The sequence below is a fragment of the Rhododendron vialii genome, chromosome 8a, assembly GCF_030253575.1.
Source record: "Rhododendron vialii isolate Sample 1 chromosome 8a, ASM3025357v1".
NCBI classification, from domain to species: Eukaryota; Viridiplantae; Streptophyta; class Magnoliopsida; order Ericales; family Ericaceae; genus Rhododendron; species Rhododendron vialii.
This window is the reverse complement of record NC_080564.1, coordinates 34,148,036-34,207,602: the sequence shown is the minus strand read 5'-3', so window position 1 is coordinate 34,207,602 and position 59,567 is coordinate 34,148,036. Positions and strand designations below refer to the sequence as shown.

General features: G+C 38.2%; 3 protein-coding genes, 1 non-coding gene and 1 pseudogene across 4 annotated transcripts in view; 2 read left to right on the top strand and 3 right to left on the bottom strand.

Moving 5' to 3' along the window:
- Nucleotides 1-6,080: 6,080 nt before the first annotated feature.
- Nucleotides 6,081-12,393, top strand: LOC131335591 (receptor-like serine/threonine-protein kinase ALE2; annotated as a pseudogene).
- Nucleotides 12,394-12,822: 429 nt separating this feature from the next.
- On the bottom strand, nt 12,823-20,189 carry LOC131335592 (protein HOTHEAD-like). The gene is made up of 6 exons (XM_058371026.1): nt 19,852-20,189; nt 18,412-18,799; nt 15,564-15,874; nt 14,350-14,735; nt 13,239-13,807; nt 12,823-13,127 (listed from the first exon to the last, which is right to left on the bottom strand). The coding sequence occupies exons 1-6, from the start codon at nt 19,934-19,936 to the stop codon at nt 13,073-13,075; spliced, it is 1,794 nt and encodes a 597-aa protein (XP_058227009.1). The 5' UTR covers nt 19,937-20,189; the 3' UTR covers nt 12,823-13,072.
- A 13,787-nt stretch (nt 20,190-33,976) lies between these two features.
- Nucleotides 33,977-45,804, bottom strand: LOC131335129 (protein ROOT HAIR DEFECTIVE 3). The gene is made up of 23 exons (XM_058370346.1): nt 45,582-45,804; nt 44,073-44,216; nt 43,611-43,677; nt 43,402-43,504; nt 42,907-42,977; nt 42,721-42,784; nt 42,574-42,639; nt 42,392-42,439; nt 42,246-42,308; nt 42,078-42,134; nt 41,536-41,694; nt 41,397-41,465; nt 41,200-41,291; nt 40,248-40,326; nt 39,481-39,646; nt 38,396-38,520; nt 37,756-38,018; nt 37,563-37,659; nt 37,296-37,457; nt 36,506-36,610; nt 35,524-35,618; nt 35,318-35,414; nt 33,977-34,792 (listed from the first exon to the last, which is right to left on the bottom strand). Exons 1-23 carry the CDS (start codon nt 45,583-45,585, stop codon nt 34,544-34,546), a joined length of 2,445 nt encoding a protein of 814 aa, XP_058226329.1. The 5' UTR covers nt 45,586-45,804; the 3' UTR covers nt 33,977-34,543.
- LOC131299370 (small nucleolar RNA snoR100) lies at nt 44,833-44,940 on the bottom strand. The gene has a single exon (XR_009190756.1). It is a non-coding gene; the product is annotated as a small nucleolar RNA snoR100 (small nucleolar RNA).
- A 9,695-nt stretch (nt 45,805-55,499) lies between the features above and the next one.
- Nucleotides 55,500-59,567, top strand: part of LOC131335950 (transmembrane 9 superfamily member 7) — a 5,541-nt gene continuing 1,473 nt past the window's right edge. Inside the window, exons 1-7 of the mRNA XM_058371512.1 lie at nt 55,500-55,831; nt 57,377-57,541; nt 57,661-57,770; nt 58,062-58,170; nt 58,246-58,358; nt 59,271-59,421; nt 59,523-59,567. The exon at nt 59,523-59,567 is cut by the window's right edge and continues 1,473 nt beyond it. Of these exons, the coding sequence (XP_058227495.1) occupies nt 55,706-55,831; nt 57,377-57,541; nt 57,661-57,770; nt 58,062-58,170; nt 58,246-58,358; nt 59,271-59,421; nt 59,523-59,567 (819 nt within the window). The 5' untranslated portion in view covers nt 55,500-55,705. The remainder of the gene's footprint in view (nt 55,832-57,376; nt 57,542-57,660; nt 57,771-58,061; nt 58,171-58,245; nt 58,359-59,270; nt 59,422-59,522) is intronic.

Sequence of the window (59,567 nt, the reverse complement as noted above, 5' to 3'; positions counted from 1 at the left end):
TCCCCCACCACTAGGGGTGTTATCGGTTCGGCGTCGGTCGGTTCGGTCCACCGGTATGGAAGACCGATCGGGTTCGGGGAAAAAATTGGTAGGACCGATCCCGACCGAAAATACAATCGGTCCAATTCGGTTCGGGGTGAATTCGGTCCGGTCGGGGAATTCGGGGAATTCGGGCTGCCCGAATTGGGCCTAGTTGGGCCAAAGGTAAAAAATTCAAAATGGGCCAATTTAAAAAGAATTAATAGTGGGCCAAAAATAAGCCCATTGCTTCTGATTTTTTGATAAAGCTATTTTTTGTTTGTGGGCCAATTTCACCAGTTTTTTTGATAATGGCAAAAGAAGAGTATTTGCTCACAACAAAGCTTTCTATTTCTGTACTGATACAACAAAGCTTTTTGTTGTGAATGTTAAAAATAAAAAATAAATAAAAATCCCCTCTTTCTGTATTGAATTGAGATTTTAAGAATTGAGCTTTCTATTTAAAGTAGAAGATTTGGGCATGGATTGCATTATCCGACCAATGAGAGAATCCCTATGCTCATCACAATAAAAGTGGGTTATCAAAGAAAAAAATCTGGCTTAACCCGATCGATTCCACTATGAATTAAATCTTCCCATACAAAAGGAAAAACGGCCGAAGAAAAGGAGAACAAGATATATTACTCTCAAAACATCCATTCACCAAAATATTCTTGTGAAAGCACAATCGCAATACGATACAGTGCACAATTTCAAGCTGCCATCTTTGGAGCTCTAATGACAGCTATGAGGCCAAATCATCTTCTGTCTCTATGCCTCACGATTTATTCAAGAGCTGAACACTGAATCTTTACAACCTTTGAACAAATAACCCAATGGAGAGTGAATATAGTTTGAAACCAACTACTTAACTTTCGCAATACAATAGCAGTAGCATACTTGCATCAAAAATAAAAAATTACACCCAGAATCCTAACTTTGCGATCCTTAGCACCACTGTTATATGAGTTTTTGCAACATCAGAAGCAGCCATCCCAAATTTCAAAAAACAGAAACAGCCATCACAAAAACACAAAATACCAACAATCTAGCAGAATACAGTTAAAGTGTCCGTCAGAAAACAACACCACCATACTTCCAAGTTCAAGTTAAAATCTACCAAATTCAAAACACTAATGTCAACAAAATTCCATGAAAATCCCAGTCATTATTATCACAAAATGCTACGAAATGCAGAACCAGCAGAATATAGAACCATCCCCAGCTTGAAAACTGCACCACCATACTTCAAAATACGCCAAGTTGCCAACAATCTAGCCCTCATTTTGAACATAAAAAATAGTAAACACTAAGAAAAACGAAAAGTAGTAAAAAAAAATTACAACAAACAAAAAAAGATGTATATGTGATTAGGATTTACCTCAACCATGAAAAAACAATTGCAGCATGCAACGGTTGCCACCAACTCCTTAATCGTTATCAATTGATTCCAAGACAACTACAAACATAAGAAGAAAAAAACAAACAAAAACAAACAACTAAGACATTTAACGTAAAAGATATTTAAGAACCACATAACATAAAGAAATCAAGAACTAAAAAGAGTAGTACCCGAATCTAATTGCTCCAACTCATCAAGTTGTTCTTTTATATTGATTTTAGTTGGTTTCCTTATCCATTGTTGCGTACAAATAAGAGCTTCCACGGTCTTCGGAGAGAGAGAACTTCGATAAGGATCAATCACACGTCCGCCCGTGCTAAAAGCGGATTCGGAAGCAACCGTGGACACAGGGATAGCTAGCACATCTCGTGCCATTTGAGAAACAATTGGATACTTAGAGGAGTTTAACTTCCACCAACGCAAAACATCAAATTTGTCACTATCATCCTCACTTGCTTCCGCAAGATACTTTTCCAATTCAGATTTGCATGCCATGTTAGTTTCCTTTTGCATGTGCATCTTAAATTGAGATTTCAAAGATTTATGACTACCAATCTCCATTTCAACTCCATCCAAATCTCCTTTGTCCGATGATCCCCCAACCTCTTGACTACGCACATTCGAGTTTGCATTATTCTTCACATACTATTCAAATAAACGGGTAATTCCATTTGTTATATTATCCGTCAACTCACCAACCACCGTCTTATCATATCCCAAAGTATTTCGAAAGCAATATTCAAAAAACCCAATTTTGCAACGAGGGTCAAGAACAACCGCAAACATCAACATTTGATTAATCTTATCAAAATCTCCCCAATACTTATCAAACTTCTCACGCATACCAAGTGCCATATCACGCAATTCACTATCATCGGTTTCACACAACTTCACAATATCTTGTTGAATCAACACCATTTCATCAAAAAAAACATTGCAAGTGACATACAAAGAACCCGAAAATTTCAAAGTTGCAAGGTAAAACACTCGAAGAAACTTTACATACAACTTGATTTTTCCCCAATCACTTGAAGAAACTTTACATACAACTTAGCCCAGTATTATCTAAAAATCAAAATGGAAAATCTGTTGGTTCGAGATGATCAGGAAAGAATAAAAAATCTGCTGGTTCGAGCTCAGGAAAAAATTTACTGATTTTTCTTGCTGGTTCGAGATTTGGAAAAAAAAAATGATTCTTTACAATTTACATAATACTAAAATCAGGAAAAAAAAAAGGTATCGGTAGGTTGGCCATCAAGCATATATCGCTTCAGCTGGCAGCCGGCTTATCACAAGGTGTTTGAGGCTTGTCTGGTCAGCCCCACTAACCATTTTTTAGAGGCATTTGACTAGGACATGCCTATTGTTTTGATAATTTGTCTGGACTTTTGACCTAGTTGATATACTAGGGCCCATAAGTATTTCTAATAACCTAACCCGAAGCAGGGGGTACAAGGACAAATAACATATTTTATGTGAAGGAAACGAAATTGGATACAATGTTGGAAACAGAAAGTAGAACTTCTCAAATTATGTCATCCACAAAAACCCAAAATTGGAGAAATCCAAGCTTGTTGGACGTGATTATGGGCCATCTATGCTCAATTCCTGAAAAATAAAAATGTCTCCTGAATTTGAAACTGTGTTCATTCCCTCACTGGTGTCCGATCTCGCCATCCAAGTGAACTCACAACCCCAAAAGGCGCCTAATACCTTTGGTGCACAGGTAGTCGGGTTAAAAAAAAAAACAGTGTAAAATGATTCAAAAAAAAAAACGATAGAGATCGGATAAAAAAAAAACAGTGTAAAATCAGGAAAAAAAAAAAAGAAACAGATCAACAGGCAACATCGATTTTCAATTCGGTTTTTCAATTGGTCTCACCGAAAATTCGATTTTCAATTCGGTTTTTCAACATCGATTTTCAGGCAACAAACAGATCAACAGTGTAAAATCGGATCAAAATTGGTCTCACCGATTTTCAATTCGGTTTTTCTGTATAAGTTTTCTAGAAATGTTATAAAAAAAAGAAAACGGTTTTGAGAGAGAAAAAAAAATCACTTCTTGTTTACATATTTCACTCCCGTAAATGATCTCCGATTTTCAGTTTTGGTCTTCACCCTCGAATCTTGCACACCAACAGGCAACATCGTTTCTTCTTCTTTTTCTTTTTTTCTGATTTTACACCGTTACACAGAGAGAGAGAGACAAAGAGAGAGAGAGAGAGAGAAAGAGACAGAGAGAGAACAGATCTGCTTACCGAAGTGGTGGCGGATGGAGATTGATTGCGGTGCTGATGTTGATAATCGGGGATGGTGGACAAGGCGCCCTACGTGATGGGGGCGGCGGAGGCGAGGACGGCGCTGGTGGAGCACGGTGGTGCAAATCGTGGAGGTTTAACGTTAGAGAGAAGGGAGAGAACTGAGGGAGTGAGGGGAAAATGGAAATGGAGTGGCTGCGGGGACTCTTCTGATTTTGGAGGAGTGGAAGACTGAAGGAGTATAACAGAGTAGGGTTTGGGAGGAGTGGATGGTCACGATTAAAGCTCTAATAGATTGACGGTCAAGATTAAAAGGATTTAATAATTATATATAATATATATTATTCAATCGGTTCGGTCGGTTCGGTCCAATTTAGGTTCGGTCGGTTCGGTCCGTAATCGGTTCGGTTCGGTTCGGTGCGTATAAATTTTCAGAAAACCGAGACCGAACCGAACCTAGTTCGGTTCGGTTCGGTCCACCCCGAACCCCCAAAAAATGGCCTTGGACCGACCGAAGACCGAACCAAATATTCGGTTTTTTCGGTCTTTTTCGGTCCGGTCGGGTTCGTAACACCCCTACCCACCACCATTCCACCACCATTACCAAAAGTATATTGTGACCGTTAGTAAATTAAGATAGAATTGGAACAAAATTAATTCATCATTTTTTTAATTCAGTACTTAATATATTTATCAAACAGCTTTTCAGCTTAAAAATTTCAGCATTCAGTTTCCAGTACTTAATTTTTCAGCTTTCAGTTTCAGTTTTCAGTTTTATCAAACAGCCCCTTAGTCTGTGACTTGGTGGTTTGTTATTTATGAGTATCGATTCATCTTTTTAATTATTTTTTGGCCTACATCACTCTTGCGCATAAACTTGTAAAAATATGGAACAGATATGGAAGGAGCTACAGAGATTAGTCCGAGGAGCAAGCAAATTGGCTTGAGACCCTTATATTATAAAAAAACAAAAAACAAAAAAGTGTGGATAAAAAGGTGCATAATTAATAATGGCAGGAAATTTGACTAAATGAAGAAGTGAGAGAGTTGGTTTAGGCCCCGTTCCGGAACTCCAAAAAAGCCCTTATTTTTTAAGAATGCAATTTTAAGCTTAAAAATGAGGGACTTATTGAAATTTAAAAATATGCACTATGAATCTTGTTTGAAAGATCTCATTGAGATCTTTTATACGATGAAAAAAAATTGAAAAATTATTTTTCATTTATATTATTTTTGAATTTGAAAATGTGAAATAAGCTGTTTATTTTTTAAGAAGGTTTCTGGAACGGAGCCTTAATTTGATCTACAATGCAAAGCATGACCTAACTTTTGTCAAAGGAGGAAGAGGCCAAGTCCACCGACACATATGGTGGGGACACTAAATAGTGGCGGTGGGGATTGCCAAACTTGAGGCCACGTCAGCCAGTATCACTGTCGTGTCCAACACCGCATTCCTTAAAACCAACCACCAAAACCGACCGGGTTGTGGATTGATAATATCAGGAGTTAACTTTTTTTTTTTTTTGGAAGGCAAAAGAGTGAGCTGGATTCATCTGCGTAGCGATCTTCGATCAACTGGGTCACCACCCAATCTAGAATGTTTAGACTTAAGTCCCACCTAACACAATTGAGCAGGAAATATTAATTTATCACCACGTCGGGAGCGTCGTCACCAAGTCCCCACCGAAATACAAGTTAAATTGGAGCTTCTCTCCGAATTAACCATTTAATATTCCAAACCGGTGAGGGAGGAGCAATCTTATATTCACTGCTCCATCTATTTGCATTACCACCTCGGTGGTCAAGATTTATATAACTGGATCATTCATTAGAGTGCCTGCCAAATACAAAAAAAAAAAAACCTAAGCCCAATCCGCTAAGGTCCTTATTTTTAAGTACTTTACAAGATATATGTCATTTTCTCATAATAAATTATCTTTAATTCAAAAAATGAGTATTTATTTAAAAAATAATTACTAATTATATGTGTTAGTGGATCACACGTGCCTTGACAAAAATGGAATAAATTTGTTTTAGCAATAATGGTGATCATACCCTATAGTCATGAGTATTCATAAGCGGGAGAGCATGAGCAAGCTTGAAAATTTTTCAAAAATATTTTAGAACATTTTTAAAAACAAACTAGTTCAGACATCTGATTATATGGAGTAAAAAATAAACAGAGCTTGAGCAAGACTCCTAAAACAACAAAGGTCAAAAAGTTTGACAATCTAGATTGCAAAATCAAACGTCCACGTCACCATTCCATTCGTCAATCATGTACGATAATTGCAATTTATAGAATTAATAGAAAACAAGTGTGACGCAGTCAAGAAAACAAACCCGGAAAATAAAATTCAATTTTCCCTTCAGTTTCAACTTCAACTATTTTCTCTCGAGTTTCAACTAACATGATTGATCCTCAAGGAGTACTTTTGAGTGATAACTCTCTCTCTCTCTCTCTCTCTCTTTACCCTCCCTTTTTCGAAGTCTCTGCAAGTGTACCCCTTTACTGCTTTCTGCTTGATCAGTTTTAGCAAATTCTTGATCAGTTTTAGCAAAACTGTTGGCCACTGATGTCCACTGAAACTATTCCATTAGAGCACCCAAATCTCTGTAAACTTCAGAGCCCTGTCTCAAGAAAAGAACCAAGCATGTGCTCTTCCCACCTACCCCTTTTCTTGTGTTTTCTACACACTGCAGCATTCTCCTTTCTTCACTCGTACTCTTTGTGGGTCTCCTCTCGTGTGATCTAAAGGCACCAAACCCATGTTTCACTTCGTTATACTTTCAGAATTCGACTTGTTATCTGCTCGATTTTACTTGTGTGGATTTGTTTGGTGACAAATGGAGGACCTTTAGGCTTGATTTTTTGAGCTCTTTGTTGGAGGGGAGATGGGGATGCCTCTGATCATGATTCTCATACTTGTGTGCACTCTATCTGCCTGTGGATCTGAAGGTAATGCCAACTTTGTTCTTTTCCTTAATTTTGATTTCTTTGAATAAAAAAGTTCCTTGTTTGTTTGGTCTGCTTTGTAGTATGTGATGTTTCGGTCGGGGTGGAGTAGGTTTTGGCTCTTTCCTCTATTTCTGTTATGGATTTGGCTTCTTTCATGAATGAAATTTTTGATGGATCCAAAATAAGATAAATAAAGTTTGCTTGCTCCTTTTAGTTTGTTAATTATCTCCATGTGGGTATTCATGAAATTTAAATTTGGAGTGCAACTAGAATTCAGGATATGGAACTTAAGCTATCCTGTTGCTTGCTCCATTTAGTTTCTTGATTAACTAGCGTGGTTATTCGTGAATCTTGATTGTAGAGTAAAATTGAGATTTGAGGATCTCAAACTAGACACTTGTGTCCTTGCTCCATTTAGCTTCTTCATCAACTCCATGTGGGTATTCATGAATATTGATTTGGGACTACTATTAAGACTTGGTTAAACTCTTCAGTGCCGAAAGATTGGGTTTCCGTTTCCCCTAGAAAGTTTGTCTATAGTTTAACTTCCCGGTCTGCTTTGCAGGCTTTGATATACCTTCACTTGCAGCGGTTTCAGTGTTCCTCCGTTTAAAACTAGGAGCATCTTACCTCAGCTCTCATGTAACTTCCGGGCAAAGATGGAGATTCCTGCAAAATGGTAATTGTTTCCACAGACTAAAAATTGTGAATACTGAATTATGCCTTCATGTGTGATTAGAATTGACTTGCAAATTGTAACTCTTGCTCAATCCTCACATGTCTAAGAGCCAGAATATCAATTAGCGAGATGTTTCTCTTATTAATCTCTGATCTGATTGGCCCAAATAAATGCCACAGACCCCATTTCCTCTCCTATGTCAACTACTCCAGGCTTTGGCTGGAAAAGACATGGAACTCTATCTCCTCCACCAAACAAAGCATTTCACGATTCATCGCCTATGCACACTTCTCCAACTAAAGGTACCTTACAAATTCTAATTGGGGGCTCTCTTTTTTTTTTTTGGTTAGAGTCACTTTAGTTATAAGATAGAAGCAAATCTCAAATCCATCAATATAATCAGTCTAGTTTTATTTATTTTGCAGGACCTGCCCAAGGCAGTGCTACGAAACACTCTAAGAAAGCCTTTGCACCTTCAACATCATCTTCCAAACATCCTGCCAAAAAGCCAGTGCATGGATCTGCATCTTCCCCTGGCCCTTCACTCTCATTTTATATGCATCATCACACGAAGACCAAAATGCCCCCTGGACTGTCTAATCAGCTTCCTTCATCCACTTATACCCACCACGGTTAGAGACCAAGTTACTTCATGTGGTATTATTATGGAAACTTAAGTCACTGAACCATTTTCCCCTTTTTGACACATTCTTACAAAGGTGTAGGCCCTTCAACATCCCCTTTGCATTCTCCCTCTCCCTCGGTGACAAGGTGGAGTTCTCCCACACATGCGCCATCACCTGCAACCATATCTAGCCCATTTGGAAGTAAGGAAGCCTCTTTGCCTTCTATTTTCCGTTTAATTTATATTTTGAGCTTCTATTTCATTTACAGTGGAGACTGATACAGACTGCACGCTAATCACTTTTTTTTGTTGTTGTTAAAGTGCCTATTCCTGCACCTACGGTATCTCCATTGAGCTCTTCCATTGTAAAGAAGGCAACTCCACCCCCCTCACCACTTATGGCTCTACCACCTCCCCCTCCTAATGAAGGTACATACGTCTTATTTTTAATGCTGCAAGTGTGACTAGAATTCTAGTCTATTTCGGTTTCTAGAGTAACTTCATATGATTCTATGATTATAGGTTGTAAGTTGTAACTATTTGTGCCTTGTTCTATTTGCAGAATGCACATCACTGACATGCACAGAGCCATTGACATATACAGCTCCTGGATCACCCTGTGGTTGTGTGTGGCCGATTCAAGTCAGATTACACCTTACTGTTCCCATTTACACGTTCTTCCCTTTGGTTTCAGAACTGGCCAACGAAATTGCATCCGGTGTTTCACTCAACCGAAGTCAAGTTCGTGTCATGGGAGCAAATGCAGCCAGCCAGCAGCAAGAGAAAACTATAGTCCTAATCAACTTGGTACCATCAAGAGTAAACTTTAATGAATCTACCGCCTTACTGATCTACAATAATTTCTGGCACAAACAGGTTCCCATAAGAGCTTCACTCTTTGGTGCCTATGAAGTGGTATACATTCGCTATCCAGGTTATGCATCAATCTTCAGATCCTACGGTTCCTTTTTGATAACTTCAAAGTTTCAAAGTCCTGTCTCAGTTCCCAATTTAACAACTTAAAGCACTATGTGAAAATGGTTTTCTAAAGCAAACCCATAACACTTTTCTTGGAAGTCGAAGCACAGCTTTTTAGGTTGGAAGCAGAATCACAACAACAACGACAACAACAATAACAGAATCCATCTAGTCCCCAATCATTGGGGGTATGTGTGGGGGAAGATTGGAGAGAGATCTAACCTTTGACAATATATGCACAAAGTGGCTCCTCTCAGAATACCACTAACCAGTATTAAGCAGGCACTTTCCTTTTGGAAGCAGAATCATTTATTAAATTTACATGCTCCACGGTTCTTATTATTTCTTTAAGCAGGCACTTTCCTTTTGTCAACTTTGTAAAATCTTCCAAATGTGCCATTAGAATTTAATGTCCCTAAGATGCAACTCTTCAGTTTCTTGAACTTGCTTTCAAATAGTGTAGTGAGTCTTTTAGTGTGATGTATATCTTGTGTTCATAAGTTTGTTGCTGGGACTCTTAAAAATCTACAGGTCTGCCACCGTCTCCACCTGTGGTCCCTGCTACTATAGATGATCCCCCATATCGTGGTCATGGCAATGAAGGAATGCCAATAAAACCTTTAGGAGTTGATGTACCAAGGAAAAAGAAGGATGGGCCTAATGGAAGCATGATTGCTGTAATTGTTCTATCGTCTGTCACAGCTTTTGTTGTGTGCACGACAGCTATTTGGCTTTTTCTGTTCAAATGTGGCTGGGTTCATCAACGTGAAACTCCACATGTTTTGATATCTTCTCACGGAAAGCCATCAGGTAATTCCCTTCTAGTGAAATTATAAAATTCCCCATCAAAGACTAAGTGAACTTTGCAAAGATGAAAATCCCATGACAATTGACGTCGTTTCTTTTTTTCCTATGTAAGGTTCTAGAGTACCACACTTACAGACACATCACCTTTTTATTAAATCTTGTTTCTCAATTTCATCCTGTATTTTGTTTCATGACTCGTTGCTCTATATTCATGGTTAGCCTGATCTAGAAAACTAGAGCGGTCGTGATTTGGTTTATGCGGATTTAACTTCCGGAAATAACATAACATAAATTCAGCAGGGACTACCAAATCATTGACATTTGGAAGCGGACTGAGTTCGGCATCAATGTCCTTCGGTTCTAGCTTGTTACCATATACAGGAACTGCTAAGATTTTTAGCCTAATTGATATAGAGAAAGCCACAGAGAATTTTGATGATTCAAGAATATTGGGGGAAGGTGGTTTTGGACTTGTCTACAGTGGCACTCTTGACGATGGAAGGAAAGTAGCCGTGAAGGTTCTCAAGAGAGACGATCATCAGGGCAGCCGTGAGTTCTTGGCTGAAGTTGAGATGCTTAGTCGCTTGCACCATAGAAACTTAGTCAAATTGATCGGAATCTGCACAGAGGGCCATATTCGCTGCCTTGTGTATGAACTAGTTCCCAATGGAAGCGTGGAATCCCATTTACACGGTACATACCTAACGAACTTTGTAGATGACAGTAGTGTTTGGTTCACTGGAATGAAATGACCATTCACCTAAATGCAGTGAAAGGATGATTCGTACTGTAGTTTACATTCGGTCATTTTGGGGCAAACCAAGCATGGGAATGGAAATTCCGAGGGAATCACCATTCGATTCCAGCCTTCATGCCAGTGAACCAAACATTACCTTCGATCTTTGCAGTTACTTGGTCAAAAACTCGAAGCTCTCAATCTTCCTTTCTTACTTAATCACGTGAGAAGATCATCTCTGAGACTGTTATCTTTGCATGTGCTTTAGGGGTAGATAAGGAAGCAGCTCCTCTTAATTGGGGTGCTCGAATGAAGATTGCCCTTGGATCGGCTAGGGGTTTAGCTTATCTACATGAAGATTCTAGCCCTCGTGTTATACACAGAGACTTCAAATCGAGCAACATCTTGTTAGAACATGATTTTACACCTAAAGTCTCAGATTTTGGATTGGCTAGAGCAGCTCTGGATGAGGAAAACAAACATATATCAACCCATGTTATGGGCACTTTTGGGTAAGAACTCTTAGATTTACTCAACAGATTGCTTTCATTGGTACCTCCACCTCCACCCGCTACACTCGTTAGTAGTTGCAAAAGTAGGTGATATGGAAATGATTCACAAACAGATTTCTCACGCAGGATGATGTGGGTTTCTGTAATTCTTTCGTTTCAGACCACAACACCCATCATATGGCTCATGATTCCAAAAATTACATTGTCACATCATTCTGGGCACTTTCTGTTTGCAGATCAGTTTCCGTCATGATAATCATGGTGGTTTTAGTGGCGGCGGCTGCAGAACAAGCAACTGCATGCCTTTATAAAGTTTTGGAGTCTTGAGCGAATACCCAGCAAATCAGTTACTAATTTAGCAAAAATCAACAACGAATGTGCTATGATGTTCTTTTTCTTTCTGTCTGTTCTCTTACAAACCTTCTTGTCCTGTGAACTTTGTTTTCTGCAGTTACTTAGCTCCAGAATACGCAATGACCGGTCACCTTCTTGTTAAAAGCGATGTCTACAGCTACGGTGTAGTCCTCCATGAGCTCCTAAGCGGACGAAAGCCCGTTGACTTGTCCCAACCATCGGGCCAAGAAAACCTCGTCGCTTGGGCTCGTCCACTCCTCTCATCCAAAGAGGGCTTAGAAAAAATCATTGACCCTTCTCTAAAGCCCAACATCCCCTTCGACAGTGCTGCCAAGGTGGCAGCAATCGCATCAATGTGTGTGCAACCTGAGGTATCACACCGTCCTTTCATGGGGGAAGTTGTTCAGGCCTTGAAGCTTGTTTGCAATGAGTTTGACGAGACAAAAGAGCCCGTATCAACAAGTTGTAGCCACGAGGACCTTTCCATTGATGTGGATCATAAAGTTAGTAGTAAGGTTTCAAGTGAGCTTGTGGAAGTTTCTGGAACCGGTTACCCAATTCTGGGTTATGATTCTATATTTGATTCAGAAATAGCATTGTCGGCTGCGTTTCGGAGAGAGGAGTTTGGGTCTTTTAGGAGGCACGCTAATTCTGCGCCTCTGAGAATGGGGAGAGGAAGGAGGTTCTGGCAAAGATTGAGAGGGTTGTCCAGTGGAAGCATGAGCGAACACGGTTTTCACTGAAGCTATGGGATTGAACAAAATTAGAATGAAGCACTTGAAATGATTTTGGAACTAGACTTTGGTGGACGGTTGATGAGTTTTTAGCAGATTTCTGTGGGTTGAAACCAACCATCAGTTTTGTCCTGGGTGTGAAGCATTTGCCAAAAAAGAAAAAGGTATTTGTACAAACAATCCTTTGTTGTTGGCTTCAGTTATTTACCAATGTTTTGTTATTGACATTATTTATTTAGAAGCTGCAAAGAAAAACTTTGGATCCTATGTGAACCTTGATCCTATTTATGCAGGGAAAATGTATATGAAGCATATTTGAGATTTAACCTCATTTCGTGTCAAAATGCCTGATCAATGCCTTATTGCCTTCTACTACTCCTACTTGTCAATCTTCTTGTGGTATTTACTGATATCTCTAAAATGGAGAGAAACTTCTAATTAGTACAAGCGCACGTTCTTTGCACACGCGCTTGTATTTTGTTTATTTCAATAAATGATATGTTTCACGTACTCCAAAAAAAAAAAAAAACTTATATTTGATCGGAGGTGAGCTTGGATTAAAACTGCATATATAATGATTCCGCATGTTCAACTAATGTCTGATTAAAACTTGTGCGGGTCAAACTAAATATGCATTGGATATTAGTCTTTTCACTATTAGTCCCATCAAACAAACATACCCTTTTATGGTCTCTCTCTCTCCAAACAAAAAATAGCCAGGTCATTTGGTAAGGAAAAAAATCAATTACTAGAATGCCCAGATGCAAAGATCAATTTTTTTGAGTTAAAAGTTCCATAGCAGAGGCACCAACAGCTGACTTCACATACTGTTAAATAGCTATACTAAATATAGTGGATAAACAGGAACACGATTTTTTTTTTTGGGGGGCAAGCCTATCTCTACATATTAACCGCTTGCTAAGAATTACAATAGCCAAATCCACATTCCCATTATTACAGATCACATGACATTCCCCTCCTCTTCTGCTCCTCCTACTTGGCCTCAAACTTCACATACCAGCTGATCTTCCCAGTCTTCCTCTCAATATCTTCACTCCCATGTACCTGCTCAATTCCACATCACAAACACCCATTTCACTCCGTTAATCTTGAACTGTAATTTTTCCAAGAAAACGACTTAAAAGAATGATCGGTCCAAAAAAAATTCCGATTTACCTGCCCAGCATCATTAAAGTAGCCTGAGGATTAGTCCCGGGTGATTCAGTGAATGTCGATCCATCAATAACTCGGAGCCTGTGGACCCCGAGAACTTTATAATCATGGTTCACAACCTTACCCACATGGCAGCCTCCATGGTAATGCCATATAGTGATCACAGTGTCTTTACAAAACTGCTCCAGAGACTTCGTGTCATTGGTGTGTTTGGGTATGAGGTTAACATTAGCCTTGACGCTCATGTTAAGTAGCTTCTCGTTTGTTTGTTTGTTGAACTGGGTGAGGTTCGCGAAGTGTTTGGAGCTCACAAGCTTCTCCACCATCCGGATTCCGTCCACACAGCGTTGTAGATCATAGGGGTGGCTGAAGTAGTTGAAGGTGACGGAGGGGTTGTCGTCTACATTTGTGTTGACTAGGCTGAGGTCACCCTTTGAGATCGGATTGGCAATTTTCTCTAGAATGAAGCCTCCCATGAATGCTTCGTATGGGAGGTCTTTCTTGCTTCTGGTGTAGGCTTGTATTGCTTCTTTGGTCCTTTGCTTTGGGGGAATGGTGGAGAGCTGCCCAATCTAGTAAACAAAACGATATACTGATTTCAGACATTCTGAAAAATTAACTAGCATTGCAAAGTGAATTCAGGATGTTTCACAAGTTCACAAAGTTACGCAGTCAGTGCCGTTTCTTTCCCAACTCATAACAAGGACTAGTGATGCAGACCTGTTTTTCACATTGCAGACCAAGCTATTGGATCCTCTAGCGGCGAAAAGGAAAATTTAGTGACTCCATGGTTTTCGGACTCAACCCCAAAGGCCCATGTTCACCCGAAACATCCCAACAAGCAAGACCTACGTCTTTGCTATGACCCAAGGCATCTTTGGGCCAAATTCCTCTGTTTAGGCCCTTACTTCGCGTTTTTACTGCTATAGGATAATTTTCTTGCTAGGTCCAAACAAATCTGTTTTGACCTATAACTTTATCAGAATGTTTCCTTTGTTTCCAGTATCCAAGTTGCATGCCATTTTTAGTTCCTGTAGTAAGGGTATAATGTCGTATCTACCATATACTAATGGAATTCTGTTCAAATGATCGGAGCAAGTGTTAGGCAACTAACCTCAGCTGATAAGATTCCATGATGGCACTGAATGCTATCCTGTGACTGCCCAAACCCACTGCTAGCCTCAATGTACACACCCTTCTTCGTAATCCCAACAATCTGTATCAACGACTGCTCCACCGGTCTATTAGAGGGAATGAACACCGTATTCATTGGGTTGTCGGACATCCCTTTACCGACAAACTCATTGTCGAGAACCATTGATATGTTCAACTTTTTAAGATCAGCCTTTGGGCCAATGCCACTTAGTAGTAGCATCTGGGGGCTGCCAATTGCTCCACTGGACACTATTATTTCACTCCCACGCCTCTTTGAAATATATGCTGTGTGTTGGTTCCCTTGTTCATCTTTGAATATGACTCCCACTGCCCTTGGTTTCTTCACTGCAAGTGACATGACCAACTTATTAGAGCTGGTTTTGGCAGAACGTGTATAAAACGCAGTTTAGCACTATTACATTCACTCTGAAAGTATTTTCAGCGATGACACCACAAGATTCCGAAATTTCTTTTTAGGAATTTTTTGAGTCTTTGACTCCATGCTTTATGTGGCCTGTTAACTATTTCAGAAATGCAGCCAGAGCGAAAAGAATTATTTCAGAACTGTAGGTGTAAAAAAATGCATCTCTCTAGTTGGGCCTGGAGTTCACATGGGATAAATCTGACCCACACGTGCATTTTTTGTGCACTTTCTCGTGTCCTTGTGTCCTAGTTACGTTTCGTTAACTCAGTCTAACTTATTTCATCCTTGAGAAATACAACTCCCGCATTGATCAGTTTTTAAGCTGGCATTAGATAGATGTGAGTTATCTTCCACTTATTGGATGCTCAGAATTACTGTATGATCCTTTTTATAGAAGCAGAGGACCTATTGAAGATATATATATATATATATATATATATATATATATATATACACAGTAGCGGCACTAGGTGTTTTGAGACCTCAGCCGAACATGAAAGAGAAGCCTATTTAATCAAGTCCTTATTTTGCACTTCAAGCATAGGTACTACTTTTTTCCATGGGGTAACGCGATAAGCTAATTGGCCTAATGGTTGAGCCACCTCTGGATATATTTCGTAGTTTCGACTAAGATGTCTGCAAGTTCGAGCTTACAGTAGAAGAAGAGGCTGCATTGACAGGATTCAGTGTTGGCGATCACTATCTTTTGTGTACGATAATTGACTTTCCGGTTACAAATGAATGCGTACCTTTTGTGTCGAATACAATCTTTTGTACAGTGGCGTGAACTAGAACACTGAGCTTTTCAGGATTTGAAGAAGCAAGTAGCTCAGCAGCAGTGTGACGGCGGCCAAACTTGTCAAAAATGGTTCCACCAACTTTGGTTCCGTACAAGTGATCATAAGTGAACCCATTAAAAGGCGAGACCCCTACTTCCAATAGACCGTCCCTAACGGCTCTCTGCCACGGCACAAGATTCGGCTGATGAACAATCTGCTTTTCAATCCATGGGTATGACTCGTTCACCAGTCTAGCATCCCAACCCGCTTTTCTAACATAGCTGCAGCATAACAAAGAAGTCTCATCATCATCAACCCAAGTGATCATCTAGCAGGTATTCTAATCTTACTGAAGTTACCAATTCCACAATCCACTAGCGGGAGCCCATCTAAAAGTTTGTCCCGTATGGACAGGCTCCGCAAAAAATTGACAACACTTAAAAGTTTCAAACTATAACCTATAAAAGAACAAACTCCCAAGTCCTACAACTGGACTACTAGTTAGTAGCAAGCAAAAGACAATGGAGCAAATAAAATTAGTGAGGACCAAACCTTGTACTAGCATTTAACCCAAGTACAATAAAAGACATGGATGAGACATTGTTCCTGTACGATGCTATGTCACATACACCATACGGCCACAATGAATTAAAACCTTCAACATATCAATTTGTGGACCAACAAAACCCATCTTGGCCCTTGAAATTATTTATTTCATCACTGAGGGGGGGTTTTTTTTTTTTTTTTGTCCTTTGATAGGACACAGCTAGTCAATGACTTGTACAGTTGTACCGAACAGACATAAATGAACGCAGAAGCAGCATTTTTGCTGGTTGGTTGTGTGATAATGACTTTTTTTTTTCTCTCAATATTGTATACGTTATAAGCTGTCATAGCCTTAAATTTTAAACGCGCCTTAAATTTCGAACGCCCCTAACGAAGCTCGAACTCTGGTTTCCTTGTGAGTAGACTAGGCTACAATTAAAGCACGTCGGTTGATAAAGACTTGTTGATGTTAGAATTATTGTCATATACCAATCACTGGGGTAGCCTCATTTCTCTTTTAAGCAGCATACATGGGACCCTCGTAAAATAGCTACCATTCTTTTTAGGTGTTTTTTCCCTGCTGGATGAAAAGCCAAAATTGTCCCCCCACATTACAGGTCTTTTGTTAACACCAAGTTTTGGAGGATTCCAATTTCCCTATCCCTACCAACTTTATAGGGCTGCAAATGTACCGATCTGGGTAACTCGAGGCTCAGCTCATTAAGAATTCGGCTCACCTTGACTTATATAGTAATCGAGCGGAGCTCAAGCTCGTGTTCTAGGTTCAAATAGTAAACGAGCTGAGCTCAACACTCTAAAATGCAGCTCGTGTTCTAGGCTCAAATAGTAAACGAGCTGAGCTCAACACTCTAAAATGCAACTCGTTTCTACAGTCTCGGCTCGTTTAGTAAATGAACCAGACTTGGCTCGTTTACAAATTAATTACACATGCACAAGCAAAGCTCGAACCCTGGGTTTAGTTACACATGCACGAGCAAAGTTTGGCTCGGCTCGGTTGCACCCTCTGCAACTTTATATTGTCTGATTCATGGTACTAAATGGATCTGTTTATAAGACTTATATGAATTTCGTAAATTCTCCACAAATTAAAATAAAAGCTAGAAACTATCGGAAAACATCACCAAAACACGAAAGCCTGCCAGACACTCATTTCCAAACAAAGATGTGGTTTTTTGTGGTTCTTTTATCCACTCCTATCTCTTTATTTATTTTTTTTCTGAAATTTCAATTTGTAAATCATATTAATTCCAATGAATATGGTAAATCAATTATCAACTCAAAACTCCATACGCGGAGAACAACTTCAACTAAAAATGAAATAAAACCCAATATAGCTACTTCTTTTTCCAACCCTTGTTCATGCCAAACACCCAACCAACCAACGGTATACGGAGTAATTATTCAATAGGCCGAGAGTATTGCCACATGGTACTCCGGACTATTTTACATCCGCACATTCTTGTGGGATCCACATACTTAGTGGTAGACTCCGCAAGAATATATGGTTGTAAAGTGGTCCGGAGAGTATCACGTGATGATACTCCCAGACTATTGTATAATTTCACCAGTACACGTCTATTTGTTTATGTTGAAATAGATACAAAATGATCCACAATAAATTTTGTACGTTTATTTTTTTGGTTCTTTTTGGCACACTAGCTAAAACTCCTCCTTTTTTTTTTGAAATTTCTATTTGTAAATCATGTTAATTCCTACATGAATATGTTCAATCTATTATCAACTTAATTAATTCCTATATTAAAAATGAGACTAATCATTTACGATGTATTAAAAGTCATTAAACTCAATTATAAGGCAAAACCTCATTCATACCTGCATGATCAACCTCTTATAATTTAATCGTTTTCTTCCTTAGGAAATAAGAGTAAAGGGTGTGTTCTATTAACTAAAATAAGTATTTATTTTTTAAATTAAAGGTGATGTATTGTGCGAGAATGATCTATTTCTTAAAACGAAAACTAAATACTTAAAAAATAAAAACTTTCGCGAAACGTGGCTAAGTCACTATGGTTCTAGGTTTTGACTCCACCAATCAAAAATCCCTCCGATCCTATTTCGAATTCATTCTTCTATTTTATATAATTAATAGTACTCCTTTTTTTTCCAATTTATCTCATCAAAACAAGTTCATAAACCTAAACATTTAATATTGCTAGACCAAAAATTTAACACACACACAGAAGAGAGAGAGAGAGAGAGAGAGAGAGAGAGAGAGAGCTGATGGGGGTACCTTGTGCTAGCTCTAGTGTAGAACCCAGCATTGATGGAAGAACCACCACCCAAAACCCTGGCCCTAGAATTAAGCACCCCATCTGTCGAAATAAAAACTTGAGAAGCTGAACTTGGCGAAATATCCGCCAGGGTTAAATGGAAGGTCTTCATATGGGATACATTATAGTTCGCAAAAGGGACACCTCCTCTTTCTAACAACAAAACACTGAAGTTTTGGGAGAGGGTGGCCGCCAAAGGGCAACCGGCGGTGCCACCCCCCACGATTATGTAGTCGTAGGCCTTGCCGCCGCCACTTGACGCGGCGGAGGACGAGGAAGAGTCGGAGGAGGAGGAGAATGAGCTTGCTTGCTGGATGAATGGGTAATGATTTTTCCAGTTTTGCCTACCTGCATTGGAAGTTAAATGATTTGAGACTCTGCGTATAATACAGATATGGTCACGATCGCGGAGCAGTTGGCCCAACGGTTGTGTTATAAGGGACTTGAATTTTCATAATAAGCCCAAGAAATTGGAAGAAATTTATGTAGATATAAATTGTTAGGCAAGGTCATTAGCTAAGTTGTAACCGAAATTCTGAACTCAGCTAAGCAATTCAGCTAAAAGCTTTGACAGCCCAGCTAATGGCCTTGTCTAACAATAAAATCTTTGATGAACACATTGAGACATCTTTAACGTACGTGTCTTTTGAGGCATGTATAGAAATCATTTGATGTAATGTAAGGTATAGATGTCACCACCGCCGACAAAAAAGAAATCTTTAGGCTCAGAAGAAGCTCGTGTCATTTAACTTCTGGGTTTTGGAATTAGTAGTTGATTTGCGCACAAATTGGTTGGGCGGATGGAGTACGAGACAAAATAGGAGACATATATCGTGCTATATAAACCAGTAAACCACATCACATTTGGTCACCAGCATTACTGAAAAATGCTGAAAAGCTATTAAGAAAAAGACAACTTGCTAATTCTGACGATGAAAAAGGTCAAAAAAAAATGCCTGTAAATGTGCACAAGACAATTTCCCTCATTTGATGTCTACTGCTATATATATACGCGGGCAAAATATGTTTTGACTTACCGCTTAATTAAACTTTCTTATGGAGAACTATGAGAAATAGAGAGGGAGAGAAGAAAAAGGATGAAGGAGGAGCTAGCTGGAGGGAGAGAGAGAGAGAGAGAGAGAGAGAGAGAGAGAGAGAGAGAGAGAAATACAAACTAGAAAAAAAAAAAGAAAAAGGAAAATGAGTAAAGAAGTAAAGAAAATGGAAATAAAGGGCTCATTCTAGGTAATTAAGGAAGAAAAGTCCATCTCCGGCCAGAAAAGAATTATCAAGAAAATTTTGCATATTGTCTATGGCTTTATAATATCTGGTGTGTGTGTGTGTGTGAGAGAGAGAGAGAGATGCATGTGAACAGAGGGAAAAGGGAGCAGCACTTAAACCTTGACCCAAAGTGAGTGCGTTGATCCAAATAAGTAAACAAAGAAAGAGCTCTTTCTTCACTGCCACTGCCTCAACCAAAGCCATTGAGATCTAGAGAGAGAGAGAGAGAGAGAGAGAGAGAGAGAGTATGATGATGATCAGAAGCTACAGTTGCCTGCCTTTGCTTTCACACACCCCCTTCTTCCTCTCCTTTGAGCTGGCTCTCTGTGGTTGGCCTTGTTCTTTGTGTTTGCCACTTACACACATTTATATGTAAACACGAACTTATATAAACCTCATCAATATTCCTGAATTCACACACAAATATATTCCAAATGAATATTTAAAAAAAAAAAAAAAAAAAGGAGTAGGAGAAAACGATCGAACATAGAACATTTAATGGAGAAATGAATGGCACGGTTGGAGCAGCAGTTAATGGCCATCCGATCCATATTTATCCCTCCGTCTGATCGTGTACGTGGACAGCTCACATAACCCTGCAAAAATTTACAATGGGGAGAGTGGTGCAGGTGTAACCTACATGAACACCGCCCCCTGCATGCCCGGTTCGAATCTCGCTTGCGGGTAGTACGTCCCTATGAACCAGACGCTGTCGCTGTGTGGAGGGTCCTTAGTCCGCTCTAGCACTATTAAATATTGTTTGGGAATGGAATGAGTGATCACTTAATAATATTTGGAGCCTTTTTACTCATTGCCAATTAGTATTAAGTTGGATGCTTTAACATGGTATCAGAACTAATGTTTCGGAGAATTTATTCACCTTATTTGTGCCTTAAGTGCACTGTTGTTTGTTGCGATCCAAGTGTTATGGATCATTTGGGTCGCATATGCGGGAGAGTGTTGCAGCTTGTCTCGCATCGGTTAATTATCTCATCCAAAACTAGTATGTGAGTCTGAGCCGCCTCTCCACTCCCTGCCAATTGGCCTTGAGTTGGTTATAAGATTTTCACATGGGATCAGAGTTAGGTCTTGGGTGGCCTCATCTCACGTGGTCAAGTCTCCATCGCCCAAGTGGTCAAGTCACCGTCGCCCAAATCAATTAGTATTGAGTTGGATGCTTTAACAAGCACTTTGGTGGGGTTGTCGTGATGGGTTTGCCTTCCCAAGCAGTAGCTATAGCTCAAATCGGATATTCCACAGCGGATGAAAACCCTTGTGATGACGCCCAAAAGAGATTGCTATGCTAGTTGCCCTTCCCATCTTTTACACTAGCAAAAAACTAATATGAATACCTTAATTTGTTGAAGAAAAAAAAAAATTACACTTTGGTGGGTTGTAGTGATGGGTCGGCCTGCCTTCTTAAAGCATCTCCAATGCACCCTCTATTCCTCTATTTCTCCATTTGAGAGGATTATTTTTGGAGGAAATACCATTCCAACCCATCCTCTATTTTCTCCTCCATTTGAGAGGATCAAGTTTGGTGCTCTAAATATGGAGGATGGAGAAAAAAATGGAGGATGTCCTCCATTTCACTATTCACCCTCACCAAATCCCATTTTGTTCATCAAATTAGTTTTGATACACTAATCCTTTATAAAATTGGTACCAATCAAAAGATATGTACAATATCTTCAAAATAAGACCCATATTGAGTATTTTTTTAATGAAGTTAGAAAAATGAAAATTTGAGTTTTGGAGGGAAAGTGGAGAAGTTTGAGATTTGGGATGAGTTTTTAAAGAAAGAGAAGTAGAAATAGAGTATTGGGTTGGAGTTAGATTTCCTCCAAAATCACTTTTGCAATAAAATATATTATTTTGATACTCTCAAATGAAGAAATGAAGGCAAAAATGGAGTATTAGATTCGAGATGCTCTTAGGTAGTAGTTATGCATCAAACCGAATATTCCACAGCGGATGGAAACCCCTGTGATAACGTCCAAGGGAGAATGCAATGCTGGTTGTCCATTCTCATTCTTTACCTGAGAAAAAAAAGTAATATGAACACCTTAATTTGTTGAAATAATAATAATAATAATAATAATAATAATAAAGAATCACCAAAATTATTTGAGGTACTACTACATATCTACATGGCTTATGGATTATAGGATTACGGTTTAACTTTTTTGTTTCACTATCTGTTGTCCACCCTATTTTACACGTTGATGTCAACTAATTTCGAAACCCATAAATATACTATCAGTATAGTTGGTTTAACGGTTGTTTAATTAATTACACTTAGTCTACGTCGTGACGCTATGGGTTCAGAAAAAATTGCAACACTTATTATCATTATCATGCTCTCTCACCAACAAATGACGTTGTGGATTAATTCCAAAGAGTTTGGCCAAGTGGGTATGAGAAAACCAGTAAGTGTTTGTCTTGCATTAGGTCGCATGTTTGGATTCCACGGATCAGCAAAACATTCCAAATCTTGAGACTATTGGAAAGCTTGCTAGCCCAGTCATTAACTTCAACACCCGGAAAATAGTCAAGGTACGAGCAAGCTGGCCTAAATGTCCTATTATTAAAATAAAAAACTGATGTTGGGAATGGGGATTATGGTCACTTGAGATAAATATTAGAGCGTTGATTGGTCCAAAGATTTGGTCATATCCTAACAAAGTGAGTCTATAAACTCTGAAGTACTAGTGATTACAATGAATGCATACAATGGACCGATAGGAAACATGAAAATTTTCCACGAAAGTAGAAAGTGAACATAACTGTGAATTTGAGTCATTCATTTCAGTTTCATGTTCACTTTCGTATTTCATGTTTCATAACATTTTCGATGCATATATATAGTAATACGTAGTAGTACGTAATATTATGCACGACCACCCATGTGGCAATTTGCCATGACACTTTTCAACATGCATAATATATTTGATCGTATAGATACATAAAATATTTGGCAATGCCACCATACCATAACGTGTTTGACAGATTTTTAATACGCTATGATAAGATGATTTTTTTTTTTTTGGTCACATTTATTAACCAGGTTATGTTATTATAACATTAATGCTGTACATTCAGAATCATGATCAATTTCCAGAAGAATTTACCAACGGAACTACTCCAATAACAAAGGAAAAGAAATAAATTTAGCTTTAAGCATTTTTACCCATGTCATTATTTTCGTACTTTTTCGCAAACGATGATCTCCCGGATATTCAATACCCCTAAGACAAGGTTGAGCACGAATCTAAAACACATATTGGTGTGGGGTTCACCGGCATTGAATAATTTCTCCATAGACAAGACACACAAAAAAAAAAAGACCCAACATATATACACGTTTGGATCCCCTCTCTATCTGTTTGGTTTCATTAATGTGGTACTGCTTATCTGGTACCACTTATCTATCAAATCGGTTCCATTTATCTGATACTGCTTACGTAGGGACTCTTTATCTTTTCTCATTTACTTTCTCCATTCCAAATTGCTCGTCTTTTTTAGGGAATCGTGCATTTTGGACACAAAAAATAATGTATTTATGAGGGGGTTTTTTAAAAAATTACTACACCAATTTTCCTTCTCAATAAGACTTTTAAAGTGGTGAGAAAATTTTTGGGGACAAAATCATGTTAATACATTATTTTTGGTGCGCAAAATGCAGGGTACGTCTGTAAGGAGGGACAAGCAATTTGGGATGGAGGGAGTAATGATTTCACAATTTCATCGTCCAAACGCGTTATGTCAGACCTATTGTAAAAATTATCAAAATGGTGTATTTCTTTATTAGTAGATCAGATATTAAACACAAGATGGTAACTAAGAAAATAGGGTCACACTATATGATAAATTATACACACACAATTATGCGCAGCAAAATGAGATCGTACTAATTAATCTCTAGTCATTGTTGTTCAAGTTGTACGCCACAAACTCAGATACTCTAGATTTAGGTATCTTCTAACTTATGCATGCATGACTTGAGCTGTCTTGATTGATGGATATCATAGACTTATATATATAGATGCTAGGTGAGAGACCGTTAATCTTCTAAAAAAAAAAAACCTTATAGTTTTTCGCCATCAAGCGTGGAAACTTCACTTAACATAATTGAGATAGTGGGGAAGCAAATAGTTTCTTGAAACTACCACTAAAAATTTTCTGCTGTTAAAAAAAAAAAAAAAACTATAATGGAAGTGGGAAACTAATAGTATTATGTTTAAGCCATGTGACTAATCCAGACATTGAGACCCAATTAAGAGGTCCCTGCTAGAGGGTGGTGCCAACGTTTGTGGGTATGGCATAATTACGCTCAACCTTAAAAAATTTCGATAGGTTGGCTTCCCCCACCATTTGGCTATCTAAAAAGTTGATTAATATTGGTAGATGGTTGACGAGTCATAAGTCTTTCCAGCCGCTTAATTAGGAGTCATCAGTATTTCCTCCATGAGGTCGCATGTTCGAATCACACGAAAGTTAAATAATCTAAATCTAAGGACTAATGGAGGGCTCGGTTGTTAACTTCAGGGCTCCAAGTAAAGGGGAAAGGGAATTTCAACCAAATGTTAAAAAGTACAGTCAATTGAGACAAAGCCTATAACACCTGGGGATCTAAACACCCAGATCTTACAAGAAGCACAAAAAGTGCCCAACCCAGTAAAGTGGGCAAGCCCTAGATTTTTTTGAAAACCTTCTAATCCTACCGCCCAACCACCTTCGCCAACCGAACAAAACATTACCAAAATTGTTAAGGTGCTTGCATATTGACCCGAACATCTAATTATAAAAAAATATAAAAAAAGACAATTGAATGTAGATGGCTCCGGTACGTACCACCGGAACTAAGGCGCAAAGCGCTGGGCTGAGCTTAGAGATGGCCTTCAACTTCTAGCTGACATAAAAGTCGATGCAGCCTACATAATCAAACTGAAGCCAAATATTTTCAAAAGTATTCGAGAAAAAGCTTTAAAAGTCAGCTTCCAACCAGGGATTCCTCATTTTGCTTGTATGCCGGATCTTCCATTTTCAGGTCATATTTTAATGATCCAAACCGTTCAACTTATCTAAAACATATTTTTAAGAGTACCCATGAGAAATATCAAATAAGCTCTAACTATAACTGGAAAGTGCTTGATCCAGACAATTTTTCATAAAACTCAACAGGAACTGTGTTTATGAAAAACTGTTTGGATGAGTGCGACGGGGAATCGGAGACATTGATTAAACAGTACAATAATTCATCTATTGTACAGATTTTTCTGTTGTGAAATTAATTGTAGAGTTTCTCAAGAGGAGTAAAAATGAGGAGCAGCTTGACTACCACAGATGGAAGGGATGTAAAACAGTAACCAACTGTGAAGTTAGTTGGCAAACTACTTCCTTCTATTTTTGTAGGAGTACTAATAGTCTAATATGTAGCCCTGGGGAGGAAATTACTAACATTTATAGGGCTATAAGTAGGTACAACTAATTTAGTGAATAAATTAGTTGATTTAGAAAATTTGATTTTAATGCTCCTCTCTTTGTGCTGCTTTTTTTAGAAGGAATCTCTAAGAGGTCCATCCATTTATTGTCGAGATTAAATATGAGTCGTTCATTGCCGAAATTGAACGACCTAAATGGGTGAACACCCATCGCGGGATAACAGGCTCCCCAATATCATATGAGTGGTCAAAAAGGTGAAGTTGTTGCCACACTACTACTACATTATTGCATTTTAAGATTCAAGAAAGGAAATCCCAGTGGCAGTTTGCTAAATAATAAGTTTTCTTTTCTTTTTTATTTTCAGAAGATTAAAATAAAAGCTGAAAATCTTTTACGGCCAGAAAAAGGAAGAAATTAAGAAACCTTTAACATTGAGGAGGATACGTATTTCTAATTTGGTGCTCTCGTATAATTATCTGATAAAAATTTAAGACGACCACCTTCTAAAATCAATGACACAAACAAACAAAAAGTTAGTAACAGAATCAAAGGGGTCTGCCCTGTAACGCCCCGTTTTCTCAAGGGATTTCGGAAACATTAACCCTAAAATACACTGAATTTTACAAACTATTAGACCCTTATTTATCCTTATACAAAAATTGCAATTTTAAAATAATACAAAAAATTATGTACATTTGTTTAACAAAAGCAACTCCAGAGCGACTCTAGTTTTGACACGAAATTTCAAGCAATGTTGGCCCAGACTCCGTTACAGGGGTCCCACCTGTATCAACTGCTCCACTGTGAAATCCTGCACACTCTGGCAAATTGAACGCCGAAGCAAACGATTTGCCAGGATACAAACGTATCCTGAGTGATAATTCACCAAGTAGAAATCCTAAAACCCAATACCACAATATGCAGATCAACAATATAATAATTCATAATACATAAACGGTACAAAATAATAACACATTGTCTTTTTCTTTACTATCCATCATCTTACATGAAATCTAAGGATCATCTCCACGAGATCCTTTCCTCCCACATCCACTAACTACAATCGTCTCATGGGTCCACCCTTCCTCTTGCTTATCCTGCACCAGGATCTTAGGTGAGCGCACCTAAGTTATGTACCGAGTATGTTCTCACTTAAGACCATAACAGGAGGATCGAGTCATCCCATGACGTATCGTGCATTAGGGTCGGACATCCACTACCCCACGCTAATTATAACCGTTTCATGGGACCCATTCTCTTCCTCAAAGAGAAATTTTCCATGACGTATCATACATTAACGTCTCACTAACTATAACCGTCTCATGGGATTCATTCTCTTCCTCGAAGAAAAACTTCCCATAACGTATCATACGTTAGTGTCACAATATTGGGCCCCGCAGGTAACCCATTTCAACACAGGGCCCCATAGGTTACCCTTGTCATCGCCATGGCTCAATTCACAATCCACACAGTATTCACACTTTCAATACTTTACTATTTTCCATTTACTTATCATCGTCTACATATTTCACTACTCGTAACCACCCGGGGAACCTATTTGTCCAATCTACAGCCACAACAAAATATCACACGGTTCAACATTTCAACTAAAAGTACTAACAACACATAACCATGCGATAAAATTAATCATGTCATAGAATTAATCATGCGAGTAACAAAATAATATTCAGTCAAACAATTAATTATTACACTTAAAATTAAGTCTATTTCTCTTGTTTAGAAATTTTATAAAATATTTCTACTATTTAAACATTTTCTTTAACTCTCATATTATTTATAGATTTTACAAACTAATTTTTTTTATTGAAAAATACTTATTGCTAAATTTAGTACTTACTAACTATATTAAATATTAATATGAGATTTTTATAACAACAAAATTATAAGAGGCTATTCTAGTTAATATTTATTAGAGTTAAAGATTAACTAATATATAATCTAAAATATTTCTTGTTTACAATCTAAATAAATTTTTACTAGTAAAATATTCTTGTGAATATTTCATAAACATTTATCTACCCCAATAATTTATTAAACACGTAAACGTCCACTCAAATACAAATCAACAATGCATCATCAATAATAATTTCACAATCAAACACTTGTTAAACGATTATAAATTTTCACAGGGTATAACACTAATCATTTCAGCACAACCGGACTAAATTTTAATATAAATAGGGCTAAAAATAAATTGACAATTTAACAGCAGGTCATCATCTTCAATAAACTTTAAATTTAAGTAACTCCATTAAAATGCAGATAAAGGTTTCGGGTTTCCAGAAAACTATCTCAAACGCGATTCTAAGTCCGGATAAGTGTTGAACGGTGTCCGTAGATCGCCGTGGTGGTTTTGAAATCTCGAGGCAGCGTCCGGCGGCACGCCGACAGGGCCCGCAGCAGCAGTGTGGACACACCTATGACCACAACTCTCTCTCTCTCTCTCTCTCTCTCTCTCTCTCTCTCTCTCTCTCTCTCTCTCTATTCTAGCCTCAACAATAGAATTGAAAGTGATATAATATACTGGTGTTCAATTTTCGAATTTATGTGGGTATGTATAATAAGAGAGAATAAGATAGCAAAAAGGTGAGAGGATAAGTGTAAAAGTGGTGGAATGAGGAAGGAGAGTGATACTGATAACGATAAAAAGATAGGGGACAAGTGCCACATTTGGGGGGGGGTGTTTCAATTCTAATGTATGTGGACGCATATATGTACATGGTGAGAATGTATCTGGACACTTTTATGTATAGGATGAGAGAGAGAAGTGGAGAGTTAGTTTGAATAGAGTTCTACTTAGGGTTTAGATAGGAAAGATAAGAGATGAATATGAATCACTGATTCCCTGTATATCTAAAGTTTAAATACATATCTTATTCAATAGTGCAAATAATATCAATTGTACACATAATAATATATTTTAATTATTCAATCTAATTAATTATTGAATTAGAAATTTAACAATATAAATTTGTATTAAAAAAAATTAGGTCGAAAATCCGGGTCGTTACATGCCCAACCGAGCATAAGAAAGCAAATTAAGTATTTGTCATTTACGAGGTCACATATTTGAATCTCACAAAAGTTAAATATTCCAAACCTTGGAACAACTAGAGGTTTTGTCCAGTCGTTAACTCTAGGGACCTAAGAATTAGTCGAAACGCACACAAACTGGCTCGAACGTCCCCATCATTGAAAAAAAAAAAAAAAGAAGAGGTTAATTAATAAGAGTGATTTGGAGCAAATGACACTGGTTAATTTGGTGATCTCCCAATGGTAAAGTCTTAAGATCCCAATAGGGTTTGGCCAAGTGGGCATGCATGAGAAAGTAATAAAATTAAGGACTTATCTTTCAAGAAATCGCAAGCTCGAAATATTCTACAAAAGTCGAACATTCCAAACCTTGAGATCACATAAATTTGTTTGGTCGTAACTCGTTATCTTCAGGTTCTTGAAATTTGTTAAGATGTGTGCAAACTGTCCTTAACATCCGAGTATGAAAAAAAGGAATTTAAGACGTTATCACCTTCTAAAATCTACGAAACAAAAAGTTAATAATGGAGGATTTGTGGTCGATCATATCTCATTTTAAGGTAAGACCCCACCATGCATCTAGAGTCGTAGCATTCAATTCCAGTACTACTGGTTAATTTAAAGGCGCTACTTTGATATAATAATAATGTTTCGTAGTTTAAGCCTAAACAACTTTGTTTGTTCTTCTTTCTCTGAAACTGCTTTCTTTCTATTTTTCTGTACATATTAAATAACCTGATATACATTGTCAGATCCAAGCAAGGTCCACAACTAGCTAGGATATACATCTGGACTTTCCATTGAAACTTGATCAAAGCCCATTTCACATCTGAGGTCATAATGGAGGATTGGTCTCTCTCTCTCTCTCTCTCTCTCTCTCTCTCTCTCTCTCTCTCTCTCTCTCTCTCTCTCTCTCTCTCACACACACACACACACACATCTATGAGCAACCACATCAACTCTTTGCCAGAACCATAAATTTAGGTCAAGGGAGTGATATGAAACCTGATCATTATTGAAACGTTATCCATAACAAGAAGAAAACATATGATTAAGGTGGAAGTTTATGTACTGAAAAATATTTTCCACAAACACCGAAAAACCACGAAAAGTTATTTTTGGCAAAATTATTTTACATTGAAACAAATGGTCGCATTTTGTGCACCAAATATAGAGACATTTGCACATGCAAAAAAACTACCCATGTGTGTGTGTGTTGTGTCTTAGACATGGTTTAATAGTCCTTTCAGCACCACAACTAACTTGTCCAACCTTGAAATAAATTTAAAAAAATTGGTTTTCTTGTAGAGAATGCATAGTAGAAATTGGAGTGCAAAAATTATTTCCCTTGATCGAAACCGCCCGGGCGAATTCGATTTCAAGCAGTGAATCTCACTGGTATTCATGCTAAGCAAAAATTTCCCCATGCAAAGAGTTCAACTTACCAGTAATTAAAAAAAATTCACTGAGGACCGCTTATTTACGGTTTTTTTTTTTTTTGTGGGGGGGGGGGGGCGGGGCGGGGCGCAGAACTGTGCTGGTGCTGTATATAAAAAGAAATTTCAGAGGGTGAGAAGGACCATTCATCACTGCACTGCACCAGCATTTAACTCCGGTTACATGTACGGTACTGCAGAGTTTGTACCCTGCCATACAGGTGCAAGAAAAACAGGTAAAAAATTGTTTTCTGCTCTTCTTCTTTTTTTCCCTCTTTTGTGAACTGTCATTCTGCTTTTGCTAGCTGGAGAAACAGTTAATCAAAAACCAGTTATTGTATACCCATTAATTGCTCTCACCTTCCACGCAATGTGACTCTCTGTTGTTGGTATAAAAAAAAGGGGATGTTTAGACCTTCCAAACATATATAGAGCGCGCAGGGCTTTACAGCCAAATACAGTACCCACAACAAAAGTAAACATGTTAGTAAATAGTAACAAAACCTTCTTCAAAAAGGTCTAAATAATAAGCTACATAAGCAATATGCTGATTTTCATCTCCAGCAACAAGCTCGATGTGGTAGTATTGCCCTTTACAACAATCAAGGCAAGTAAGTTTGTCAGTCCACACAATTGTCCATGTACCAATAGAAGATTCCGCAGCTATCGCAACCCCTGCTTCTTTAGATGAAACTCCAAGGTTGAGGAGTTACTCGGAATGCAAGCTAGGTCCACAACTAGCTAGGATATACATCTGGACTTTCCATTGAAACTTTACGGCCCATTTCATATCTAGGCAAATTTTGTTTGGATGTAAAATATTTTTCTATAAAACATTTACATATTTTTTGGTGTTTAGTAGCAAAAATGTGGGTAAATTTTTTACAGACCACTTATTTACGTTTTGGGGGGGGGAGGGGGCGGCAGAACTGTACTGGTGCTGTATATAAAAAGAAATTTCAGAGGGTAAGAAGAACCATTCATCACTGCACTAGCATTAAAACCTCCGGTTACATGTACGGTACTGCAACGTTTGTACCCTGCCTTACTGGTGCAAAAACAGGTAGTAAGATACAAAGAAAATTTACCCAAAAGTGTCCCGAAAAAAGCAATCAGTGATTAAGATTGATGATTGAGTCCCACACCTCAAAGTGAATCTCAACCATTCGTTGTTTTTTTCGGAACACTTTCGAAATAAGTTTTCTTTGTCTCTAACATTTTGCATTGTTTCTGTCTTCTTCTTTTTTCCTCTTTTGTGAACTGTCATTCTGCTTTTGCGAGGTGGAAAAACAGTTTCAAAAACCAGTTATTGTGCCATAAGTCATACCCATTAATTGCTCTCACCTTCCATGCAATGTTACTCTGACTCTCTGTTGGTATAAAATAAAATAAAAAGGGATTCGTAGATGTCACGAACATATGTAGAGAGCGAAAGGCTTTGAACCCAAATACATTACCCACAATAGAAGTAAACATGTTTTAGTAACAAAACTTTCTTAAAAAAGGTCTAAAGAATATGCTACATAAGCAATATGCTGATTTTCATCTCTGGGCTCGATGTGGTAGCATTGCCCTTTGCAACAATCAAGGCTAGTAAGTCTGTTAGTTGACACAACTGTCTATGTACCAATAGAAGATTCCGCAGCTACAGCGGCCCCTGCTTTCTAGGTGGAACTCCTAGGTTGAGGAGTTACTTGGAATGCTGTCAAGGTATCGATAGAAATGTGGTAATTGTGGAATTAAACACTCTACTTTTTATTATTACATGTGCAGAACTTGGGGCATTGTCTTACTCACTTGAAAGAATTATATGGACTTATGGTTTGATTCTTCTGACGTGAGAGTTGAAAGAAATTATGTTGACACATGGCATTATTGTACTCACTTGAAAGTTAAGTCATTTTTTACGAATCTTTATTTTGTACAAAGGGCATTGATCTTAGTAGTAGGAGATCTAATCATAATGAATCAATTAAATAAAACATCTTCAATGTTCGTGGACTTCACATTAACGTTAAATGAGCCACCTGCATCCAACGGGTCTCGACGCATCTGTGTCCAAATTTATGCTCTTTATCTGTGTTTGCAACATTTCTAGTAGTAATATTTGTCACTTAGCATGGTACTTTTATCTTGTTAATTTTTTTTGAAACGGCAAAAATATTATTAAGAAATTTGATATGGGTACATCAAGTGGGGAGAGAGAAGAGGGGGAGATTCAACCAAGGGTTGGATAATGGGCCGAGACCCAAACACCTGAGGGCAAACTCCAAAAAACGGGTCAAACCCGTACACCTATGGACCTAAAATACCCAGATCAGACATTACAATCAGAATAAAAGGCTAACAGCCCAAATATGCAAATACAACTCAAACCAAAGCGGGCTAGGCTCAACCCAAAAAGGCCGAGCCCAGACCAAACCCCCAAACCCTAACCTAACACAAATCACCACTGCCGCTGCATACCCAACCTCCGACCACCACCTCCCACAGCAAGGCGAAAACCTCCACCATGAAAGACCCACCCTGGCCGAGAACCCAAACCACCAGACACCATGACCATCGATAACTACGTCGCCCGATCCCCTCACTCTCCCGAACTCCATGAATGGCCGCCGAGAAATCAGCGCTCCGGTCCTCACTTTTATCTTCTAAATTAGTAAATTAAAGATGGAGCATTTTGTAAAGAAAGGATAAGGTGGCCTTTTTAATTATATGTGGGTACATCTATTTATTTAATGTTGTGGGGAAGTTCATATCATGGAGCTATGATGTGGCTTTTTACTTTTTTGAGGAATATAATGGGGAATTTCAAGAAACTGTTTCTTCAACTTTATCACTGAAAACTTAGTTGACTTCCAAATGGAAAACTTTTGGTAAAGGAGAATTGGTGTGGCAGCTAATCTACGCTGACTTTGCAACCGAAAGCCATGTGCCAAAGATATGTTATTTTATTAAGGCCAAATCATTTACAGACTTCAATGCTCATAATACAGCAAGTAATCTGAGCAGTTTTTTGTGCAATTTTCTGGTCAACTTGTAATGGTGGAATTTGTTTTTCCCAATAAGAATTGAAAACACCAAATGGGGTCTTTAAAATATCCTTTTCGCCCGGCAAGAGTCAGTATTGTTAAGCGTACTTTTGAACTCTCTGTCAAATGCATGGTATTTACCACTCCAGTTGCAGGTCTTTAAAATATCGCAATGCTTCAGTATGGCCTTTGCTCACATTTTCAATCATCGTTCTTGCAAATTTTAATTGTTTATGACGTTCTTGAAAGACGCTTTCACGGTCGCGCATTACGTGACTTAAGGTTGCAGCCGCCATTATTTCATACAATTCTTTTGGCACCAACACTATCCAAAGTTTTTAAAGAGTTAAGGCTCTGTTCCAGAAACCTTCTTAAAAAATAAACAGCTTATTTCACATTTTTAAATTCAAAAATAATGTAAATAAAAATTAATTTTTTAATTTTTTTGCATCGTATAAAAGATCTCATCGAGATCTTTCAAACAAGATCCATAATGCATATTTTTAGATTTCAATAAACTTATAATTTTTGAGCTTGAAATTGCCTTCTTAAAAAATAAGGGCTTAAAACCCGTTCTGAAACGGGGCCTAATTCTGGACCAGAATTAACTCTTTGGGCATGATCTTTAACTCTTTAGGCAGGATCTAGTAGGCTATTCTTCACTTAGACAGGACCGGCTAGGAAGTTCCCCAAGTTTAAAGCCCATTATTTCCCTCAACGGGGGATGCATTCTACAATGCAATACCCAAGTGCAGGATGGTAGGAATTCATGCAGAATAGAAGATGATTAATGTATCTCAATAAAATACAAAAGGCCCACCAATTTCTTGATTGGCTTGAGTGAGAGTGTACTCTATCTCCGATTTGAATTGCCTCCAGCCTCCAAGTACACAAAGACTAAATAGAAAAAGAAAACTCATACAACACAATCAAGAAAGATACTCCAACAAATAATTAAAATCAGTCCTTTACAGTGGAGACCGGAGAGGATAGGTTTCCAAGCATGTCCATTGGGTCTGCAAATAAATTCCCCATGCGGTTTGTGTTAGCCTCTACAACTGCATACTCAACATTCGTCTAGAACAGAAAGAGATCATGAACAAGAACAAGCAATAAGTACCCTTAACACAACATGTTTCGGAATGACTAAATAAGACATTAATAGTGTATGCAATTATCGATTTATTTTCCTGTGCCATAACAGATTACAGGGTAAAAAAAAAAAAGACAATATAAACCCATGAAAGAATTCGATTCAATAAGCCCTTACTCTATTCTTTTTGTCGACTAAACGCATAGGCTGCTGCGCCCGCCTTTATTCCATACAAATTTCATGGCCACCAACATTGTCCAAAGTTAAAAGACAATATAATTTCCCTCTCCTGAGGATGCATTCTACAAAGCAATACCAAAGTGCAGGTGGTAGGAATTCACCATTGGGGTTTATGCCGAGTAAAAGATGATTAATGTTATCTCGGCAAAATACAAATGGCCCACTAATTTCAAAATAATTATACGCTAAATACAAAAGAACACGGACAACGCAGAAAACCACGACAGGTAAGAGGATAAAGCAACCTTTCAACTCATCCCATAAACCACAAAACCAAATAGGACACCTGAAAACTGGAACTACGAAAACCTATGCAGGGGCCTATTACAACAAACGGCAGCCCCAGTATGCGGCACCTAACACAAAAACCAATGCCTTCAAAATCTCGTTCCTCACTATTTAGAACTAAATGGATCAACCATACGTGATTAGCGTCATCCTGCATTGGAGGAAGCAGAAAGCAGCAGAGCAGCAAACCGAAGAATATCAATCGGTGAGCAGACAGATTAGCTTACTTCACTTTTTCCTGCCTCGAGGGACTCGTGTATTCAGTCCCAATTTCAGACCATGTTACCTCAGATGAAGCAGTAGATGATACATCGCCGTTATTGTTTGATCCACTCTGAAAGCTGTTTGCTGCAACTGGACGGTTCCTCTGAGGTTCAGGCGCTGGAGGCTTTTGTCCCTCCTCTGCTAGTTTTCTGAGAAGGTTCATGACAGTGGGGAGGAACTTGGTAGACAGTGAGAGAAGCCCAGGAAGCTGAAAACATAAACAATCAAGTATCAAAATCAATCACGTTCAGATAGAGAATAGAAACTGTTACTTATTTTCATCATTTTTAGGTCGAGCAGACATATGATACAACACATACCCCAGGGAAAGCTTAAAAGGAAAAAAGGAGAGAGAGAGAGAGAGAGAGAGAGGAGCACCCAACATACAACACATGAATTCAGTGGTCTTGGGGCACGTGGTGCCCCAACACCATTATACACCACACATTTTCATGGGTCCATACTCTTAATACTAGGCCTCACAGAAATGTGCGATGAATTAAGGATTTTGGGGCACCACCACCACCAAATAATTTTTCTCAACACACATACATAAACACAAAACAAACAGGCAAAACCTCGTAATTGCCTTAATATTCTATTTGGAGCAAACAAAACGAAAACTGAGTCAGAGCCTAAGAATACGAGTTTTTATCACTTGTTTATTTCTATAGTTGCTTTTACAACCGCTGGTAAGAGATCATAAAATAAAACGAGAGAGCTTGAAACTCACTGCGCCATTTCGAAATTCACCAGAGATGTCAAGCTGGACCCATAGGGCTTTTACAAGCAGAAAAGCAACAAAAATTACACCTAGATACAAAGGATTTCTGCCCATGAAAGAAGAAAAGAAACAGTTAGGTGAAGGGGTAAATAAAAGGAAACCCAAAAAATAAAAGCTAACAAAATTAAATCCACAAGGATAGGGAGAACATGTACCTCAAAAGTGTCATAAATTCATTGAATCCCAAGACCACCAAGGCAAGAATTGCCCACGGAGGTGGCAACCAGTTGTTATTGCGCTTGCTAGCTTCCTGAAAATGCAACCAAAGAAATCATATCAAAATCTAGACATTACAAATAACAAGGTGATACTGTGCACGAACTACTTGGAATTGTGCAATTGGTCTTTGTATACTTGGTGGTCAAAATACTCATATTCCGTATTCTTTCAAAGCTCAGTAAACCCATGCAAAATCCATTAAACATGATAGACGCCAGCTTGAGAACATTTTAAACGGCTAGGGACAGGGTGACAACAGCCAAACACAAAACCGGAAAACCCCCATCATTGACCATCTAGTATATGCTTACACTGCACACAAATTGCATAACATCTCTTTTCTTTTCTTTTCTTTTCCTAGTTAGTGGTGATATCATTTAAGAAAGATGTTTAACAGCCGTCCAGAAGAACAACGAGCAAGAATAATATGGGTTTCTCATACATGTCTTGACAAATGATCAATTCAAATGCTAAGCCAGTGTTCTAAAAGTCAGCTGCCCAAGCTGACTACTCCCCGCCTAGGCTCTAGGCGGTGGTCCAACACCTAGATTAGGCAGCCCACTAGTCCCCACCTTGGCGTTTAAGCGGTCGACTAGTCGGCGCCTAGGCGCTGCCGCCTAGCGCCTAGTGACTTTTAGAGCAATGTGCTAAGCCTCTTACGCACAGTCCAAAATCCTGTTTTGACCAATTGATGCATAAATTATTCCTTCATGTGTTGAACCCCCTACTGGTTCTCGCATTCTCAGTTATAAACTTAAATATATCTAGTCATTTCCATGTGAGAAAATTTCTTGCAACTTGCAAGCGAATGAAGGATGGTAACTATAGCCGGAAGATAAGTATTTTAGGGGATGGACAGGTGAGGGGAAAGGGGAAATCAAAAAAAAAATCAAGATATAAATATGTACGAAATCATGCCTGAGCAGCAATGGCTTGAGTGACAGTGTACTCCGTCTCTGATTTGAATTGCCTCCATAAAGATTTGCACTGGACAGGTGTGATCAATGTCTTTGATGGTGAAACCTGGTTACCAAGTATACAAAGATAAATAGAAAGAAAACTCAAACAACACAATCAAGAAAGACAAGTAATCAGTCCTTCACAGTACAGAGGATAGGTTTCCAACCATGTCCGCTATGTCTGCAAATAAATTAGTTTCATATGTTTGCCTTTGCAACTGCGTACTCACCCAAACAAGCATGAAGTGCTCTTACATTGCCTCTTTCGTTGAGTAATACGACATTCAACTATGCCACACACAAAATCAGAACTATCATACAACTGAGTCTGGCTCATTATCAACCTAGGCATCAGTAAATACAGCAATGTTTAAATAATTCCCGTTGTGTAAAGCTACACAGATCACACAGTACAGATTCCAGGGTTCTACAAGATTTATGCTGGAACAATCTACACAATTGATAGCATCAGCCATTTTCCTTACAACAACAACAACATAATAGAACCCATCTAGTCCCCAATCATTGGGGGTATGGGCGGGGATGATTGGAGAGAGACCTAACCTTTGGCAATATATGCACAAAGTGGCTGCTCTCAGAATACCACTGAAACAGTGGCCCCCCTAAACCTCCAAGAACCGAGGAGCTACAACCATTTTCCTTAACCAAATAAAAATTGTCACCCTATAATAACTTGACAAAATTGACACCATAAGAGGCCTATAGCAGAGAGAAAAAAATTAAGTCACCTCTTCCCAAGTGCTTGAGGCCAGGGGATCATCTAATGTGATGCCCTTATTGGTAACAGCACCACTTCTATTATCCACTAACGCCACAGCTAGGGTCTTTTCAATGTTATCAGCCTCGTCATCCAAACGGATTGCAGCCAAAACAGAGAGCAACTTCAAAGACTGCAAATGAAACAATTATGAAAACACAAAAAAGGTGAGACCCAAATTTAACATGGTACTGTAATTCTGAATGTAAATGAATCTTCAAGATAAAATGTATCATACAGATGAGCGAGCCATCTTGGTGATTGCTCGAATGTCTTCCTTCCCAGTCCAAACCCGCGGCATTGAATCAGAATCCTGACTAAATAACGTTGCAAACCTGTGGGTGATTTCATGTCAGTTTAAAGGTTGAAACAACTCAATCAATCTATTGCCAGAAAACTTAATTTCATAATGTGTTACGAGAACACAATACCTATCCTTCATACGAATCAGAACTCTTGCAGCTTCTTCTTTCGTCTTCGACTCAACCACTCCTCTTGCATAAGCCTCCAAACTCGCAAGCATCTTGTCCATTGTTTGTTCATCCATGTCGAAAGAAGAAAGTGCTACAGAGAACCCAGAGACAGCTGATTCAGTCTCACGTCGGAGAAGCTTCCTTATTGCCGGCCATGTATCATCGCCAGCTCCATCTAAAAGAGCTTCCACTGGTCCTGACAATGCGTCGTTCAATTTTTTCTGCAAATGAAGTATCATCAGTTTCTTATGACAAGGATAAGTTTTAGACCATAGATATAAGCTGCTTTGCCATTTGCTAGTGCAATTGGCCTTCGTCAACCAGAATAATAACATGCAAAGCCCTTGTCTACAACCAATCAGAAGCAACTTGGGATAATGACCCCATAATCGTAATCAAATTCCATGTCTGGTAAAACTCTCCTGTGTAAGACTCGTGAAAAAATTAAATCGAATTTCCAAAACATATGCACAATATTTACCCAACTGATTCAAGGAACACAGGAGCCCGTATGATTTTTTGATCTCCATATTTCTTTACATGTTCAGACACTTTCTGGATTAAGAAAACACTTACAAGATAAGAATTAAAGAAATACCTCATATAGGTTGGTAAGTTCAGATAGCTTGGCAGCACAAACTGCAGCAACATGAGCATCTATATCACGCCGGAGTTTCTCACGCACTTTCGATGAGTCCCAGTTTGCTTGTTGAATAACGACATCTAGGAAAGTTATTTGGTCAGCACAAAACATAACGTTTCGGGCACATACAAGAAGTCATACCAGTTGAGTCCTTAGAAAATTTTCATGGGAGAAATATTTCACAGCAGTTAATGTCTAATGAAAACATTCCAAACACCAGCGATGCAGATGATGTTGAAATATCAAAAGTTCAAAATAGAAAAGTTGTAGGAAATAATTTTTGCATACCTTTGAAATGACCTAAAATGATGTTTCTACTTTAGCATATGCATCGATGTTAAGGAAATAGAATCAAAACCAATTGGCAATGAGTGGAGAGGTCTCAGATGTTATTAAGTAATCACTCATTCCACTCCCAAGCAATGTGGGATTGATCAATCCACACTCCACGATGACAGGCCAGTAAAAAGGCTGCACGATGATAGAACCCAAAAGTGGCCACACATGACAGACCTCAAATGCGGCTACAAGTGAAGGGGGATGTTAAGGAAATAGAATCAATCCCACATTGCTTGGGAGTGGAATGGGTGATCACTTAATAACATCTGGGACCTCTCCACTCATTGCCAATTAATTTTGATTCTATTTCCTTAACAATCGATAACTATGCAAGAAACTACTTTTTCATTTCACTACAATCAGCCAAGTACGAGAACCATAGAAAGGCAACGCATAAAACAACCAGACTTCAATTATCTCCATCGTGAATCTATAAACGCATCTTACAAACCATATTCATACAAGAACCAATAACTGAAATTATATGAAAACTTTATAAGAGTTTAAATTGGTTTTGTATTGCACAAAAAGTTTCAGTATGAAAAAGTTTGTCAATGAAATCAACTTTTCCCCAATTGCAGAAGTTGCAGAAAAATTGTCAAAGGGGGCATACAAAAAGCATTTTAACAACCACGAAACAGATGAGTAAACAAAGTTACAACCTGTAAAGACAAATAAAATTTTGAATTTTGTAAATGTACCTGCAGATTGTTCATCAAATTGAGTCATGAAAATCTTGGTACAACTATGAGCAGCCACAGAAAATCCTTCCCCTCCATTTAAAGCTTTATCAAATGCTTCTTTGAATTTATCTAGAGTTCCTGACCGTATGTGTCCCAACATAGATTGGTAGGCCGGTTGGACAAGCTAAGAAATCAAAAAAATAAAAGAAATGAGGTAATAGAACATAATTGATAAGCCATACAGAAAATATTATAACATAGTGAGACTTCCCACTGACCTCATGAGCCATTGGTATCAAAAGCCTCAAGAATGAGAAGCTCAGGTTATTGAGGCATCGCCCATATGATCTTTAGTTCTTTACTACAGGAGGTGGTCTTGAACTAAATTCAAAAGTTCCAGAAGGAAACAGTATGGGAAGGGAAGTTCCAAAAGGGAGTGGTATAGAAAGGCAACTCATATAGACGACAAGGACAAACAACTCCTGGTGCATAGTTGCTGATTAATCAACATTCTCAAAGTGGTCATTTTTCTTCTTTATGCTACAATTCAAAATGATATAGTCCCATAGTATCAAAGGTCAAGTATCTTGACACAAACACATGAGTGGAAAATTTTATATTTTGACAAGTTGGATGGATTATTAAAAGATTTCTCCACACTTAATTGCAGATGCAAACGAATTATAACCAGCAGCCAGATATATGATTCTGATATTTCAAACATCAATGCAATAGATCCTATAGAAATTCAAAATTCTAGAGATAGTGCCATAAGGAGGCGTTACTTGCAGCAATTTCTCCTCCAATTGTTTACGCTTTGTTGTTCTAACACCATCGTCAAAATATGTAGCCTCTGTATCATACCTGAAAAGAATAAACAAAGGTGCATTGCTCAACTTTGAGATAGACATCTCAGCATAATTCTTGAAGAAAGATAGAAAACATATAGATCATCAGAACAAAATTTCAAATGATAAGATGTCTCATTTTAACATATTGCACTACCTTACAAGCAAAGAAAGGAGTTAGGTATGGACCAAAATAACACCCCCATAGCATCAACACCAAGCCACATGTGTATTCATGAAGTTTGCTATACAACCTAGAAGTAATTGCTTGAGGTGCTTAATTAAGTAAAGCAAGCTGGTACATTCCAGGAGTAACAATACAACTACAAAGACACCAGAACAAACTACACTCCACTTGGAGTTGCCAGATTACTTCAATGAGCTCTTCTGTTGGAGACCTTAAATAGGGGTGACAGCCCCACCCACACTTAACCTTAAATAGGAGTGACAACCCCACCCCTCAAATTTACTAACCACATTCATACAGTTTAGTCCATCAATCAACAGTTTCATGATACCTTTACCCCTGAGACATACCATTAACATATTTTAGAAAGAACAATTCAACCTACATTAACCATCATATTTTTACAGCCTAGTCTGCGATAAGCATTTCCCCAATTACATTGTGCTGAAGTTTCTTATACCAATGTGCTAAAAACTTCAGAGAAAAGAGGTCTACATAAACACATGTAAAGCCTAGAACCGAGAAACACAAAACACCAGGCAACCACGTGCATGTAAGGTAATCAACTACCGCAAGCTCTCTTGCATATCCTTTCTAGTAACCGCAAATTTATACATCGTATACATCATGGACGGTGTACATTATGAAACCTGTTGCTGGAAGACTAGAAAGCAAATATTGCGCCAGAGGATATGTACATACTCTGACAGACAGGTGTGAAGGATTGAGGTAAGCTTTTTCCCAAATCCTGATACTGGTCCAGTTTGTATGGCCGCATCAAATTCACACCACTCCTGCAATAATTTTAAATCATCTAAGGTATTTAAACCAAATAAATAAATAATAGTGCAATGACAATGAACAAAACACTTATTATAGATAGAAAGGAAAGCAGGTACCTCATTCGCAACAAAAGCAGCAAGCTTTTCGTTGGCAATTTCCTCACAACGTACGGTAGCCACCATAACCTACAGCACTAACAACACTAAGAACACAATCTCTAGACAACCAAGAGTCAGTGTATTTTTTAGCCATTACCTTGTGGGCAGGAAGATCAAGGTCCCTGTTATCCTTAATGACTTTCCAGATCTGTTGCGCACTAAAAGAGAACCCTGAAGCAGGAACTACACCCCGCCTATCTCCAGCAAGTCCACCAGGTGCTATAGAATGGAAAAATCGCTGTCTCAAACTAGCCACCTTCATTTTGCAAAACATAAACAAACACATTCAGTTAGTTCACTAAACCTGAAACTACAGACTGCAACCTGAATAATAAACCAATAGACACATAGCCAACAGAATACAATCCCCCAATAGGGCATTCGGGAAAAGGGCAACTATAAACTACTTTATTTAATTTGGATTATCAAGAATAAAAAGGTTACTGAGATCCGAAAATAAAAACATCATACTCAAAGTTGATAGTGAAGAGATTTGAAATGAGATTATCTTCCCAAAAAAAAAGGAAAAAGAAAGAGAAAGTGATTCTTGAATTATATATCTCCACATACATACAGCTAGCATATCAAGTTAAACATTATTTTACACTGGTCTAGCTACCAAAGTCTACACCAACGTACCTGCTCTTTAAATTGCTCTTCTTTCTCTTCATAACTAGAAAGAGCTACGACTTCAACCTGGCAATATTAAAAAAAATGAGCCTTTGTGCATGCGCATTACCACTCATTCTCAAGCAGTACACCCAAAGTGACTGCACTCATTTTTTCCATAGATTAAAGGCATCTTACATTAAAAAATTCACTCAAGGGAGTTTCCTGGTGAGCTTGTGGCTTTGGAACAGAGTCCCATATCTGCATCCAAGTAATAGTTAGTTTCGAATCATTGGATAACATGGGAATATAATGACATTGACAGAAAAAAGTAAACACAATACCTTCTGAATATCTTCCCTCAAAACAGGTTCTAAGTTTTCCAGTGGCGTCTGCATTCAAAACAAGATCAAAAGAATCCTCAAGGTTCAGTTCAACAAACAAAACCTTAAGAGAGTCGTTGGTACGAAATGACTATGATTTTCTATCTAGAGTTGGAACATGAAACAAAAAGAAAGGAACATACCCTTGTTTTATCACGTATTACAAACATTAAAGTAGTTTTGCGTGGACTAAATAACCGCATCATGACCTGTACAAATACCATGAATCTTTGATAAGTTCATCTTTACTATTTGAAATGATTCTTGCAGAGTGCAGTTACAAAAATTACCTGGAATACAGTTTTCAGAAGTGGTTTATTGGCAGCCTGCTCACGGCCAATGTCATGACACCACCTACACAGCATAATATTCAGCAGAATTAATTATAACAAACTGCACAATATCCTCAGAAGATCATTCAATAACTTGGACACACTCCGTAGGATACTCCTTGCTTGAGCTAAATAAAACCTTACATATTAATAAGCACTATATCTGAAACAGCAAGGGCAAAAAGGGCACTCTGCTTTTCGAAGGCAGTATCATCCTGCAAGGATACAATAGAAAACTAAATAAGGGAGAGAAATCAAGACCAGTGATGGATCCCAAGCCCTCGACAGATATGAAACGTATATACAACGCCAACACAAGTTGACCGCAAACCGCAAATGGGTCATACAAACCAATTCTTCTGAACAGACTTTATGCAAATTACTCGGGTATAAACCTTAATGCAAACCGTGTACATGATAAACGATCAATTTGCACGTAATAGACAAAATAAAAATGGTCAAACATTGCTACAAACATGCATTTGTATATGCCTTTATGTCATACGCATCCAGTGTCTGCAAGAAAACCTTCAGTAAAGAGTTCATTTACAGGGCAAGATAAGGTAACAGGAAATTGACACCAGAAACCATGTATCCATATGAAGCCATAGTAGCTAACAAAAGGTTTTGAAAGAGCACCTCCCCACGTTCCCTTCCGTCAGTTCCCTCCAAATCCATTACGAGAGTGCAAGGTTCAATACCAGCACAGTGAGCCGTCCAGATACCTTTAGTCGTTTGAGACCTGGAGAGAGAGAGAGAGAGAGAGAGAGAGAGAGAGAGAGAGATCTTGTCAGTTTACTGCAGTCAGTTAAAAATGTATTTATTATGAGAGCTCTGCGAGTACATGCCTTCCCTTAAAAGCATCCATCTCCCTAAAGTTGGTCCCAAACAGATGATTTAGTAGGGTGCTCTTCCCTGTAGAATCATAAAAAGCACCATTGGATGAAGAAATAGCAAACCTACTGCGAGCTACACTACATGGTATGTCCCCGGAGGTATGCTGAAGAAAGAAATGAAGCATGTCCTGGGAGGCAGGAGTGAGAAAGAAATGAATGGTCCAGAGGTGGTTGGAACCCCAATCCATAGACAGCAATCACTAGTATCCATTGATCGATCAGCAGGAAAAGGGATAGAATCACTTAGATGTACAAAATAAACAAATGCCGTCCATCATCTTCTTCATGATATTAACTATAAATTTGAACCGGGTAATAAAATGCAAAACACAATAGTGTCTAGTCAACTGACCTCAAGTAAATGCCTCATGGGTAAACATATAACTAAACAGTTTGTGGAGATGTAACTCATACCACTACTTTGCGGTCCCATGATGGAGACTACAGCATAGGAAAGCCCGCATTCAGCCAATTTCACCTCCTTCATAAAACTCTCAATACCATTAACGTTGAAAGTACCATCCCCTTCTATGAGGTGTGTGGAACAACACACCTTGTCTGGAAAAAGTAATCAACATCAGCAAGAAACATGTATCGCGACTCTTGATAAATTGACAGTCAACCGTTACTAATTTCACATACACAAAGCATATCATTTTGTATAAGTCACTTCCTTGACATTCCTAAGACGTACGCAATATTCATGTCAACATCAGGTAATCATCACCTTTTAACCAACTGCAGACTAAATAAATAATCGTCATACAAAAAAATCATTCACTGTCCAATTCCATCTAGAAATTACTAGTTGCCACTTGCCACAAACCAATGCCATAGTTGAAAGCTATCTGATTTGCAAAAAATAAAATCTCCATAGCTGGACTCAGCTCAAGACCGTGTGGAAGATAATTTTGACAAATATCGAATCCCAGTCACAACATGGCCAAGATTCAAGTGACCATTTTCTTTTGCCTTTGAACAATTAATTGGCAAGCAAATGGAATCCCAGTCTCTAAGATTTAAGATTAGACAACAACAACAATAACAGAACCCATGTAGTCCCCAATCATTGGGGGATGGGTGGGAGAGGATTAGAGACAGACCTAACCTTTGGCAATATACACAACAAAGTGGCTACTCTCAGAATACCACTGAAACAGTGACCCCCTATATCTATTTCGCTGCAGAACCATGCCCCCAAATCAAAGCCAAATGGCATCAGAGAGGGCAAGCCTAGAGACCCAATTCAATTTATGTACACATTACCATTCTTCCTTCATTGATAGTCCAGAGCATCGGACTATCATACCACAAAGCCATCGATCAATAAAGCAAATCAAAAGGTTGTCTCTCATCAGAACAAACAATACATATACCACCCAAATTCAAAATTTTTCCGTTCTTGTTTCTTAACTCAAATCAATCTATTCAAAATGGTAAAAACACTCAATTCGCGTTGCCGGTGTAGAAGCAAACTCTACAAACTAAATGGTTCAAATGACAACCACCGTGGTGCGGCCCCTGTCGTACATCAGGGCACTACGGGGACCCACTGTCCTCTCACCAAAGCATCCTTCGTTTGGATCCCAATTCCTTAAAATTAACTCCAATTGCAATAAATTAACGGCATCGGAAATCAAGACAACCATAAAGATTGAAGCTTTCGAAACAACTCAAATGTTAATTAACACCAACAGTTACGGACAAACCAGAGAAACGCATACAAATAGCAACAGTTTTTCCGTTACGCCAAATAAAACCCTAAGAACGATACAATAACAAGTAATTGATTGCAAAAAATGGATAAAATCAGATCAATAAATCATCCGTTCAATCCAATGATTGGGAGGCGAATACAACGAAATTCGAAGATAAAATCGCAGATCAGAAACTTGTATATTGGCGAAAGATAAAAAAGATTACCCATTTTTGTGAGATTTGATGATGTGTAGCTGCTGGAGGAGGATTGATTGAGAGACGTATGAAACGACGATCGGATCGAGGAAGATATACCCCTAAGTCGGAGGATCTTGAATTTAATGGAATGGGGCAAAACAGCTCTCTCTTTTTCGGTTCTTTAAAAGTGGGCTTGACTGTCCCAACGGATTGAAAAAGGGGACCAAAACGAATGAAAATGATAAAAGTTGTCACGGTTGGAAGAATTAAAACCAACAATAGAAAAGATGGTTATTTCATATTTGTTCCATTTAAAGGATTTTGGTTATTTAACTATTTTGAGTAGAAAAAATCAGCTCAATTTTATATCGTAATTTTTTTTATTTTTTTGGCATAATCTTAGTATCATTTAACTCTTGATTTAAAGCAATAAACTAACTAGAATTTCTAACCAGACAAGTGTTATTCAATCAATCACTTATCGATATAGGATTGAACTGAATTTAAGAGTATAATAAGTTAGTAGAAAATAAGCGATTTTGATATCCGTTTTAAGATTCCTCGTGGCCTCCACGGAAGTGGATGATTTTTATTTTAGGTGAATAAATAATATTGTACTCGTGTGTAGTATGCACTTTTTGAAATTATCTTAGGTTCGCAATATTTGTATGAAAAAATTGACAACATGTGAACCTAAAAATTAGTTAAATCAAATTACTAATCAATGCGCAAATGTCATGAACTTAATGCAATGAATTCAAGATGGGATTGAATAAATTTTTTTTATTTGAATGAAATTATATCTAAAATTATATATCAATAAAAACTAGTTTATGAATTTTCATGTGGCTTCAAGGAGATCAAACTTATGTACTCCACCATAATTTTTTTTTCGAACAAAAGCTAATTTTAAAAAGTAGTCAGATTATCACTTTGAACAATGAGTTAAAATCCATATGCACATTTGATGCTGTCCGTCCAAATTCATTTTGCCAACATTTTACCTAACCTCTATAATAAGTTAATAACAACGGTTTCTTGTGCATAAATACTTGTAATAAAAGTTGTAAAACTGTATTAAAAAATCATTGTCTCTCTCTATCAAGTAGGTGGTTTGTCTTGACATTTGAAATAAAAATTATATTAAGTTGCCATTTTTATTTTCATAAAATTGATTCACTGATTTATCTCCTGCAAAAAATAAATACTACTCCGTAAAAGTTTTGACGTGAGTTGCCAAGTGCTACTAGAATATACAGGAAAAACAGATCTACAGTGTTAGGTTGAAGTGGGGCCGGGGTTATGAAAATCCGACGGTGTCTACTTTCTGCACCGACTCCAGCGGGCCCACCGACCGCCCCATATGATCTTTCCGCCCAAAAGAGAACCGCCAGAACGGCGTCGGATGAGGTTGCCTCGTGGGGCGTGGGCACACGAACCAATGGCCGCCGAGGTAAGTGGATTGCTTAGGTTTAGATTCGATGTGGGGATCCACATGGAATACAACATAAGTACTCCTGTATTAAAGAGCAGTTCTAAAGTCCAACAAAATAATAAAAAAATATTCTCTTAATATAAATTGTGTGTCTAGGTTCACTTATGGAGCAGTAGTAAATATACGTGATTCTCACACAATTAAGTGAATCTGAGCGACAATTTTTACTTTTCCAAACATTTTTCTTGGTCTCAATTCTACAATCATAAATTTCCTTAATTTAGAGCATTCACATTTGCAAATCGCACCAACATTCACTCCTTCTACAACTCCCATATTTTGATTTCTTTTATTACTCAGGTGTTTGGAGCAGGTTACGCGCGCATAGACTAATCTTTGAGGGTCTAATTCCACCGGCCACTTGAGAGAAACTCAATTAAAGTCGAAACAAAACTCCGTATGAACTGATTCCAAAGAAGTTGATAACACTTGGAAGAAATCGAACATAAAACCAAAACCTCAAGCGGAAGCGGAAGCAATTCCCTGAGTCTTATGCCTTAACCATTAGCTTAGTTGGTCAGGACTCTTACAGCCCACTAGGAGGTCAGGCGAATATTCCCACCTATGTGTGGGAGTTCTTCCCTTAGAGGGATTTCCTTTTCTTTCTTTGTTTCTACTCTACAATGGGCTTATTTTTTGTATTTTTTTAGTTATTGGACTTGGTTATCTCGTGGACTCTCACAATTAATGTAGTGTCTTGGGTTTTTACTCTATATTTCATAACTAATGTAAAATGATCTCTTCTATCGAGTGAAAAAAAAATATCATGCCAACCTTATTGTCCTTTCTCCTAATGTTGCATCATTCAAAATAAAATATAACCTAGGGACGGTGATACTTGAAACAACCAGCGTTTTAGGACGGTGATTTTAAAAAAAAAACATTATAGGGCAAAAATATATATTTTCTCGAAGTATTCAAAAGATATCATTTAAGCAAAAAAGAAGAGCAGTATTCTTATAGAAATATATCCAGACAGATGTATCTATAACTGTTCGATGCATATAGGTTTGATACGTGTGGGGTCTTTTATTGAACGATTGTGGGCGCATCTGTTTCCAAATATATGTGCAAAATAGTCCATAGTCCATTCTTTAAAAGAAAACATGTCTGCGTTGGGTGTACGATGTATCCAAAGTTGGTTGTTTGGGTTGTTGGTTTCCTTTTGGTTTTTTTGATTGAAAAAAACACGAAACAAGAAAGGAAGACGATTCCAAAACTTAAATTAAAATCCTATTGTAGTTTGACCATGAGGCACCTAGTTGATGAATGGGATTACTTGTGTTCTTTATTTAGCAAAAAAAATTCAACATTCTGTTTGTATGACGAAATTAATAGCGAAGGATATACAATCTTGTAGAACATGGCTCTATCTCTATGACTGTGTTTTTGGATCAAGCGGATCCACGCGTCTATAATTGAAAATAGCGTAATGGTAGATATTTTCTCAAAGCGGAGGGAGGGGCGGGGGTGGCAGTGTTTATGTTTTTGGAAAGTTGAAAGTAATCAAACCAAATGTTCTAATGGATAAGGCATGCGCAAACCCTTCAATGCCCCCTGATATAAGCCACATATGCCTAGACTAGCATTAACCTTACGACGGCTAGTGATCCAAAACCAGCCAGCCGAAAACTCGAGACAAAACTGTCTTCCGATATTGGAATTTGGAATCTCCATATTCTACGAGCTAGCTTTCTTTAATTTGCAAGCTTGACACTTGAGTTCGTATTCGCGCGTTTCACCTGCAACAGATTTCATTGGCCTAATTTAGGAAGTTGTTCTTCAAAAATCGCTGTCCAAAGGCAATCAGGCTCGTGTCGTGGCATGATCTTTTGGATTGGGCAATGAATTGAGAACAACATGGAAGGAAAGCTCTAGTTAAGATCATTGGCAGCAGGACCAGGACCAGGACCAGTTTTGTTGCTTGTGTGTTTTCTCACTTTGGTGTGAAAGAATAAGCTCATGACGTCAATACTTACAACTACGTACGCAAGGAGACGTAGAGAGTAATTTAATGGGAAGCAGATTGTGCAGACTTGCAAGTATTCCTAGGACCCCAATCTGATATGTTTGGAAGAAACTTATTCACGATTCCGCTCAATCAGAGACGGAGGGAGGCGTGGGCATATGGGGGCCAAGATCCCCGCACGGTTTCGGGGTTTTTTTTTTTTAAATATTTTTTTTTTTGTTTTTTGTTTGGTGAGAACATCTAGGTATTGTATTTTGTATTGGATATTATTTAGACATAAAAATGTGTTCGTTTTTTGTCCCAAAACCCAATTTCTCTCTCTGTGCACGGTCTTCCATAAGTTTTTCCTTCAATTATTGATCTCATTTCTTTTTCTATATCTCTCTACTTACTACCCAAAAAAACCTCCCTCAAAATTTAAACCAAACAAACTATTAGATTCCCGAACCTTCAAATTTCAAAATCGTGTTCATAGGTTGGCCCCCATGTTTACAAGATCTTGGTTCCGTCCCTGCGCTCAATGTTGGTCGTCCAAAAGTATTTTGGACGATCCAGATTGAAAATAATTTCTTAACGGTAATAGATATTTCCAAAACACTTTTGAACGTCCGAGATTAAACACCATAAGCTTTATTTATGGCTCTTCCGTTAATAAGATTTTCTCCTGATACGTCACCCCAACAACGAAGGATCCTAGCTTTCTGCTGCAATCATTGATAGGTACGAGCGTTCTTCCATAACTCCGGTTGTTTGAGTTTAGGAACCGAATTATTTCCGGTCCAAAGGTTTGGACTAGATGAGACAGCTCCTAATGGGCCGTCTATTTATAGAATGAATGGTTGAAATTTGTTGAAAAACTACTCCATTGAATAGTTCCGTTGGAAAGTTTTTGAACAAATATGAACCGTACGTACACCAATGTCGATGTGGTTTGTCTCGTCCAATTCACAAGTGGTTTGGACCGGAGAGGATTCGGATCCTTGAGTTTACACGTACCTTGACAAAATCTACGAGTATAATTTTTTTCGCGTATCAAGAGTTGCACTTTTCATCATGTTGGACCCGAATGTGAGAGAGATTATTCCGTGCTCCTGATATCAAGACCATTTTCAACCACACATTGAGTGGGCCCACACAAAAATGTGTGGTGGGAAAAAGACCTTGGGGGCACCACAAGGCATTGAATAATTTTTCGGAACGAGGGTCGTCCATTGCCGGCTCCAGTGGCGGATTTAAAGTGGGCCCGTGCCCTCCACTGCAAATTACGCATTTTTTAGAAAAGAATTTACCTTTCTGTCTTTTAATTCAATCTTAAACCTTCTTTTTTTTCTTCAAAAAACAAACTCACGTAAATCCAAAGAATTAGTATAAGTCGAAAAATTCGTGGTGGTCTATTGTAAAGCGTTACTTGAGTAAGTTACAGGGACTTGCATATACAATATGATAATTACCAAAACTTAGCACGAAGTTTAAGATGATGATGAGTTGTACTTTGTTGCTTCTAGCTTTCGATTAAAGATAGGAATCATAGTTTGAGTCCGTACTATCGGTTTTTGCTCCATTCTAGTAATGGAGTTCGAATCAAAACCTTTGAATGAAAATGAATTTTATTTACTCAGAAAAACACAACTAAACGGTATTAACATTTATATTAGGTGAAAGTACACGGAGACCCTCTCAATTATCATTTTTTCCCACGGAAACCCCATAATGTTTAAAATCGTTCGTACAGACCCCATTAATTATAATCGTTAACCAATCAATACTCTTCTGTCAAAAAAATCGTTAAAGATGAAGAGGTGAGCATGGACAATTTTTATAGATGATGGGGGTCAATGTGGGCTATTTTTTAGGAGTAGAATCGTCATTTTCTCTCATTTTGTTAAACAGAGTTAGCCAATTTTTCATTTTATACAGTTGAGGTGGTCTCTATGGAGGATTTTAAATATTAGGAGGTATCCATAGGAAAAAGTTATAGTTAAGGAAATCAGTGTAGCAAAACAACAAATATGTACAACACATGAACAATAATTTTTGCAGAAATGATATTGGTATCGACGGGGTCGGTACCGAAATCGTAGGGACGGCCGCGCCGGGCGGTCTCCGGCCACCGGACGGCCGATCCGAGCAGTCCAAAAATTCTAAAAAAAAAAAATATGAGAGGGATAATATATACACGAAAAAAGGGTGCTCGGATCAAGCACTTTACACACCTCGGATGCCGTTGATTCCCGCATAGGCCCCCTCATTTTTTTTTTAAGAATTTTTGGACGGCTCGGATCGGCCGTCCGGTGGCCGGAGACCGCCCGGCGCGGCCGTCCCTACGATTTCGGTACCGACCCCGTCGGTACCTGTAGCATCACTCTAATTTTTGCGTCTATTGCTTTTGCATGGTATCCTTGAGTCTAGTGAGCCAAAACCAGCCAGCCGAAAACTCGAGACAAAACTGTCTTCCGATATTGGAATTTGGAATCTCCATATTCTACGAGCTAGCTTTCTTTAATTTGCAAGCTTGACACTTGAGTTCGTATTCGCGCGTTTCACCTGCAACAGATTTCATTGGCCTAATTTAGGAAGTTGTTCTTCAAAAATCGCTGTCCAAAGGCAATCAGGCTCGTGTCGTGGCATGATCTTTTGGATTGGGCAATGAATTGAGAACAACTTGGAAGGAAAGCTCTAGTTAAGATCATTGGCAGCAGGACCAGGACCAGGACCAGTTTTGTTGCTTGTGTTTTTCTCACTTTGGTGTGAAAGAATAAGCTCATGACGTCAATACTTACAACTACGTACGCAAGGAGACGTAGAGAGTAATTTAATGGGAAGCAGATTGTGCAGACTTGCAAGTATTCCTAGGACCCCAATCTGATACGTTGGAAGAAACTTATTCACGGTTCCGCTCAATCAAAGACGGAGGGAGGCGTGGGCATATGGGGGCCAAGGTCTCCGCGCGGTTTCGGAGTTTTTTTTTTTTAAATATTAATTTTTTTTTTGTTTTTTTGTTTGGTGAAAATATCTAGGTATTGTATTTTGTATTGAATATTATTTAGACATAAAAATGTGTTTGTTTTTTGTCCTAAATCCCAATTTCTCTCTCTATGCACGGTCTTCCATAAGTTTTTCCTTCAATTATTGATCTCATTTCTTTTTCTATCTCTCTCTACTTACTACCCAAAAAAACCTCCCTCAAAATTTAAATCAAACAAACGATTAGATTCCTGAACCTTCAAATTTCAAAATCGTGTTCATAGGTTGGCCCCCGTATTTACAAGATCTTGGTTCCGTCCCTGCGCTCAATATCGGTTGTCCAAAAGTATTTTGGACGATCCAGATTGAAAATAATTTCTTAACGGTAATAGATATTTCCAAAACACTTTTGAACGTCCGAGACTAAACACCATAAGCTTTATTTATGGCTCCTCCGTTAATAAGATTTTCTCCTGATACGTCACCCCAACAACGAAGGGTCCTAGCTTTCTGCTGCAATCATTGATAGGTACAGCGTTCTTCCATAACTCCGGTTGTTTGAGTTTAGGAACCGAATTCTTTCCGGTCCAAAGGTTTGGACTAGATGAGACAGCCCCTAATGGGCCGTCTATTTATAAAATGAATGGTTGAGATTTGTTGAAAAATTACTCCATTGAATAGTTCCGTTGGAAAGTTTTTGAACAAATCTGAACCGTACGTACACTAATGGACGGTCGCGATGTGGTTTGTCTCGTCCAATTCACAGGTGGTTTGGACCGGAGAGGATTCAGATCCTTGAGTTTACACGTACCTTGACAAAATCTACGAGTATAATTTTTTTCGCGTATCAAGAGATGCACTTTTCATCATGTTGGACCCGAATGTGAGAGAGATTATTCCGTGCTCCTGATGCCAAGACCATTTTCAACCACACATTGAGTGGGCCCACACAAAAATGTGTGGTGGGAAAAAGACCTTGGGGGCACCACAAGGCATTGAATAATTTTCGGAACGAGGGTCGTCCATTGCCGGCTCCAGTGGCGGATTTAAAGTGGGCCCGTGCCCCCCACTGCAAATTACGTATTTTTTAGAAAAGAATTTTCCTTTCTGTCTTTTAATTCAATCTGAAACCTTCTTTTTTTTTTCTTCAAACAAACCCATGTAAATCCAAAGAATTAGTATAAGTCGAAAAATTCGTGGTGGTCTATTGTAAAGCGTTACTTGAGCAAGTTACAGGGACTTGCATATACAATATGATAATTACCAAAACTTAGCACAAAGTTTAAGATGATGATGAGTTGTACTTTGTTGCTTCTAGCTTTCGATTAAAGATATGAATCATAGTGTGAGTCCGTACTATCGGTTTTTGCTCCATTCTAGTAATGGAGTTCGAATCAAAACCTTTGAATGAAAATGAATTTTATTTACTCAGAAAAACACAACTAAACGGTATTAACATTTATATTAGGTGAAAGTACACGAAGACCCTCTCAATTAATATTTTTTCCCACGGAAACCCCATAATGTTTAAAATTGTTCGTACAGACCCCATCAACTATAATCGTTAACCAATCAATACTCTTCTGTCAAAAAAATCGTTAAAGATGAAGGGGTGAGCATGGACAATTTTTATAGATGATGGGGGTCAATGTGGGCTATTTTTTAGGAGTAGAATCGTCATTTTCTCTTATTTTGTTAACAGAGTTAGCCAATTTTTCATTTTATACAGTTGAGGGGGTCTGTATAGAGGATTTTAAATATTAGGAGGTCTCCGTAGGAAAAAGTTATAGTTAAGGAAATCACTGTAGCAAACACAACAAATATGTACAACACATGAACAATAATTTTTGTGTCTGCTGCTTTTGCATGGTATCCTTGAGTCTGTAGCCTGGTGTGCTTTATGCAGTAACTCGCGTCTCGGGTTTAGATAGTTTGGTACATTATTGTATGTTACGATGTAATCTTTGCCTTCGGGTATGAATGAATGAATTGCCTATTTTCAAAAAAAAAAAAAAAAAGAACAATAATTTAAGAGACAATTTATACTATCTTAACTCGACCTTTTAAGAAACTTGATTGTAAGACTATTTTGTATGCAAAACTTTGAGAGTTTTTTTTTCCTCTACTGAATAAATTTAATTTATCTCCTTCTTATGTTACATAATAAAAATTCATGCACGACTTTATTGTCATTTTAGGCTCTCGAAAAGGTCAGTAATTGTCTGGGTGGTTTAGGAATGTGCTCCCCGAATAATTTTCCAAATTTCGACTTGCGGGGTTAGGTCGGGAAAAAATGATTTCTTGTAATTTTTGTAGTCCTTGCATGGTGGCATGGTTTTGAATAGGGGTGAGCAAAATAACCATGAAACCGTGAATCCAGTCCAAACCAATCCAAACCGAACAGTTTGGTTTGGTTTTTTAATGATGTGGTTAGGTCTCGGTTTAAAAAAAATAGAAACCGTGTTAAATGGTTTGGTTTATGGATTTACGTTAATGGTTTTGGTTCCAAACCGATCCGAACCGTGTGATATATATATATATATATATATTATATATATATATATATATATATATATATATATATATATATATATATATAGAGTTTGTTTAGATATACTTAATAAACTTAAATTCTTTATCTAATACTCTATTTCACCGCCCTATTCTTTTCTTTCACTTCCAATATTAATTTCCTAAACTTCCTATTCCTACAATTTCATTACGCTAAACATACATGGTTTGGGCTTAGTAAAGTAATTTCCTACTTTTTTTCTCGGTAACTTATTTTCTAATGTATTCTATTCTTATTTAGTTGGTTGATGTTAGTGAGTTTTGATGATTTTAATATATTAATTTCAATATAACTTTTAATTTAAGTTATCTATGGAATTTTAAGTACTTAAAATAGTTTATAGTAATGATATCTCAATTTTAAGCAAACCATGGTTTCAAACCGAAACCAAACCGCCTTTGAATGGTTTGGATTGGTTTGGTTTTATGAATTTTATGGATTGGTTTGGTTCTCTAAATTCATAATCCGTAAGTAGTGGTTTGGTTATTGGATTACGATAAAACCAGACCAATCCAATCCATGCTCACCCCTAGTTTTGAATGGACCGAGGAGAAAATTAGTTGAGATGCTCAAAAGTGGACCCATTCAACTCGACCGCGATACTTTTATTTTACATCAGCCTTAAATAATTCAACAAAAAATAAATATGACTGCCATCCCTAGGGTTGTAAATGAACTGAACCGTTCGAGGCTCTACTCGGTGAAGGTTCGTTCGAGTTCGATTCGTCTATTAAATAAACCGAACTTGAGTCTAATTTTAGGCTAGTTTCATAAATGAGCCGAACATGAATCTTCCAATATTCGACATAAATATATGATGTTATATTGTTATCGGCTCATTAAGGCTCGTGAACAAATTTGAGTTCGGCTCATCAAATTTTCATTTAATTTGGCTCAAATTCAAGTTCACTAAAAAATTTAACAAACGAATGTGAACATTCTATTATTGGGCTCGTATACCGCCATAGCCGTACCCGAACGGGGAAAAAACCTCGGAAGATTGTCGGGAATGAAACGCAAATTGGCTTGGCAATAGTAGTAGTAATATATTCTTTGGACCTTTGCGGCCCTAGGCTGACAAACCTCGTTCCTTGTTCAGCTCTTTTTTCTTCTCTCCGAAACGCCTCTCTCTCTCTCTCTCTCTGGAATCGATGATGGCAGGTAGCAGCTCAACGGGGGCAACCTCTCTCCTCTTCTTCTCTCTCCTCCTCCTCCTATTACTATCATCTTCCGACTCCTTCTACCTCCCCGGTGTCGCCCCTCGCGATTTTCTACGGGTACGTTCTCACACACAGTACACACTCTCTCCGCCGTCGTTAAATTAATCGATCTATTTTTACGTCTTTAACTAGCTTTATTTGTTTTGATCTATCAATCCATAATGCTTACCCACTGCTTCATTATTCTTTGACCCTGGTTTCCTGTTTACGAGAGTTGGATCTAGAGTTTGCCAAGTTCGATTGCTAGTCGTGTTCACTCTAGATCTCTTGCTTTTTTATGGAACTTGACTGGATCTAGGTTTTTTTTTGCGTTGAATTATGTTGGTGGTAGAGGTGTCAAACGGGTGGCGCCGGTCTGGTCCATTTAACTTCGTTCCAACCGTGCTTCATGCGTGCCGGCCCATTTATTTAATCGTGCCATGTCGTGCCTGCCCGTTTACCTAGTCATGTCGTGCCCGTGCAGGCCCATCTCATCTCCAATAGAGTTTCATTGGGAAAAAAAATTTGTGTTAACGACTAACTACTTAGTATTTGTTGTGTCATGCCCTTTCGTGCCCATGCTGGCCCGGCCCTTTTGGCGCCTTTAGTTGGTGGTTTATGTATTTTTTGGGTTTCACTTTCATGTATGAGACCTATTCATCACTCTAGCTGTAGGCTTGGAGCTAGGGATGTCAGTATTTATTTGTGTTGTTTATATGTTCTTCTCTGTGTTTATACGACCTAAGTCATGTAACGTGCGTGCGGGAGTGTGAAGGCGTCTTTTTAGAAATATGCCAAAAGTACTAAAATTTGCAACAACGAGAATTGAGAGGGGGAACGGATGGCCCTACTGAAGGATTATGTGACTGAATGTATGACCCTTGACTGATGGTCCTCAACTAGTTGTCTATGTTATGGGAGAATTAGGAAATAGGTGCAGGGATTGTCCTGTGCCATTCTTATAAGTGACGGGTAATGTAAAGATTGATTGGTTTTCGAGAATATTGTACGTATGAGAATGTGTTTTAGCATCTTAGTTATTGGCGAGAGGATGCATCAGAGGAATGAAAGCATCCTTCACAATCAACTAATGAGAACATATGTAGAGCCTAGCCTTTGAGGTGGCATGAATCCCCACAGAGATTTCTCCTCTTTGTATAGTTGCCTACAGTGGCAAACGAAGTTTTTTGTTGTTGTGGGGTGGCAGGAAAGGGTTGTGTGAGAACTTATTTGAATTTTTGGGGAGTAATTTTACTCTTGTTGAGATTTTGAAGAGGTTTAAGTATGACGGTTAATTATTTGGAGGGGATAAATGCCATTTTTTGGTGCATATCCGGAAAAATATATGGGATCAAATGGAAATCCATCAAAATTTGGGGGCACTAACATGGAACTCCGATTGCAAATCAATTTGCGGGGCCGTAGCCCCCACCAGCTCCCCCGTGTGTGCCACTGGTTGTCTGCCATCAAACTTGAAGATTTCTCTTTAGTGCATCTTTGTTTAGTTTCTTTTTCTGCCCTGTTTGTTTAGTTTCCATATGACAGATGCCATCAAGAATAGCAGCATTGTTGAACTTCCTCTTTGGTTTTCGTTCTAATCTCTGGTAATTGTCCTTATGACAGGGTGATCCCCTTCAAGTTAAAGTGAACAAGCTGTCATCGACGAAGACACAACTACCATATGACTACTATTTCTTGAAGTACTGTAAACCCAAGAAAATTATGAACAGTGCTGAAAATTTGGGGGAGGTTCTTCGAGGCGACCGCATTGAGAATTCTGTCTATACTGTGAGTATCTACTGATATTCTTTTTTCTGTGAACTAGTAGTTGCTACACACATGGTTAGTTGTTACTCTTTATATCCATGCTTGATGTATGAGATCTAAGGTTTCACTTTATATTGCAGTTTAATATGAGGGAGGAGCAGCCATGCAAAGTAGCTTGTCGACTTACGCTTGGTGCCGAATCAGCTAAGAATTTCAAAGAAAAAATTGATGATGAATATAGAGTTAACATGTATGCTTAAATTAATGCCCCTTCAAGATTGTTGAATTATAAATCTTTTATGATTTACTTTGATTACCCTTTCATTCCATTAGGAGTCCAATGTATTTACGCATGATAGTGAGGACACTTTTTTGAAGTCATTGTCGTCATGTGATGATCTCTGTAGGACTAGTTATTCCCTTTGGCAACATATAGTCATATACTTCCACGCAAGCTGTAGACTTCAAATAATTCTCTGTTCATTGTTCAAGCTGAAGTTTCTGTTCTATGTGAACTAAATTTTCTGAGATGGGCGTACAGGATTCTAGATAACCTTCCAGTTGCTGTTCTGAGGCAAAGGAGAGATGGTAGTCAGTTAACCACTTATGAACATGGTTTCCGTGTAGGGTTCAAAGGAAATTATGCAGGGGTAAGTTGCGTTAGACAGTACTGTTTTACTGTTTTTGTGTTCTTATGTGGTTTGATTGTGTTTTTTTGTTTCCAGAGCAAAGAGGAGAAGTATTTTATAAATAACCACTTGAGCTTTAGAGTCATGTATCATAAGGATCCCGAGACTGATTCTTCCAGAATTGTTACCTTTGAGGTTACTCCTAACAGGTTATATGCTTCCTTCCTTTTTTATTTTGTTTTGATCGTTATTTGCTTCCTTCTTGTGCTGGACTTTTGATCAGTTTGTGGTTTCCTTTTAGTATGGATTTTGATGGGGTTTGCTGTTTAAGCCTCTCTGCTTAACAAGTAGTTTAGCAAGGAAATTGCCTTTCACCTTCTGAAAACTTTATTGAATAAGGTTATATTGATTTAGCAATATGAAAAGTATGGGAACAGCTCCATTCACTTCTTCGAACTGTTGATGCTTAAGATCCTACCTGGCGATATATCTTGACCTGTATTTGTTTCAGGAGTTTTCTGTGATTATGCGAAGATACTTGTATTTAAACTGGAAACCTTTTCTCTGAAAGTCTAAAAACACAATAATGTGGACAACATTGTGCACAGTTGGCCAATGGGGAACTGTTTCATTGGTACTTGAGTAGATTGATATTTTGCAATGCCCAGTGAAGCAATGCCACATTGGCATGTTGTGCGTATTGTTGTGCAAAATTGTGGCGTTTGAAGTATGTCTCTGAAAAGTAGAAACATAATAGCTCTAGCGGCTTCCTTTGAGGGATTGCTGATTGGAATTGCCACATCAAACATATCCTGAACCTAGAAGACTTTTTTGTTACATGGTGTGGGGTACTCTTGTCTGTTATGGTATTCTGAGCTTTCATTGTCTGCTAGCAGAATAATCTTCTATTTTTCGTTGTTTTATTGTTTTAGTTTATTCACTAGTTCCATAGATGAGGTGGTTCCAAACTTTATGTAGGATTCTATATTGAATGTGTTGACTTGTACTTTCATTCATGGTTTTGTTGGTATCCTAGATATTGTGAAAATCGAGGTTCTAAAGCAAACAGACTTTATTTCTGTTGTTTGACTATTGTGTTCCTTTATTTTATATATGAGCAGTATTAATCATGAGTACAAAGAATGGGTTGAGAAGAATCCTCAGTTGACAACATGCAACCAGAACACCAAAAACATAATGCAAGGTAGCACTGTGCCACAGGAAGTCGGTACTGATAAGGAGGTTGTTTTCACATATGATGTTTCGTTCAAGGTACTCTCTTGTTTAGCCCTCAGACTTGTTCTGCCTTATTCTTGTACATGTGCAATCCTTAAATGGCTTCTGTCTCAGTTATTACGTTTCCCTCCCTTCAGGAAAGTGACGTCAAATGGGCCTCGCGTTGGGATACTTACCTTCTC

Bases quoted from the DNA above. Each gene is read 5' to 3' on its own strand.
- LOC131335592 (XM_058371026.1), bottom strand. From the start codon at position 19,936: ATGGCTTTGGTTGAGGCAGTGGCAGTGAAGAAAGAGCTCTTTCTTTGT. The intron at 18,800-19,851 runs GTTTAAGTGCTG...CTTCCAATGCAG, and splicing joins CGCACTCACTTTGGGTCAAG to GTAGGCAAAACTGGAAAAAT. The intron at 13,128-13,238 runs GTAAATCGGAAT...GGAATTGAGCAG, and splicing joins ACTTTAATGATGCTGGGCAG to GTACATGGGAGTGAAGATAT.
- LOC131335129 (XM_058370346.1), bottom strand. The intron at 42,640-42,720 runs GTAATTTTTGTA...GTATTTGTACAG, and splicing joins TTCTGAAAACTGTATTCCAG to GTCATGATGCGGTTATTTAG. The intron at 37,458-37,562 runs GTATGATACATT...TTTCATTTGCAG, and splicing joins CCAAGATGGCTCGCTCATCT to TCTTTGAAGTTGCTCTCTGT.